The sequence below is a fragment of the Gobio gobio genome, assembly GCF_949357685.1.
Source record: "Gobio gobio genome assembly, chromosome: 13".
NCBI classification, from domain to species: domain Eukaryota; kingdom Metazoa; phylum Chordata; class Actinopteri; order Cypriniformes; family Gobionidae; genus Gobio; species Gobio gobio.
The window spans coordinates 18,405,217-18,468,561 of record NC_137106.1 but is presented as its reverse complement, the minus strand read 5'-3'; the positions used below and the strand labels follow the sequence as shown (position 1 = coordinate 18,468,561).

Genomic DNA, 63,345 nt, shown 5'->3' with positions numbered 1-63,345 from the left:
ATCTACTTTTCATAAGTGTACATCCATAGTTGGCATTTCACATTCATGCCACTGCAAATCCTGGATCAGAGCTTTTGAATTGCCAACCTAAACTTCAGAGAAAAAGATCTTTTGAGGTAAGGAAGTTCAATTTAGGGCCATTTTAGGTGACAACATTTCTTTCCTGTCTTTGTGTATTTTTCTATTGAGCAGGATATTTTAATGTTGTTTTTGAAAGAAGTATCTTATGTTCACGAAAGCTGCATTTATTTTATAAAAACAATAATATTGTGAATTATTACAATTTAAAATAATGTTTTCAATTTTCAAAATGTGATTTATTCCTTTGATGACAAAGCTGGATTTTCAGCATCATTACTCCAGTCTTCTAGCCTAGAAATCTAGACGCACCCTAGTGGCAGCAAATATCATTTGCAGCCAGGGTAGTCTAGCAACTCTCCGTTGGCTTGCGAGCTGGAAAAACCAAAGTCGGTGGGCGGACTTAACATAATGACGGCAGAGTTGCCGCGGTTCCGCGTGCTACTTGTAATAAAAGAAGCTGGCAAACAACGGTCTTTCGAATCGACTCTGGAAGACTTGGAGTTAAGCTTTTCTTTAAGAAAAGAACAAATAACGGCACTGAAGTCATACTTAATAAAGGAAGATGTGTTCGGAGTTTTGCCGACCGGATATCAACTAGCTCTGCTTCACCTACTTCGTTGCTCTGGTTGGTTGTAGCGCCATCCTATTGCGTGCAGAGGGAATTTGAAAGACAACCGTTTATCCCGCCCCTCGAATTGAGCCCTGCCAATGGTGTGTTCCCAGACCCAACATCTTGATGTGGGTCTGGCTTGTCAGGCTACCAGTCTTCAGAAATCAATCTAATATGCGGATTTGCTGCTCAAGAAACAATTCTTATCAATGTTGAAAACAGTTCTGCTGCTTAATAATTGCGATATTTCTTTATTATTTGATTATCTTTTGAAAGTTCAAAAGAACAGCAATCTTTTGCTTTTTTCATTATAAATGTCTTCACTGTCCGTTTTGATAAACTGTATGCATCCTTGCAGAATAAGTGTCAGTTCCTTTAAAAAATTATCTTACTGACCCCAAACTTTTGAATGGTAGTGTATATAAATACCAAATAGCTTGCTATTGCTAGTTCAATATATATGTTTAATTAACATATAAAGAGCACCAGTCAATGTCCAAATCCTTTACTTGAGAATGGCGAGTGGCAAGAATTCCTTAGAATTTCAAATACCTGCAGTACTCCAACTCTCTGCCACAAGGAAAAGTGTGTGTGTCTGCTTAGACCCTGACATGACGCTCAGCACTTTTCCATGTCAAAGAGTTTTTATAATTATGAACGTTGGCAAGGATATTAGCGTACACACACTCTAAGTTAATATCTGTGCATACTCATGTTTTAAATATGAGTTCCCAGAAATATAACTAACTGAAAAAGTTGATAGAGAAGACAACCAACAGAACCCTGTGTGTTTGTATAAAACAAATGAGCTCTATACACCAGCCACATGACAGATGAGATCTCATGTGATGTCTCATTTAGCAGAACCTCAAACAGCATGACGACACACTTCAATCTATCTAGAACTCCTGATCATATTGATTCTGCTATATTAGATGTGATTCAGCACTTCAAAGCTTTGGAGAAAAAAAACAACATCGCATACCAATACCAATTCCACTTCCTGTTTCACAGGCACTTGGAACACATCCATCCCGACAGCAGAACATGATCATGTTATCCAGCATGACTTGACAATGTTACAAAGAGCATCTTATGTTGCTACTGAATGGTTTCGTTGTACCTTTTATTTCCAGGGCTTTATTTCAGTTCCTACATTTATTCCTCCTTTAGCAGTGCTTTCCTGCTAGCTTTTTAATCCTATTCTTAAGTTTGCAATGCCACACTTTGGGCAGCAGTAATGGAATAATTTCACGAAATATCTCCCCATAGAAGAATTAATTAAAACAAACCTCAACACAGTGACAGACTAGTCGAGAGATGAAATGGTTTGTGCCAAATGCTGAAGACCTCAATCGCCACACATAAACGATTTAAGGGACTAGACATTCTTGTCATTTGAGTCTACTTCAACTGGTCTGATAGAAAGGCATTCTGAATATGCAAGTTGTCTCTGAGGATCCATTCAATAAAATGCCATTGTTTGGTTTAGCGGTAATAATGTAATGAGTCATCCTCATAAACCGAAACATGCACAGGGGAAAACAAGCCACAACAAAACAATAAACCTATTTATTGAGTCTCTTCAGTCTCTAATGAGAAATAAAAAACTAAAAAAGAACCAGGCGTATATATTTTCTGGATGCATGAGGCTTGCCCGAGCAAAACTCTGCAAGCGTGTTCAAATTTTAAAATGTAAAATAATAAAAGCACCACTAATTACATCACTGAACCATGAAAAAGAGCAAAATTATTCAAACAATGATGGCTGGATATACATAGCTTCTCAGTTTCAAACATCTGCGAGAGTATTTTCTTGGAAGGCTGAGTTACTTCACGTCACGACAGGAATTTTTCAAAAAAAAAAAGAAAAAAAGAATCAGATTCATGGAAGCTAAATCACCGTTCACGGTGACTCCGAATGGTACGTCTTTGACTAAGCCAGTAATTTCAGATCCAAGACGAGGATTATTTAAAGTCCAGGAAACAGCTCTTTTGGGATATATATTCCAGAGACATGAGACCTTAATATATATGGCTTGCATAAACAGGTACAACGAGTATCATATATAATTTCATAAAAATAACTATTGTGGAATAGTAAAACCAATATTTCATTATTTGGACCGAAGTAAATGACAGTTCCAACCAAGGTAAGGAAAATTAAAACCATGTGGGCCAAAATAAAACATTTTATTCACTATACATACACATATCAAAATGACTTTTTTAAAAACATATAAAACCTTCTGCCAACACAAGATATCTGCTATTGGAGAGCGTTTAACAGATCCTCACAATTATATTTGTCTGTTATTGTCCTAATACTGTCGTTTGCCTTTATTTTCTTGAGGACAAACAGCACATCAGATAAAAGTGCTCTAAAAAAAGACAAGAAAAGCAAAATAGTATTAGATCCATTATACAATATAAATGATTAGGGGTGTGACGAGACACTTAGCTTACGAGATGAGATTGGACAAGATTTTTGCACAGTTTTTTTAAGAAACCCTAACTTCATCACTGGAAAAATAATCTGCAGGTGCATTTTGAAATGCTTTAACTAATCATTTTAAGATGAATGTCGTTTCAGTTCTACTTTCTGAGTATGAATTATCAAATGCATTGAAAGACAACAATATACAAGCACTGTGAAAGGTTTTGCCACAAACTGACTAGCTTCTCTCTTCAGACCTTACTGTACATGAATTATGAGCTTCCAGAACTTCAGATTGAGGCTGGGTGTGACCTCCTAATACAACTCATTTCCACAAATTGAACACAGAAATAAAACCGGATGAATAACAAAAATAAAAGTTTTTTTCTTAGGGTGCTTTCACACTTGGTTCAATTGCCTGGACCAAACCGGAGTTTGATTGCTCCCCCCTCCCTCTGCCCCCACTGGACTGTGTTCATATCATATTATATTATTTGTGTCCAAACCAGGGTGCGTTTGCGTCATCAAAGCAGCAGCTGTTTACCCGGTTGCTTAGTAACGACAGCGAGCGTGAAGGCGGCAAAATGCATGGCGTTGCTCACCTTACTTTTATATTTTTGTTTTTGAACCGTTGGTTTTGTTTCCAAAGCTTCAGTATGTAATTGTATATATAAATGACTGTCTATTTGCCGCGAATGTCCTGCAAATGCTGTACGCTGAAGACAAGCAGAAATGAGATCTACAGCTCTCTGCTTGCAGTACGTCAGTCACGCTCGTCAGGAAAATGAATGAAACGCACAAACACATTTTTATCAAGTCATACGTCATTTATAGCAGTTAACTTCCTCGATTTAGTACGATTGTGTTCACATCATCAGCAAACCGTAATGGAGTTCACATGAACCGTACCCCAGGCCGCTCTTTTTAAGTGGACTCTGCTGCGGTTCACAGGTGCGCACCCGAGTTCGTAAGACATTGTTCACATCGTCCAAACGAACCGAACTCTGACGTCAATCGAACCCAGGTGCGCACCAAAACTGCTAGTGTGAAAGCACCCTTAGTCTTATTAAGTGCAAACAATAAGTGCAACCAAGTACTATCTCAATATTCAAAGTGCAAACAAAGACTAAAGCAGAGACCAGAGCTGGTTACAAAGATGTGGTTAAAACTACACAGCTCAGCCTAAGATAATTTTGATATTGGGAGACAGGCCATTGTAAAAACTGAAATGTCTGTATAACTTGCACATAAGTTAGTTTTCATAAATACCCATCTCCATACAAAAAATATTCAAATATACATCTATAATTATAAGTAAATAAGCTATTCTCTAGTGTTTTATATTGGATAACTTTCCTGAGGTAAATGCAATGTTGGAGTTCTCAAGTTGTTTTATTGACGGCTTTCCACGGGTGAAACACTGATTGATTGAACGATTCATTTGCGCGAATCAGGGAACTTGCGTTTACTTTCGCTTCCAATTCGCAATCGCACATCCTCTGTGTATAGGGAGCGCCGGTGCTGAGCGTGCATTCTACAAGATAAGGCATTTATCAGACGCTTTTAGGCTCTGTTGCGTATGAATCCTCCGCAGTCCTGTCAATCATCTCACCTTACTCTCGCCACGTGATCAGTTTACAATTTCGATGAGATACCTTGTCACATTTTAATCTCATGAGATTAACACGAGATCTCATCACACCCCTATAAAGAAGTTATTTTCATCACAATTTCCATATTCCAAATCATTAATCAGTATTTATAGCATAAATATAGTGAAAATAAGTGTTTATGACTGCACAAACTACTATACTTTACATACCGCGTGCTGCTGGAGTCATTGTCGTCCTTAAATATTGCATGAGCGGTCTGAAGAAGATGTTTGCTGAAGTTCTGCAGCTGAGGTAGTGACGATCCAGCGTTCACATCAATAAACCATGAGTTTGGAAAAACATCTGCAATCTTTTTCAAAATATAAAAGTTAGTTTTTGAACTACCTTTGTAGTAACCATGAGATTAGATTTACATTGTAAGCATATGCACCTTTTTGCATTTCTGGATGGTGTGTTTCGCATCAGGCATGTTAAGAACTGTTATCATCAAGTAACGGCCAAGAAGTTTCTCCAACATCAGCTCTTTAAGAACATGTTCAGGAATCAAACCATCCCATAATGCCATGTTACCAAGCAGCTGAAAACAAAAAGATTTCATATACAAACAATCAGCATGTCACATAGAAACATTTTACTCTAAATATTGGCAAGAACACATACACTACCGGGTCAGAAAGATTTTAATATTAAAATAGAAAATAGATTGTAATTTTATTTGACAATATTACTGTTATGTATTTTTGATTAAAAAAATTGCAGGCTTGGTGAGTATAAGAAACTTATTCAAAAAACATTAAAACATCTTACCGGCCCCAAACATTTGAACAGTAGTGTACATTAAATATACAAAAGTTGACAGAAAGATGATATTAACAGTCAAATGACCAGAAGTCACACCTTCACCGCTGACCAAAACTGTTTGTTCTGAAACTGGAACTGTGGTGACCTCTTATCCTCCAAAAACCTTAAACAAAAAGCACAATGTCTTTCACAAACAAACATTCAATGCAATCTTGCAAAACACATCAACCTTTACAATTGTGATCAAATAAAAATAAATTAAGATAAAACTTACTTTTTTGGGTACAGTGGGACAAAGACATCATTGTCTACTGCACTCCTTAACCTCTGAGTAACTGCTTCTACAAAGGCCTGCAGGATGAAATAACAGGTTTATTATACTTGCTGACATTATATCCATAAAGTTACATTTGTTTTGATCTATACAGTTTTAATGCATCATAAGACAATACCTTGACAGGTTTGCTTTTTTCACCATCAAAAACAGAATAATCATCCTGTATTCTCTTGCACAGTGTCGTGAGGGTTTGAGACTGCTGCGTAGACAGAGGGTCCCAGACCAGCTCCACGAAACCTGCCCCAAACAACAAGCAACATGAAATAATTAGTTCTGCACTTTCGAAAGAATGCTGCACTAAAAGCAAAACATTGTAATCGGCTTAAGTGCAACTTCATGTTTATTTGTCAGCAAAAATCCGCCGGATGACGCAGGGCTTTAATGAAAACTACAGATTATACTTCCGCATTTTTGTATCCCTCCCTACTGACAGTCGGATCAGGAGAGGCAGAAAAGTTATTCTAATGGCAGGTTTATCACTGAAAATTTTATCGTTCTGTCTACTCTTTAAACAGCAATATGGTAAAAATGGAATAGTATGGTGACCGCATTCTTTTGGCATTTTGCCTCAAGGGAGTTGGGAGGAACTGACAGAATTTAAGTTTCTTTCAGTTTTTCCCCTCCGTTTGGCATAATAGAATTTCTTTTTCAGATTTTCTGTTGGCACATTCTCTTTGCAGCCTTTAGCCACTATGTGGTACAACACGCTGGATCCTTCACTGGAAGTAACTCACTCCCCTTAAACATGTACTCTTTCAATTATTGCACCTGGGAACAATACAAGTCGACACCATTATGCATTTAAGTTTGCTAAGAAGTATGTCCTACTAAAGCAAGGTGGTATTTTACTCTGGTAAGTGTGTCCATAGCAGACTGGTGGGAGTGGCCTTGGACGGCAACATTCCAAGTGCATTATGGGTATTGAAGATTTCCTACCTATTTGGCTAAAATGAAGATAACAGCCTTTTTTCTCTGTTTTCTCTAGTCGTGTAACAATTACATTTTTCTCCACATTTCTACTGTAAAGGCAGCCAAGTTTTATTGAAAGCCCATTTTACCAGCGGTGAAGTACCCCTTTAATAGTAAATTACAATCAAAAGCGTGATATTAAATTATTCTGAAATATTCAGTTCCCAAACTCAATATAAAATGCAGCAGACTAGTGGGCATTATTAACCTGTTAGCGTAATTGTGCCAATTAGTCACCTTGAACTTTAGAGAGGATCGTCTTCTCAATTATGGTGGGCAGTGTCGTCTTATCCATGTTCTCAGATTCCTCAAAACCCTGACCATGACAGAATCTCTCAACAGCAGAATACCACGGCAACGCCTCAAAGTAGTCACCTTCGGCCTACATGACAACAACAACAAAAAATGCGGTGAAATACATGTTAGTATATCTATTAGGTATCATATGAGTGGCAAGACGTCAATGACAGACAGATATAAAAATAGTGAACATTTAAAGGCCATTAAAAGGAAATGGACTGATGCTTCTCTGATCTAAATCAAATCGGAAGTTCTGGAAATAAATGCTATTTAATTAAACCATTTTTGCATGTGTACACATATTTGTTCATTTAAACAGTCAGTTGGCATTAGGGCTGTCACAATATCAGATTGTTACTACATGATTATAATAGCCACAAGAATTCACGGTAACAATATTGTAATATCTATAGAAATGTTTAAATAAATAATGCTATTAGTCAACCTACTTGTATAAACTTTGTTTATTTTGTGCTTTTTTCTTCTTTTTTTGTCCAGTAAATCACAAATGTTAAATACAAGTGTAAGGAGGCAGAGAGAGAGTTTGTAACCATTTCTGTACAAAAGCACTTCCAGCTGACTAGAGTATTAACACCCCATATTTTTGACAAAATCCCAAAAACTCCCCCACTTGCGAGCTACATTTTTTCAGGTGTAGGTAGAGTGTCTTGCTTTTGCCGCCATCTCCTCCAACATGATTCTGTGTGGCTGTTGTTGCTATGTTTTGTGACGGGTGGCCATCTGCTATATTGGATTGTCAGCCAGATAGTTACTGGAGGAGGTTTATTTACAACATTATTATATATGTACAGTAGTATTAATAATATAATTTTTTATATAATGTTATTGTCAATACCAGTATATTGTGACACAGCTTTTAGTGTCGACATTGCACAGTGCTGCAGTTCTAATTATCTGTGAAGCATTATGTAATGTAATTATGTTTGTTAATGTTAATAAGCTAATATAATAAACTAGAAATTTAGTGAAGAAATATATGTTGGTTCTTTTGAAACAAGAACAAAATCAGTTTCAATTTTATTCAGTAATTGAATTTGTCTTGACGCGTACAGGTTGCAGATGGGTGATATGTAGTGTACTTAAGCTGTAAAAATATAATATTTGTAATATTTAACAATAAGCAAATCCTTATGGATGGAAGCCGAACCTCTAAAACGGGGCGTTTCAAATCCAAACACAGCACATTTTGGTCATATCCAGCTCATTTGTAGCACAAAATGGTCAATTGGAATGTCAAAATAACCATGAATAACCAAAGATCACCTGAAGAGGATTCCAGCCAATGAGCTGGTGTCGGATCAGGGGTGCCAGGAGCTTAGGGAGGCACAGGTCAATGTAGGCATTACTGTAAGAGTCTTGAAAGGAGACGCGCCACTCATCAAATCTGGAGAGGATTTTCTTCACGTCCCAGAACTCTGTCTGAACATCTGCAAACACTTCCTTTGCCTTTTTCAGTAGATCATCTGAAATATAAATCAAAGTTATATGTGTAGTACATATTCCGCATGGACAAGTATTGGATGTGATCTTTGTATTTTCAAAGTATTTCTACCCTATTTCAAATGATTTTAATTAACTACAAGAGCATGTGAATTTTAAATAATTTATAATAAATACTGCAATATTCCATAAAAATAATAATCACTTTATTTCATAGTGACTTTAAATTACTTTATTTGTGCTTTAAAACTTTTCTCCCACCTCTTTTACTTTGTAGTTCCGCCTCCTGCTCAACAGTTGGTTCCCAGTCAGACGGTACGCACCCAATGTCTTCAAAGGACAAGCTTAGACATGAAAACACATAGAGAATAGAAAAAAGTAGTGATAAATGACTTTGACAACTGTAATTTAAAGATTATAAGCATCTCGGAAAGCCTCCAAAGGCTGTAATCTATGAAGACTCATAATGTCAGGCTAAGTGTATCCAGTATTTACAGCAATAACATTCAGTAATGGTGAAAGTGCATACATAATAATCCACCTCACCTATGCTGAGTTGGGCTAGAGCCTCCGGTTGCGTCACCATTGCTGTGTGAATCAATGTTATCTAAGAGACACAAAATATTATATATGAATGGATGGATGTGCGTTGTCACGTGGTTGATGGGCATTATGATCATAATAATCATATGAGAGGGCATAAGATGTGAGGCCTCCTCTGCAAAATAATTTTGCTATGAAACTAAAAAGCAGTATTCAGTTGTAGTCTTACAGGTTAATTTCTGAATCCGTGAGGACTCCTCCTGTAGTGCTTCTTTTCTCTGACTCAACAGCACCTCCGCCTGGTCAATATAGAGACTGTGGACATCCAGCTCAACAGAGTTTATTAAAGCCATCTGAAAAATAAAACAATGTACTTTAAGGCTTTGACACACAAAGTCGACATCAAAGAACTAGAGGAGTGAAAGCTGATTGTATTGTCGCCTCGCGTCGACTGCGTCTAAGCCAAAAAGCTGCGCTTTTACACACCTTGAAGACTACAGCTGACTGCTAACTAGCATGCGAGTTCTGTGCCTGTGTGTAAGAAAATAACTGTCTATAGCAGCAGGTATTAGTCATTCAAAAAAGGAAACCGAAACTAGGACTGCAGATATACAAACCATAAACAAAGCAAGCAGCATTTGTTTTCCACAATAATCAAGCTGATCACTTTATTCTAGTGTTGTAGTCAAGACCACCTAATCCGAGACCAAGTTGAGACCAAGACCAATGTGTGTTAAGACCAAGACTTTGAGGGGTTGAGGCCAAGACAAGACCAGGACCAAGGCAGGGCGAGACTGAGTCAAGACCAGACCAGCACTTCTTAAAATCATAAAGATACCACCTGAGAAATTACTTATTTTGAAATCAATAAATATAATTAGAATAAAACTATATAAAGCTGTTACCAATCAAATTAAATCATTAACAACAAAATTCATCTTTGCATTGCATAGGTGGTACAGAAGATGCACCTGAATTGGTAAATTACAATTGCATAAATGTTTTTTTTATTCAATGTTTGTATAGAAGCAATATCATGTCTGCATTTATGCTCAAATTTGTGAAAACAGCTCTCTTGCTCGTGATATTGTTTAATTATATCACATGTTACTATATCAGATCTCATACACGAGTTTCTTGTTTACAAACATTACAGGGTGCGTGCGCATCCTGGAGGCAGAAAGACAGATCGCTGAGCTGGTCCGCTACTGCAACAACCTTAAGTATTGAAGCTTTCCTTATTGTTTGTATATAACTGCTGACTCAATAAAACGCGATTTTAGTTGGATCTGTTTGTCTGTCTTTAATTTTGCAGTGTTGCTGTGATACATGTATGAATGATCATGTTAGGCTAGTAATGTACTACCGCATCTACTGGACAGCACGAATTTGTTTTTATTTACGTGCCACATTTCATGACTGCACATATATACACAAAATACTAAACTGTAAATAAAATATTTGACAATGGATTACGTGGGAAGCCTTAGTACCTCCGACCGTGCCGATTATATATATAAAAAAACTTACTCTCAGCAATGGTGAGATATTGCCAGATCCTTACGGTATACATGACGATCTGTGGATTGTGGATGACAAAAAATGGCCAGCAATTGAATCGCCTGATATATACAATTATCTAATTCAGACACCAAGTGTGTATACTAGAGAAAGTATTAGAGCGTACAAATCCCTCGATGCATACAACTACGTGCGGTCATGTGCGGCAATTTAGTAATATTCCAGCAGTTGTGGTCTTGACTGGTCTTAAAACAAAATCCAGAGACCAAGACAAGACCGAGTACAAATATGGTTGAATATCTTTCCATCAGGACCGCGAGACAGATCGGTAGCACCATTTTTCTGTTTCTAGATGAAGTGAGTAGTGTGTCAAAGCAATAGGGATGGGAGAAAAGGTTGATGCATCGCGATTCTTTATCCAACAATTCAGAATCGATTCTCAAAAATTCAGAATCGATTCTGTGTTCAATTCAATCAGCCACTTCACCACTGCGCGCGTGCGTGCACGGTCACTGGCCAAACAACCCGTTGATAGGCGAACGTTCGTATGCTGGTGAATTGCCTTCGTTTAAGATCAAATGGACAAACTACAACCCGGTGAGAGGGTTCAACACCCACATGTTTTGCTCAAACGCCTTACAGCAGTCGCTCCTCCGTTTCTCTGGCCGCTCTGTGTCTGCGCTCGCTGCGGCTGCCTCCCCATTTAAAAAATGTATTTTGCTTATTAAATGCAAAGTTTTTAATTTTAAAAGCACTTCTAAATTAAGTTAACATTTCCAACAAACAAAATTCTGAGCCAAAATAACGAAGTGGTGCTCAAGTAGGCTATACGGCGCTTTCCTTGCCATTAATGATTAATAACACTCCTATCCCGGTGGCCGGGACATAAACCTACCAACATCCGTGGCATAATTTTTGGAATGACTTATTGAATATTGCTGAACTACTGCACAATGTTTCAAATGAATGGAAAATTCTGAACGAATACTTCGTTTTGGTGAGTGATTCGTTAAATGTCTCTAACATGACTGTTGCAGCTCGGCAAGTTCTCATGTGAGATGTTATGCGCACACACTGAATTTGGCTTCTCAGCGAGCGCAAAAGTTGTTTTTCTTCTGCATTAGCCTGTTTGAAAGATTTGTTTGTGGCTCTAACCAAAGTAAACTTTTTTTTTGCTTTTAAAAGACATGTTTTGTTAAAATGTTCTAAAGAAACTAAACAGTTCTCAATTTACAACTAAGTGTGACATTTTTTCATTCTTAATGATTGTTCTTTGCAATTGTATATATGGCTTACCATGTTTCATTCAGAGCTTTTTAATCTTGAATATAACTTTGTTAATTAAATAAAAGTATTGAAAGAAATCTTCATAATCATTTTTAATATAGCAATACTGTCAAACAGATATTCTAACTAAAAACAAAACACATATTAGCTCTAATTTTGGTTAAAATGTAAACTTCATGTATTTGCACAGCAGGATAATTAGTTACCAAAAATGTATGTTAAGAATCGTTTTGGGAATCGGCTCGTTACTCCCAGAATCGGAATCGGATCGAATCGTTAAGTGCCTTAAGATTCCCACCCCTACAAAGCAACGGTGCGGAGCACAGCACAAACACTCAGGATCGTTTGTGGTAATGATATTTCAGCGCTATATCCTCTAGTAGTTTAATCTAAAGCCAAACGCGCTTCATTCAAGCCCTTTCAGCTCTGTGCATGTTTTCACTTTCTCCAGACGTGCGCCACATTAATGGAGCTTAAAGGGTTAGTTCACCCAAAAATGAAAATTCTGTCATTAATTACTTACCCTCATGTCGTTCGACACCCGTAAGACCTCCGTTCATCTTCGGAACACAAATGAAGATATTTTAGTTGAAATCTGATGGCTCTGAAAGGCTTCCATTGCCACAATGCACTTTACACTCTCAAGACCCTTAAAATGTACTGAAGACGTCGTTACAAAGTCCATCTCACTACAGTGGTTCTACAATAACTTTATGGAGTGACGAGAATAGTTTTTGTGCGCAAAAAAACCCTAAATAACGACTTACATAGTGATGACGTTTTCAAAACACGGCATCATGAAGCTTCGAAGCGTTATGAATCAGTGAGTCGAATCATGATTCGGATCGCTTGTCAAACTGCTGAAATTTGGCGATCCAAACTGCTGAATCGACTCACTGATTCAAAACGCTTCGAAGCTTCATGATGCCGTGTTTTGAAATCGTCATCACTATGTATCTCGTTATTTAGGGTTTTTTTGCGCACAAAAACTATTCTCGCCGATTCATAAAGTTATTGTAGAACCACTGTAGTGAGATGGCCTTTGTAACAACGTCTTTAGTACCTTTTAAGGGTCTTGAGAGTGAACCGTGCATTGTGCCAATTAGGGGTGTGCCAAAAAAATCGATTCACAGAAGAATCTAGATTCTCATTTGCAACGATTCAGAATCGATCTGAAATGTCCAAGAATCGATTTAACAAATTAATAAAATCAGCTGGCTGTTCGCCTCCATTTTGTAACTGTATACGCGACGTCCGGACGTCACCACGCAGCCAGTTTTTGAACGCGAGCGGCAAATCACTAAAACAGAGAGGAAGCAAATATGGATGAGAGGGAGATCCAACCAGCCCCGTCTTCACTTAAAGCTAAAGTTTGGCATCATTTCGGTTTTTACCGAATGCCTGGAAGCACTGCGCTTGACATGACACACAGTGTGCAAGCTTTGCAAAATGAAGACCAAGTACTTCGGCAGCACAACAAATGCGCGGGCTCATATTACTAGGCATCACCCGGAGCTCAGCGACACGGAGCAGAGTCAGCCGCCAGCTGCAGACCAACTCACACTGCAGTGTTTCACGAAACTCCCAGCACTTTATTTTCATAACTTGTTATTCTTTAAGTTACTTTGTCTGACTGAGAAATATTGTTTTTTTTTGTCTTCACCGGTTGTGTTCTACATGATATTTGTGGTAAACTGCAACTTTCCTGGGAAATGCATCTATTTTCAACCATTTTGAATTTTGAAGAAGCACTTTATTTTTGTTCCAACTTATTTTATAGCTAGCTACTAATGAGTAGCAATTGAGAACCAGACAATGTTTTTGATAAAAGGCACTTTCCTGAGAATTGAACTTAATAAATGTGAAAAAGACACTTTAATGTCTTAGTTTGTCATTCTGTATAGCAGAGCAGATGAGAGTAGATCATGATCAGAAACCCGATTAGAAATCATTATGGATAAAATCGAATCGTTTTGAATCGAAAATCCTTTTGAATCGAAAATCGATTATGAATCGAATCGTAGCCTCAAGAATCGGAATCGAATTGAATCGTGAGATGGTAAAAGATTCCCACCCCTAGTGCCAATGGAGGCCTTTCAGAGCCATCAGATTTCAACTAAAATATCTTCATTTGTGTTCCGAAGATGAACGGAGGTCTTACGGGTGTCGAACGACATGAGGGTAAGTAATTAATGACAGCATTTTCATTTTTGGGTGAACTAACCCTTTAAAGTCGTCAAACGTAACCCCCCGATGTCACCGTCTATCACAATGTTTCACTGTAGACATTGTCTGATGCCAATTTGGTAGACATCGCCCAACTCTAATCTAAACTGTATTATTCTATTTAATGTTCATATTCTATTTAGCAAATATTAACTTTTACCTACCTTCTCAGACAGGCATTCCAGTAGGTTCTGCGAGAACATGTTCATGGTACGGTAGAACCGGAGCTGCTCATCTGCGGGGTGGTTTTCAAGACTTTCTAAAGAGCTCTTGGCCATTTCCACATCCAGCTGCATCCTCCTCAGCTCTGCCTCCCGCGCCCTGTGCACCTCCCTCAGCGAATCCAATCTGGAGTGAGATTTTTTTATGTCAATTATACGTACTGCCAAAAAGTCAAAAGTCAGTAAGATTAGAAAAAGTTTCTTATTCTCTGCAAGGCTGCATTTATTTGATTAAAAATACAGAAAAACCTGAAACATTCTTACAATTTAAAATGACGGTTTTCTATTTTAATATATTTGTTCAAATATAATTTATTCCTTTGATGGTAAAGCTGAATTTTCAGCATCATTACTCCAGTGTCACATGATCCTTCAGAAATCATTCTAATATGCTGATTTGCTGCTCAAGAAACATTTCTTAGTATGATCAATGTTGAAAACAGTTGTACTACCAAAAAAAATTCTGGAAACCGTGATTCTAGATTTTTGATGAATAGAAAGTTCAAAAGAACAGCATTTTTTTAATATATAAATCTTTTGTAACATTATAAATGTCTTTACTCTCACTTTTGATCAGTGACCTTGCTGAATAAAAGTATTAATTTCTTCTTCAAAAATAAATGAATCTTACTGACCTGAACAGTAGTGTATATAGTTAATATTTGTATTTTAATTGCTATTTATTTATCATCCATTTAAAAGTTTAAAAACATATTTAAATGCATTACAGCTGCTTACTTTCCAATGATTCTCTTCTTAATGACACCAATACTGACTGATGGCAGCCTCTCAGGGATGTCCATTTTCTTCTGTCGGGCTGGTCTAGGAGCCTGCCATTCCTTCTGAGAATACAAGGAAAGGTCCTTGAAACACTATGGAAGCAGTGTGTAATAAAAAGCAAGTTAATGTTCAAATGGAGCCAAATGGCTCTAAGGGCGTTTTCACACCTATAGATAGTTTGTTTTGTTCCAAAACAGGGCCTTAATTTGTTACAATGTTGCATTTTCTTCTTGGTTCGATCATTGGCGTAGGAACCGGGGGGGATGGGGGGGGGGGGACGTGTCCCCCTCAATATTTGAAAATGCTGCATGTGTCCCACCCAAAAATTTGCCTATACCGCAGGGACAAAAACTGTACATTTGGAACTTTTATTTTGAAAGCGCGAGTGCGACAAAGATGATACTCGGTTTTGCCAGCAAGTCACAGCCAGAGTGATAGGTCCATAGATATGGATAGGTCCCATTTTAATAATCACCATTCGCCCACCAGCTTCATATTCTTCACTTTTCACCTATAGTCAGACTCGGAGCATCGGATTGGCAGAGAGAAGTTAACATATACTAGGAACATACAAATACGTTACCGGTGCGCACCAGCTTTGAAATGGAATACGACTCGACTTTGTATGAGGTAAATTAGTCAAGCGGTTGAAATTACAGGGTTCCTGCGGGGTCTTAAAATTACTTTTTTTTTAATTTAAGGCTTTAAAATGTCTTAAAAACGGCCAGATTTTCATCCGAGGTCTTAAATTTCATTCAGTTAGGTCTACAAAAAAAAGGGTTTATCCTTGTTCATTTCCAAAAACGCTGGCCGCAGAAAGTTATTAACGTTACACAGTAGCAAAAAAGTATCAAATCCTGACTACAAAGTGGAGCTCTAGAGTGTTTGCTGCACCGCCCTCAGAGCGTTCGTTCAGTGTGTAGTAGTTCTTTCTGGGGGATATTGGTGTTGGTACACATGCAGTGATAAAACCACAAATCCCATGATAAAGGCAATTACCTGCCCGCAAAATACGTCTACGTTTAATAACGTTGTATTTTTTTGGACAGAATGAGGCAGACAAGCATTGTTTTACACTCTCTATATTCTATATTCTATACAGTGATAAAGTCTGCACTCAATCACCACTGCATACCTTATTATTATGAAAATAGTGAAGGCTTGAATAACTCAAATACACCATATCTTGATTCAGTCGTGTTTATTCTTGTTTATTTCATCAGTCAAAGCGTTTCTATCTTCTGTTTATCCTACATCGCTAGCTTCACACATTAGGGCTAACAATTACTTCTCTGAGGCAAATGTGGAGTTTCTGCTCAAGGGCGCCCTCTGGCTTCCAGTATGAATTAAACGTTTGGGTAACAAATAAGAAAAATAATACTTATCTCTAAATAAATCTATATGACAATCCATGTTTTTCTCCAATGTACAGTTTTTTCCCCACAGTGGATGCATAAGAGGTTCATATTGCATATTAAATACATAGACTTTAAATTGATATCACAGATAAAAAGCACAGAATTTCATTTATTTTTTACATTAAATCCTTAGACCTTTCTAAAGATTTTTAGTCATATGCTGTCTGTATATTAACAGGTAACCCATCAGTTTTCTGTAAAATATAAATATTATTATTATTAATATTATTATATTGTTTATTTATTCTTAAATACTCTATTTAATTTTTTTAAATAATGAAAATGTTTTTGTAATAGTAATATTTAAAATTTTGTTAAATATTTGTATTTATCGAATATAATAATAATTATTATTAGTCTAATTAATATATAAACATTAATATATAAAATGTTATATGCATACATTTTTCATTTGTAAAAAAAAAAAAAAAAAAAAAAAAAAATTTTCACCAGAATATTCGCAGTTTGGAGTAGCCTGTTCAATCTCTATTAGGCTATTAATATGCTGTTTTGTCTATATCTATTCTATTTGAGGGCAAGTTTGTTTAAGCATATTTTCTGCCAACAGAATAAAAGCCTATTAACAAAGATTGCATCATTTTATAGTTAAATGGCAATGGGATTAAAAATTGCAGTTTTAATGGGTTCCAGTGGCGACATCTTTGTCCAAAAGACAGTGAGAGGAAGTATTTTGTGTACCTAGTGCAAAATAGATTTTTTTTAAAGGAAATGGGGGTGAAATAAATGAGCACTTACTGCACATTTCAATATGCAGAAGGTCGTTTTCCTGTTACATTATCACATGAGCAAAACATACATGTTGTACCATGTCACCATACTGTATGTTACTATTATGGTGGGATGGACGTGGATTCATAGCGGCCAAAATGTCCCCCCCAAAGTCAAAGTCGTTCCTACGCCCCTGGGTTCGATTCTTTCACAAGGCAACATTTCAAAGCGTAGCAAAATGTGTTTATGTAAGTCACATGCGAGTACAACTGTCCTTATTGGTCAGAGTTTCCTCTGCGTCATCCATCAAGGTGATTGACAAATTTGCTCCATGAGCTTATTGTAGCTTTGTTTGTAACTGTAGAGGCACACGCAAACATTATACGAATGTAGCTTTCCTTCCCGCTGTTAAATGATACACTACATTCATATTAATACTGCAGCACATTCAAACACGCTCTCTCTGGATCTCCCAGCACTGTCTAGAGGCTAACTGTGTCAAGACACACGCAAACACTGTCAAGGCTTCATCGGGAAAGCATTCTCGCAAAGAGAAGCGCAATTACACAACATTTTAAGATAAAGAGGGACTTTTTTGGGTTTTCAACTGTGATAACTAATGTGCTCACTCACAGAATCAGACACTATTGCTAGTATAGCACATTTCCCGTTATGAATTATAATACCACTTGGTTCGTTGGGTCGGATTGCTTTCACACCTCAAGCGAACCGCCCCAGCGTTAGTTTACAATCGGGCCGATGCCACCTCGTTCAGGCGGTCTCGGAGCGATTGTTTTGATGTGGATCCGAGCGCGATTGCCATGCACATATGCTTAAACGAACCGACCCCAGGGAGAAAACGCACCAGGTTCCGAAACAAATGCTCAGGTGTGTGAATGCACCCTAAGGGCGTGTTCACACTTGACGTCTTTTTTGACAAGAAAAAGTTGACAAGAGCGCTCTTTTAGTAAAAAAAAAAGCTGCCAGCGTTAGGTTCCAAATAGCAGCCGAGGGCGTCTTTTGTTAACAACAGCCGCAACAAGAGTGCTGTGTGGTGCAGAAATACAGAATGTCTTGATGAGAAACCCCACATAATTTAAAAATACTACTGTTAATGTGTGTCCAAATGTAGTTTTAAGACTTTTTCAGGTGATAATGTACTTGTGTAAAGCTCAAATCTGTGGTTTATTTATAAAGAGAGCGCTTTTTTGAATATTTTATCTGGCGTTTTCGGAGTTGTGAGGTCCAGTCGATCAGCGGGTGCTCAGCGCTCGTTAACCCCGCAGAGAGGAGCATTTCCTCGGCTAGTCCTTCAGACATTTGCCGCTGGCTCTGATGTCCTGTGGTGGTTAAACACGAGATATAATTTGTCTTGTGTATATGTAACGGGCGATCTTTGGTCTCATGGATCTATAATTTGTTCCCTGGAAAATCGTTTAGGCTGATGGCAAAGTGAAGTTTCATTGCTTTATATTTTTAGGCTATTTAACTTTACGTTACCGTTGTGACTTTGTATGTTTGACTGAATTGTTTGTTTTATTTCTTGTATAGCTTCTTATACCTTTTACTTATACTTTTATAATGGCTATTATTGATCATACATAAACTTACATTTAACAAAAAGAGACTGGGTTGTGTTTTATGTCATTGTTATGCGTTATTGTTTTATTGTAGACATTGGTCAGCTGTCAAAAAGGCGCTTGACGTGGGGTGTTTTTATCAGAAAAGTTTAACTTTTTTCACCTTTTAAAGTGTGGAACACGCCCTAAGAGATTAAAATATATTTGTGTACAGTGGCAGGTCTCACTTTGTGTCTTTTGACTCCTTTTCCAATCTGTTGCTCTTCCCACATCTGCTGGTCTTCCTCCTCCTGGCTATCAGAAAAACTCTCGTCACTATCACTTCCTACAAAACACAAACACAGAACATCATATCTATCGCCCAAGTACTTTAGTGTGTTAATTTACACAAATAGCACAAGTTTCTCACCTATCTTCTCAGCCATTCGCTCTCTCAGAGTCTTGGGTTTAGGTGCAAACTCGATTCTGCGTTCATGATCGTCCAGATCAGTGTCGCTGTCTTGTTCTTCATTGCTCGGATCTTCTTCCTGTTGGCTTCCAGGTGTGTGGGGTGAATCCAGTGAGATGTAATCTTTCTGAGCTCTGGCATTTCTCCTTTTCTCTTTGGCAGCACAAATCTTTTTAGCATCAGGAATGATGACTGCAGCATTTGACAAATAATGACAGTAACAATCACACTTACGTGTTAAAGCTTTAGTTCATAAACAACATGATAGTGAGTAAACAATCACATAATTTTTTAATACTTGGGTGAACCATTGCTTTAAACCTCTGGTGGTCTTTGGTCATTTTAGACTGAAAAATGTAATGTTTTAAAGTCAGCATTAAAACTGAAGTTGCAATATGCACGGCCACAGATTGTTCATTTTGATTTTATGGTGACTACGTTTTTTTCTTCGCTGGAAATGGTTCGAAACTTTGTGAATTTTCTGGCACTTGCTACATTTTTAGGCTAAATGGTTCCAATGGTGACCCCTAAGTGAAGAATGCCAGAGGGTTATAATGGTTACTGAGGCAAATTATTTGGTTGAAGACAGAACCTCTTTGTGGTTTTGAAGAACCAGATGAACTTGACATGGAAGAAGCGCTTTCATCATCATCATCATCATCATCATCATCACTGTCAGGAGGTATGTCTTCAACAGAGGAATCAGCATCACTGTCAGACTGCAAAGTGTCATCCTTACTCTTCTTAACTGAAAACATATGAAGTGTTATAGAGCATAACATTCACTGACAGACTCAGCAGTTATTTCCGTTACTGTAAAACAACAGATGCACCTTGTGCGCTGTGTAACGGTACAGGAGAATCCTCTTTTTTCCGCGTCTGGAACACAACTTCTCTGTTGACTGACCGTTTCACTTTAAAACTTCCCTCAGAGGCTGTAAAAGTCAAGTTTCTTCGTTAAAACGAATCTATTTACCATATAAGTGCTTATGACTGGTTTTAGTAAAATACCTAAGTTACCGTCTTTATCGTCACAGAAGCTGAGCGTTTTGCCCTTTGACTGGTGTTTTGTGTCTCTGGACTGTAGTGCAGTGACTGAGGGATCCTCTCCATCACTGGAGTCACGCTCGCGAGCCTTTGAACTACTTGAAATCCCTCCTCGCGGCAAATGCAAATCCGCTTTTGAATCTGCTTTCTCCGTTTCCTTTCCATCAACACCGCCGAGTTTTTCATTCTCATCTTCATCACTGGATTCATTTTTCCTTTGCCTGAAATTTCTGCGCGGCTTTTTATTAAACATTTTAAATACAATCCAATGTGAACGTGAACTCAACGTTTTGTAATGACGAATTTTGTACTTCCTGGTCGTCAAAAAAATTCATAATAAAAGTTCTGCATCTTCATAAAACAATACAAATTTCATTAAAAGTCAAAATCTTCATATATACATGGTAAAAGTCTCCGAACTGAGTCTTCCCGAATTAAATTTTTTTAAGGCTTTTTTCCTCAGCCTAAACAGCAAACACTGCTCCGGGGGCCATGAAGCCGGTTTAGCTGGCTAGCCAGATGTTCGTTTGTGCTAATCCTGGGTTTTAGGTACCATTAAAGTGGTTTGGCTTTTAGCTGTGTTCATCTCCATAGTAGTAACTTATGCTCCATGCTATCCTGCTCCAGGGCAGGTTATGTTCTGGATAAGAGATCAAATTGAAATTGGACCAATCATCTAAGTCACTCACCCTGTTTCTACTCCAAATTAAAAGTCACTACATAGCAAATGGCTATTAAAGACTAAAGCATCTGGCTATGCTTATTTATAATAATAATAATTTTGAATGATTTAGATAGCATTTATGTAATTATTGTACCCTTAATCAATTACATGTATAATTGTAGTTCATCAATCATTAATAGGCACATAGTTTAAATTAATATAAATAAAGGTCATACGAATAAGATTTAAAATCAATAAATAAAGCTATGAAAATGTACTACATGAGCTTACATTTTCAATTCTCTATATATCAACTAAGCTAACTTCGTAACTTTTACTAGTCAAAATTTTCTTTAAGTTGTACTCTTTTATAGACAGCTCTTCTTGCTGTGTACATTTTTTTAAATTCGTAATATTTTTCAATCATGTAATATTATGCAGAAGAGAGAAATGAATTGTGCTGCTTCTGTCGCGAGAAGTGAATCTCAGTTTTACTGATCCACAGCGTGTGGTTGCTACTGATGTCACAGCTAAACTCCTAAACTCAGGATCAGAGCCCGGGTTGACAGAGAAAGATGATGATCAGCATCATGGGACCAACAAAGCCTGAATAGATTGGTTTGTTTTGTCAATTCAAAACTAATCCTGTAACCCTGAGTTTGTTAAACTACCATCATGGTACAGGCCCCGGGTGTGTGTGTGTGTGTGTGTGTGTGTGTGTGTGTGTGTGTGTGTGTGTGTGTGTGTGTGTGTGTGTGTGTGTGTGTGTGTGTGTGTGTGTGTGTGTGTGTGTGTGTGTGTGTGTGTGTGTGTGTGTGTGTGTGTGTGTGTGTGTGTGTGTGTGTGTGTGTGTGTGTGTGTGTGTGTGTGTGTGTGTGTGTGTGTGTGTGTGTGTGTGTGTGTGTGTGTGTGTGTGTGTGTACGTAAACTTCACTACTCCTAATGTGTGTCCACTAACTTGGATGGGTTAAATGCAAAGGACAAATATAGGTTAACATACTGGGCCTGTCACTTCCTTTCTTTCTGTTTGCCCAAAAATATTGTAATTAAATTAATAAATAAAATATCTAGAAAAATCTAAAATGTCTGACAGCTTGATGTGTATGATTTTGACTTGTTACTTAACAGCCAGTACAAAAATATGATTATTAACCATTTATAGTTTGGTAGGTATAGGTATAAGTAGTTATACTTTATTGATCCCACATGGGAAATTGAAGTGCATTAGCAGCAATACAAGAACACAGTAAAGTTCGCACAATATAATAATAAAAACAGGACAACATACATAGACTAGCCAAACAGGGATGCACATAAGTGTTAAAAAAAAAAAGTTGCTATATAAATACTGTAACTATATTAAGACCCTATACAATTATAGTAAGACCATATAAAAGTGCCAAGAAACGATTAATTCACATATTTGTTGAAGTATTGAGAAAGAATGAAATATAAGCAAAAATAAAATAAAAACAGTAATGATAACATTTATGTTTGACCTTTTGAGAAGAAAAAAAAGTAAAAGGTAATAAATTGCACTACTAATACATTTGAATCATACACTATATTGCCAAACGTTTTGTTATAGTACCACTAACAGTTGTTATGAATATTTAGTTGCCTACTGAGGAAATTTCACGAATGGTCTTATTGCACAGGTGGCAACCTATCACGGTACCACGCTTGAATTCACAGAGGCAAGCAGATTAGAAGCCAACAGGGCCAGCCCAGCATCAACTCACGGGCTGATCTAGTTTGTGGGGGTGAGGCGCTAAGCAGCACCTCAAAGGACTGGTCCTTGCTGTCACCCGGAGGCAACTGGGAACTGAGAGCTGATCTTGATCACCAACTGAAGTTCCCACAGTAGATCACCGCATCCTCCCTCCGGCCAGACATTGTGCTCTGGTCTACCATCACAAGAACGGTTAAAGGTCAAGGTATGTATGGGGGAGAGAAGGATCCTAAGGCTGGCTGCAGGGGGCGGTAGGGAGACGTCCCTGCCGTTGCTCCACCACGCGGAGACATCGACATGGAAACATCAACGGAGGGTGGCTCCCGGCTGACGACTCGGCAGCAAGCCCAAATGGCACCGTCGTAGATGTGTCAGGCAGAAATGCCTTGCAGGTATTCCTACCTGTGCTTACAGCTAGAAGCAGTCTGCATTTTATATTTCGATTTTATACACCTTTGGCCATGGAATTGGAACACCTGAATTCAATGATTTGGAGGGGTGTCCCAATACTTTAGCATTAGCAATAATAGTGTACATAACACTTATGACTCAAACCCTATAGTTATGGAGAGAACAGCCCAAGTAGTCCAATTCTCCCTTATAACTATCCAAAGTCAAGTTTGGTCTATTATTTGACATGAAGCGAAAAGTATAAAAATAAACAACACAGGACAGCATATTGGTTTATAAAATGTAATTTTTAAGCATGTTACATAACATACATAGGGCATAAAACATTTTCACAAGGCTTTTGTGAGACTAAAATCCATGGGAAATTAAAAGAGCGCGAGAGATAGAGATCAATCACATACACAATAGAAAGAAAAAAAAAGACAAAAAGGAAAAACAAAACGTAATAGTGGTCCAAACTATAATGACACTCTCTGGACAACCACTCACCTGTGCACAATGCATTGAAAATTACTAAACAGATCTTTAATATTGGCAATGTGGCATTGAATCCCATTCCAGCGTTCTGGACATACACAGGCAATGTTATTTGTCAACAACACAAATTCACCGCTAGCAGTCAGAAGAAAGATACTCGTCTCTGGTCTTCTATCGTTCATAACATGCGTTATGTGAAGTACATTTCTCGAATGGGCTGTTAATAATACGTGAATCAAACCGTCAAAACCATATTGCCACATTGTGCCACAGATTGTGTCAGAACTGGTCTGCATGCTAGTGGGGTACTGCTAACTGAACAGTTTCACTTTTAACATAGCATTACTAAACAAATCAAATAAAATATGCCCTAAGTCATCTTACAAATGGTTTTAATTTCTATGGATGATTTCAATTTCCATAAAAAGCAAAGGGAACACTAAACAGGCCAAAATCAAGTGAAAAACAGTGAATATATTATTAAACAGTTTATCAACTGAGGACCGTCAGATACTACATACCACTGCAGATGCTAATATTTCCAAGTAAAATCTGAAATGCACGCCATTTTAACAAATGTCTTCTTTTTTTTTCTTCTCCATATTGAACTATCTAAAGCGTGACTGACCACCGCTTTCAGTGGAAGTGCACAACCCGTGGTAGTGCTGAGGTGAAACAGGTAAGAGTGTTAAAGTACAAGATACAGTAGGTGTATATGACAACAGTTATCTAAATGCTTTTAATATCCCTGCAATTACTTTTAGTCTCAGACTTAGCTGTGATGAAATGCATGTCCTTATTTTTAATTTATTCATTAATTTATTTTCCATTAACTATTATTTTAAGATTATGTTTGTATAAAATGACACTAGTCATACTTTTCTACAGCAGAAACTGCACATTATGGAAGGCCAAGACAAACGAACTAAGGAACAGGGTTTCTCCCCAAATATCTTTCTTTTCTTGTCCAAAAGCTGCACTTGTGAAAAGACTAAATGATTTTATTTTTTTATTTTTTCATAAACAGCTCTTCATTAATCATGGGTTTGATCTTTACTGAAGGAATTCTGACATGGAGTGATAAGGAAAGGAGATGTGTAAAAAGGTTGTTTTCTTTGCTGAAGGAGTGTGTGGTTTAGTTCTCTCCTCCCTCGCCTCCTTCTCCCTCATCTGGTGCGTTGTCGGATGTCCATAACTGGTGGAAGAAAAAATTATAATATAACAGGGTCAGAACACAATCCATGCTGTTTTGGTATTACTTATATACTACTATAGTTGTATTCATATTTTCAATTAGCTTTTACTTTTATATTTTTCAGCTTATTTTAATTTTAGTTTAATTTATTTTTAATCAAGTTTTTTTTTTTGTTAGTGGCCAAGGGAACATTTCTCATTTTTGTTTAGTTTGATTTACTTCTATTTCTATTTTATTTTATTTCAGCTTTATTTCAATCAACAAAAATGTTTACATTTATAATTGGATCCTGAAAGAGACAAAATTCAACATCTAGGCACTCACATAGATATTAGCATTTAAAAAGCCTTTATTTGCAGGGCTACATATTAAAACACCAACCAGGGCTCTACACTTATATTTCTTTTTAATTAAAATTAAAAATTCTAATAAACAAAATTAGGAGCCCAGTCGAAAATTTAGGAGCACCTTCTGATCAACTTTTCCATTACGGGGCAATATTTGCCTCCTTAAATTTTTTCCTTAGAGGCTTTTTTTACCTTTGTGGCGGAATATTTCTAACCTTATTAAAACGGTCATCTTTAATGGCAAATTTTTAAATGTATGGTTATTTAAATAAATACATTTTATTTTATAACAGAGAAATATTTAATTATTAAAATTATACTTAAAAAAATTAAACCACCAGTAGGTGGCGACAAGTCACTGTCTTTGTCACTGAATCATTCAATCAATTCGTTCAAAATGCTGACATGGGCTGAATCCGAAATCGCCCCGTAAACCCTCATTCACTATTCCCCACGTTAGTCCACTAAAGTCCCAGGTATACTTCGGCTGTCCGTGTTCGTGCACCGTCCGCATGACGTAATTTTCGTCATGCGGAGGGCTCGCAGCCGGCCGCACACCCCGTGTGTATGACATTAAAGTGAGAACGATTAGAGACTCCATATGCTTTCAATTCGTTCTTGCTGTAGACTTTGATGTCATGCACCGATTGGTCTGTGCAGCGGCACTTCAAGTCGAACACACCTAATGTCTTTATGAATGTGTGATTCATTCATTCAAATGCAGATTCATTCATCAACAAAACACAGCTGTTTGTTTGGAGATGTGCAGCGGCTCAGCTGTGACTCTATTTGGAACTTTTTTTGTTGATGAAATAGAACGAAATCAAACAAAATAGAGCCTAAAATGTAAGTCAATATCACATTTACAATAGTGTTGCAATCACGCATGTTAAAGGATTAGTTCAATTTCAAATAAACTTTTGCTTATAATTTACTCACCCCCTTGTCATCCAAGATATCCATGTCTTTCTGTCTTCAGTCGAAAATAAATGAAGATTTTTGATGAAAAGATTTCAGGATATTTCTCCATAAAATGGAAGTCATACGGTTCAAGGTCCAAATGAGAGGTTCAGTACAGCTTCAAAAGGGCTTTAAACCACATCAAACGGTACCAGACGATCAATAAGGGTCTTATCTAGCGAAACGATCGGTCATTTTTTTAAAAAATAAATAAAGTTTCATTTTTATAAGCACAAATGCTCGCCTTGATCTGTTCATTGATGCACGCTCGTGACGTCACATAAAACGCAATTACGTTGAAAAGGTCACGCTAGACACAGGCGCAAAGACGTTTGAATATGTGGATAAGGTCCTCTTTCCGCTCATTTGTAAACACTCGGTACTTCCGCCTGTGTCTAGCGTGACCTTTTCAACGTAATTGTGTATTGCGTGACGTCACATGCGTGCATCACTGAACAGAGCACGGCGAGCATTTGTGCTTATAAAACTTAAACTTTATTTATAAAAAAAAAAAACCCTTATTGACCCTTATTGATCGTCTGGTACCATTTGATGTGGTTTAAAGCCCTTTTGAAGCTGTACTGAACCTCTCATTTGGACCTTGAACCATATGGAGCAGTGATGCGCGGGTTGATCCAAAATGAGCGGGTGCCTGCGGTCACCCGCGGTTACCCGCGGTAACGAGTCATCCAAAATAATTTTTAATGATATTCGGGTCGCGGTCGGTCGGGTCATCCTTATTTTCCTTTTGAATGTTGAGCGTTATTAACTTTTTAATAAATGACGCGGGACAAAATGCTCGCTTTCCCAACACGTTGAACTGAGCAATGCCATTGTGCCATTTTAATAGGCTACTTTTAAACGCATATAGCTCAGAAAAGTCAGTTTTAGTATTTTCTGAGAGGGGGCGGGATTTTTGTTGTCAGGGGAGAGACGCACACATCGATTAGACTGGATAAACACATGCAGCATCTTAATTGTTAAGAAAATGAAACAAAATAAATGAATAAATCAATCCATTAGGAGCGCAAACTGTTCTTTTTCTGAATGCTGTATGATACAGGCCTAGTCTAGTGTTATGTAATAAACATGTAATTTAGTTGAAGCTTCTATTCAAAAGCAACTATCACTCAACTGGCATAAGAAAGTGAAACTAGCTCTTAAGGGCTTTCTCGCAGTTGACCTGCTGATGACCTTCAAGCCGGGTCGAAACATAAACATCGCGTTCATCAATAGTATGCATCTAGACAGCTGAAATGGAAAATGATGGGCCGCCTCAAGAACTGCCTGCTCTCGCCGCTGCACCTCTGAGCGCACCACGTCAGGGCCTGAAACATTTTCTCAATGGCCCAATGAGCTACGCTGAGCATTTATTACTTTAAAAAAATGCGGGTCAGGAAGCGGGTCGGGTACAATATTTTCTTCTTCTTTTTTTGCGGTCCGAGTTGCGGGCGGGTTAGTTGAAAACGTCGGTCGGGTGCGGGTTGTTTATACATTGACCCGCGCATCACTGATATGGAGTCTATTGACTTCCATTTTATGGAGAAATATCCTGAAATCTTTTCATCAAAAATCTTAATTTCTTTTCGACTGAAGACAGAAAGACATGGATATCTTGGATGACAAGGGATTGGATGACTTTATTTGAAAGTGAACTAATCCTTTAACTGGTTTCACCTCTGTGTTTTGCGCTTGCTTTGTTGCCTGAAGGCATGAAAAGCAGCCATCTATAGAGTGAAACTGAACTGTTGTGCAGTGTGGATGGCAGTTGTAGTTTTAACTCTTATTAGATTATACACTTGTTCATTAGCTTTGATCGGGTCACATTTTTTCTTCACAATCGCATGCAGTAATTGTCAGTCACAAATACAACTGAAATGGTTGCAATGTAGAGCCCTGCCCAAACAGGCCTTTATCAGGGTAAGAGAAATGTTTTAGTTCTAGTAAACGTTGGCCATTTTGTCTTGAATCACATCTCTCCGTTTTTACATTTTTACGGTATATCACCACTCTATCAAAGCAAAAAGCAATTTCAAAGCCTTTTACATTTTGAAAATCGTTTGTGATGCCTCTACGCTCATTATCGAATCATTATGGTTCCGCTGTGAGGAAATGGTTCTGTTACTTACTGTGAGGTTGTCTCTCAGTAGCTGCATGATAAGAGTGCTGTCTTTGTAAGACTCTTCGTTCAGCGTATCAAGCTCTGCTATGGCCTCATCAAATGCCTAAATGTGTACAAAAACCCATTCTTAAAGATGAAATATGTCCACATCCGTAATGAATATACAGCAAACATGGTGGTTTTAAACAAACCTGTTTAGCAAGGGCGCAGGCCTTATCTGGAGAGTTAAGGATCTCATAGAAAAAGACAGAAAAGTTTAGGGCCAGACCCAGACGAATGGGGTGTGTGGGCTGCATCTCTGTCTTGCTTATATCGAAGGCTTTCTGGTAAGCATCCTGAGAGTTTTCTATGGTTGCTGTAAAAAGAAAGAAAGAAAAGGAAATGGTTAAGCATGCAATGCATATAACGTACAATAATCTCAATGAAGGCTCAACAATTTGAAGTTTCAGGCCAGTGCTGCTTTCACTAATACCGTATAAATTCAGTAATATTTTGCATAAATAGCATAATTGTGATTTATTATGATTATATATAAGTTCTACCTTTTTATCAAACTAAAACAATGTTTAGTTTACTAAAGAAATACAAATAAATATGTGTTACTTGCACATAAAAAAAACATTGCTAATTTATTAAATACTACTACAAATTGTATTGTAAATGCTTTTAAAATATTTTACTTGCTCATACAAATACACGGCTAAACACTTTTGTGGTGGGGTCAGTAAAAATGTTGGCAACAGAAAAACTGTTCCTTACTGTTCAGGCCTACAAAGCTGCAAAAACTAGGCCATCCAAAAAATATAAATATATGAAATTGAAAGAAAGTTGAAAATGAGCATCCGTATTGAGCAGATAAGAACTCAAGACACGAGACAAACTTCCCCTTATTTCGATGTTTCCAGTTGCATCATACAAAGGAAAGTCCAGTCATACATTTTATGCAAACATGTTTGTAAAACCCCCAAAAAACCCAGCAGCCTTACCTTTCTTGTCATCTCCTGCGGCAACTTCAGCAAGGTATCTGTAGTAGTCGCCCTTCATCTTCAGGTAGAAGACTTTGCTCTCGGGATTTGTGGAATTCTCAATTAAATATTTGTTCAGCAGCTCCTGTAGAAGAAGAGTAAATGAAAGAAATTAACTGGTGGAAATGCATGAAGGTTTAGCTAGAGACCATATTTAGACACTTTCTTCATGTCATTTATTCCTGACATTTTACCAAGACCCCCAAAACATGCAAACCACCAAATGCAGGCCAAGTATCCGCATATCCTCCTGTTAGTGCCATTACCACACAGACTTGAAGCCGTTTTAAGGGATTTCACTCCAAACTCAATTTTAGTCCAGAATTTAGCTTAAAGGGGTGGTAAAACACATTGTTTTGAAGGCTTGATTGTGTTTGTGGGGTGCACTGTAACATGTGTTCATGCTTCGTTTTAAAAAAATTGCCTTATTTTTCATATATTTGACCTTTATTCTACACTGCTCTGTCCCTCCTTGTAAAACGGTCTGATGCTTTCCGGGTTGTATGAAGCCAGTCCCTCAAAAATACGCAGTGGGCTCAGATTGGTTAGCTGGCCCAGTGTGTTGTGATTCGCTAACCGCCTAGTGCACGTTTATCGGAAACGTCACGCCCCTTCCCTTTACCGGTAGACTGTGCTTTGGCAGTAACATTATTAGAAACAATGTTTTCAATAAAACCATACCAATCTGAGCCCGAATCAGACCCAGAACATTTTAGTGAAGATGATCGAGCAGAACCTGTTCAGTCCTCAAGAGTAAAGACTGCGGATCTATAGTGATCGCTACTGAATGGCACTGTTACTTTTGTATTTTTAGAACGATTATAGCCAAATATCTGTCGCAAGAACTATTAACCCAAAACAACACTAAACACTGGCTTTACTAGTAGCCAAATCACACACAGAACCATGTTTAGCAAGCCTGTAGATAAACAATACATAAAAGCTCTAATCAAAGAATCATTTACACTAATGCCAAGTTCGCTGTTGAGATTTTAACGTTAGTGTTTGTAACATTAGGTGTTCGTCGGATAACGTTAAGTATGAATGAGCATTTAACAGACTGGTTTGCAGAACAGCGCTGTCATCTGTTTACTTCCTTGCTACAACCTATTACAGGAAAACTCATCGATGAAAAATAAATCAGACTTACAGGTTGTGGCCCGTAAACAGCTTCTGTTTGTAAATCCAGCTTTCAGGACAAGCCGTTGTGTGATTCCTGAATTGAACTCGCGAACACAGTTTTCCTCCGTGAAATGTGCAGCGCGCGCGTCGTGCATCCACGCACTGGCAGTATTTTTTTCACGCAGCCGACGTTGTGCATATCTAGGGGTGCACCGATCCGATATTAGGATCGGATATCGGCCGCGATACTGACAAAATAGCTGGATCGGGGATCGGAAAAATGAACAGATCCACAAGCCGATCCAGGTGTTTTTTTCCGTCGCAGCAGAACCTACGTCATTCGTCAGCTTCACGTGTGTCGCATGCTAGAAGGGAGCGAGCCAGAGAGTCGGCTGTGTGGAGGAGATATTTCACGCTTGCCACGCCAACTAGTTCGTCGCTGTTTCGAGGGTATTACTGCAAAGTCAGGGTCTTTCCTGCATTGACATTTTTTTGACGGCCAAAGCCTAATTTGATGAGTTATTGTGATTTACGAGTGATGTAGAACAGATGCTGCGCTTGTGACTGAGTGACAGAGAGACCGATCTGAGAGCTCCTCCCCCGCGCGTGCTCTCTGGGTCTTCAAAATAATCAGTGTTCGCTCTCATATTTCACATATTAATCCAAATCAAAAGCTCGGAAGACCGAAACCATGTTGCACGTGACACATTCGGACAATTTTGTCCTTGAATTATCACTGGGTGTGAATTGCGCTCAAAAAACTCTTCTCTGACCAGCTGACATAAAGCATACTTTCAATAAGCGGGAGACAAATTATATCCAGTTATGAAGCGTTTTCTGTGTGTTGACATCTTTCGCGATGTTCTTACAGACGGGATTCACACACAACGCGTCTGCTAATGTCCGATTCGTGACCTAATGACTCCTTTGAACCGAATCATTTTAACGACTGGCCAGAACAACTGATCTGTCCAACACTGAACTCATGAACTCAGTTTATTAATTTACTCAGAACGCAACTGAAATGAGAACACAAGTGTGCTTACCCAATTTAGCAAGAGTGGGTAGTAAGAATTATTTTTAATTATCAACAGTATTTCATCTTATTTCTGTTGACAATGTGTAGTAAAATAAAAAGGCCTAGCCTACAATCATTTAATCTGGAGTGAGGTGAAACCAGAACAAAGTTGTTATTAGCTAGCTGAAAATTTTTATTAAATTGCATATGGCAGAAAATTAGACTATTTGTTAATTTGTAATGCTACTTTTTAATATTGATATGATTATATACCAAAACAATTATCTGTAGTGTAAAAAATGTTTGGTAACTGTCAGATTACTATTGTATGTTTGACCAATACACTGTTTTTTGTTTCCACTGCTACATTTTATTTATTTAAAGAAGTTAGATTACATTCTATTTTAGATTTGAATGCACAATTGTTTTTTAAATAAATAAGAATTCAACACCTTACATACATCTGTTATTTTGTCTTAGTTATGTTTAGTTAGTAAAGTCTGGTGCCTTTAGTCTCTTCAAGGAAGGTATAAGGTGGAAGATATACAGTTTATTATTAATTCAACAATATATCGGATCGGTATCGGGTATCGACAGATACACAAAGCCCAGGCATCGGTATCGGTATCGGGACTGAAAAAGTCGGATCGGTGCACCCCTATGCATATCCTGCCTTGAACTCGCGAAGACGGTGGATGTTTCCCTCCGTGAGATGTGCTGCAGGGAGCCCCGCGCGCGCCTGTTCCCCGCTGTCTCATACGCACGTGCATATAACATGTTGTATGTTAAACGCTCTGCAACGCACCCCTGTCCCTATGAAGGCTGAACAGAGCAAGTACCCCAGACCTGCAATCCGGATGAAAATAACAGCGTTTCCTTGGCATCGCGGCAACAACACTCCAGCCTACTAACCACAACAGCGCCGCGATACAAAATGGCCTCACCCCCCCCTTATTTAATATTCTCGGAGGGGTTTATGTAAATATTGAGCCTGGTGAAGTCACCAACCCTGGAGGAATGTCTGTAGTCGCCTACTGGCCGTTTGCTGTAGTTCTTAGAAACTGATTTCTTTAAAAGCAAATATCTCCCTTTGCTTTAAACTTTGAACGTTGTAACTTTGCAGATGTTGTTTATGCTCAAGCAGCAACATTACACGCTAGCTAAAGTTAGAATAGTGAAATCGTGGTTTACCACCCCTTTAATCTGCGTCTCAGAGACTAGCCTACTGCTGGATCTCCCCATCCATCTGAGACTGCTTCAGCAGTAATCTGTGTCAGTGAAAGCAACAGCTTTAAGGCACGGGTAAATACCAGATTAACCACCACACCAAGGAGGAGACAGATTACCACAGAAAGGTCAACACAACATCATGAGGTATGATCCTCTCCTCACCACGCATCAGGTCAGAAAACGCAACATCAAAAGCTTCTTCTCTCGATCCTCCTACACTTCTGTGCCTCACAAACACTGTTACAATCAGGGCTTAAAAACGGAAAAAAATATCAATCGGTTCACTCCGAGCAGAATCGATATTATAGCGTTTCCGTTTTTGCGTTCCTCAATAAAAATTATTGTTCCGAAAACGGTTTGATTTGAAAAAATACCGGTTAACCCTCAGAGACCTAAGGGTATTTTTACAATTAATTTTCCGCCTGGTGTTATTTACTAAAAAAGCTTGTAAAACATCAACCCTGTTGTGCACAGACAATTGACACACCTCTTTTTTTTCAAGACAAGCTGCACTGTCAGTATATTTGTGTTGCATTGATGTCACCTGAATGTAAAATAAGTTATGGGACCATAAAGACAAATGAAAACATAAAACGGAAATTGAATCACTCAAATATTTATTGAAAACACACACAAATAAATAAAAGCTAAGCATATTTCCTCTGGAAAACAGTTTGTTCAAGTCTTTGGAGTCCTGGAACTCAGGAATAAACATGATAACTTATACAGAACCAAAACTATTTACATTTTTCCAAAAAAAGTCCAGGCGCTTTTGGCCTCTTTGGATTTTGGATATTTACTGGTGCCAAGCCTCAAAACAGTTCCTATCAGGAACTTCTCCTCAAACTTTCTTCTCAAACTTTTTCCTCAAACTTTCTCCACAAAACTGCAGCGCGTCTCTCTCTCTCTCTCTCTCTCCTCAACACTAGCCATGCGTCTATCTCTCCACAATAACAGAGCTGTGGTTCGCGTAATGACGCACACCAACGTGGATGACGGATCAGCCTGTCATTGGTCAAACCCTCATCCAAAATGGCAGCTAGCATCGCGCTAGCGGCAAAAATGACGGAAAATTTATAAATTATGGACATCAAGTGGATATATCTTGGATGTAAGCGTTTTGATTTATTGCTGAACAACTCCAAAAAGATGCACATGTTCCAGGCTGGATAGAAAACCTTCTGTAAAGGCTACAAAGACACCAAAGACACCCCCGTGATGGCTAGCTCGTTAGCTTTCTGCTGGAAAAAACGGTAAGAAAATCGATAAAAGTTTCATGAAATAATATAGATATTTATCGGAGGTGCCGTATGACGTCGTGGGCGATGCCGTCGGGCTCTGAGGGTTAATAACGTTATTTTAATTTAGCCTATTATATTTAAACAAATATGTATAAATAGTCTTATTTTCACTCAATAATAATATAACGCATGGTAATTAAACTTGAATATTTATTTCATAAAATTTTTAAAACCACAACAGAAATACATGCATTAATTACAAAGCATAAACAGCGGACCTGTTTTGGAGCGTTAGACAATCGAAAGTGGCCCTCTTATGCCTAATTATTTTCAGAAGAGTGATAACATTCTTTGTAACGTTACATAACTTTTTTTCAACACGACTTGTTTTAAAAAATGTATAAATAAAGAATAAATAAACTGGATAACCATTAATGCACCGTCAACTGGTAATTTCAAAGCAAACACTGCGCAACACGTCCTTGCATCACATAATCAAATTCAGTCAGCTTATAAAGCTTGATCATTTAATGCAATATAACATACCATTTAATACGAAGCATCAACCGTCTATATAGAAAACATTGACCTGTATTGGCAATCTGAAAGACTATAGGAAAAATGTTTGATAGATGCTATAGCCTACTTGGATAGGCTTAAACGGAATCCATAAACTAGCCTAAATCAGTCTGTTTGAGCTTAAAGTCCGAACTGCTTATTTAAACGTTCGAAAAGAATGTCCTCCAATACCTGCACATGCATTGTAGACCTCAGCGGGGAAAGAAATGTCTACTTGAGGCATGAAAATGCGCGCTCTGCTCTGACGGTAGATTCATAGATGACTGGTGCGCGGGCATTTCACTCACGCTTGATCCGTCAACGTCACTGTACTACTCAATTCATGATTGGTCACTGCCAAATAAAAATATTAAAGAGAACGATAAAATAACGTTATTAACCGGTTAATGGTCATTTCAAATTAACGTTTCTGTTCAGAACGATTCAAATTGATTTTGATTTCGTTTTCGGTTTTCGTTTTCGTTCCTTGAACCGGTTCGGAGCCCTGGTTACAATACATTAGGAAACAGATAAGCCCAGCTTCAGATCAGCAAGTCCAACATTTCATTGCTCTCTTAGTGATTAAAAGGATAGTACACCTAAAAATAAAAAGGCATCATTGCCAAACCTGAATGACTTTCTCCTGTGGTAACAAGTAAACGTTTTAGGCCATACAATGAAAGTCCAGAGTTTTGGACCCCATTGACTATTGTACAGTTTGTGTCATACAGATGTAGAACGACATGAGCTACTAAGTAAATGTTTTTTTTTTTTTTTGGATGAACCATCCCTTTAACCAAAGGCGTGTAAATCATTTTTTTGGCTTCAATGAGTACAAACTACACCCTAAAATGTCAAAACAGACAAAACCAAAAGCATTAGAAACATTCTCCGGCATGAGGACCTGTTTCTTCATGCTTGCCTGAGCTGAAAGGCCTGCCAGAGCATTTTTTTCATTCTTCACACTTGTCGAGGATTCTCAGCACAGAGATGGCAGTTGTTGATGGCCAACCCAGAGAAACAAGGTCAGTGCTATCCTACAATCCTGTTTCTGGCCTAAAATATAACAGCATTTATAAAGACTACAAGCAGATGCATACAAAATAGCACAAAGTTGAGCATCCAAACTTAAAATCTCATTTTGAGACTGCTAGGCCTAATCTATGTGTATGGATTTACATTAGGTTCAAACATTGGGTTGGTAAGAATAAAACAAATTTAAAGACTTATGCAGCAATGACTAAATTAAATTGATTAAACGACTTTTACACTGTTACAAAAGATTTCCATGCTGTTTTTTAAACTTTGCATATCAAAGATACAAAATTTAATCACAGTTTCAATATGAGAAACTATGTTTCTGAAGCAACAAATCAACATATTAGAATGATTTCTGAAGGATCATGTGACACTGAAAACTGGAGTAATGGCTGCTAAAAATTCAGCTTTGCCATCACAGAAATAAATTACTATTTTAAAGTATATAGTAAATATTTTAAATTGTAATATTTCACAATATTACTGTTTTAACAGTAAATGCAGCCTTTTGTGAGTATAAGAGAGTGTGTGTTTGAACTAAGGATGGTCGACTAGTCTACCAACAGCTGGGTTAAAAGTGAGGTTAACTTATCTTTTTGCTTAAACTTTAATATTTTTAGTGGTGATGCTGTAAAGGGGAGTTTAGAGACATCTTCTCTGTTAAGGTTTAACATGCTGTGCTTTAGTGTGGAAACAGTAACTGCTGTAACAGTCAGAAAGCTAAAACTGTTTCTGAGAAGTTTTCTAAATTCATCCCTGCTACAGTCAGATGATTAGATGTTGATCATGTATAGACACAGGCGAACATCTTTATATACATTCCCCTCAGGTTCAACAAATATAAATCAATGATAAATGCTGGAAACACTTGGCACTTGTTCACTGAGCCTAGTTCTCCCTACTGAGAGTATAAGAGCTGGCAGCATGTGGCAGGCTGTCTGGACAGGTGGGGGTGTGGAACGGCCTTGATCCCAGAGAAGATTCAACAGTGAGATGAGTCACAGACACACCCTTAGCCACCACAGACAAGCTGGGAAATCAAGCTCGAGTTCTCACTAAAGCCATGCACAGAAACTGGCCATGACTCACTGCACAAACACAGTTCGCCCCTCACATGGATTTAGACTGGACTACAGAAAAATCACTTATAATAGCCCCACTGTCTTGCTAGAAGGAATCTACAGTGACTGACTGTGACTAGTTTCGCTTTCCACAGGAAGCACTATCTGATTTTGTGTATGACGTCAGATATTAAAAGTTCAGGCCAAAACTGATAAGCCAATAAATATTTTCATGTTATAGCAGATAATTGGCTTATATTAAAGTCGGCATAAAATGGAAATTCACCCTATTTTCTAAAAGCATGTTCTTGTGAAGGATTGATTGATTCGTTTGTTTCTTTTTTGTTTTCGTAGTTGATTTTAAATTTTTTTCGTCATTTTAGTCCGCATTCCAGTGAAATGACTTCTCTCTGGTGATGTATGCTGGGCTTCTCCAATCATTTAGTCTGCCTGCTTAAACCCCGCCCCTTTCTTACAATCAACTGCAAGCATTCAGATTTGCCTACATCCATTCAACAACCAATGGACAGAACCAAATCCACCTCTGCTTTCGCCCCCGATAATCTGCTTCACTTAGATGTACGTCACAATACATATGGAATCACAATGGAAAGGATCTGTCGCTACTTCAGTTTCACTGCAACTTTAATATTCTGTACAATTTTGTCTAAATTAATTAAAAACAGTAAAAACTAAAATCAATTGTTTTAACTTCTTAACCCGCATCGGATCGTGGACGGGGGGGTTGACGGAAGTGGGGGGGTGTGTACTTTTATTTACTTTTGTTTTATACAAAATATTCAATCAACTATCACAAACTATGCATCATTTGAAAGCTAAAACACTCAAGATTCATGTTCTGAACTTGTTTTTGCAATAAATACACCAGAGAGGAAAGGGTTAAATGAAACGCTAAAGGACCGTCCATGTAAACATTAGCATAATATCAGCGTTACTCATCTTTCATCTCCTGTCGTTCAGATCAGATCGGACGAATCCAATAAACACCCGCATACATCTCTGTGTAAGAGTCCATTCTTCAAAATGCATCCCACTTTTTAATCCAAAACAACGAAAAAATAGGGAAAAAACTAAAAATCCTCCGTTGTTTGCAAGAGAGTTTTGAGTTAGCGTGATCAATCATGTCCATTTTCAATGAAATATCGATTCTATTCCGTGTCTGGCAAACTCCCCCTGCTAGAATAGCTTCTCCCACGTATTTTAAACCCTCCCTCGTCTCTCTCCTTCAATCAGAGACTCTTCTGGGATGCATCATATAGAGGAAGTGCCTTACAGGCTTGGTGAGCTGTCAATCATTGCGCCCATGGTTTTCGTTGGATAAAGGCACTCGGTGCCCAGCCAATGCCTTTCCAACAAAGGTTTGATTGATGGACTTAGTAACCAATCAAAAGGCATTATCTTGCGCAGTTTGCGTAAGTAGGCTTTGGTGAATACTGTTTGCGCGCTGGCTGCACGTTCTCCATGGCGCAACTGCAGTGGAGCGCGCTGTCTCTCACAGACGCTTCCCATCAGCTAAATGAGCTTTTTACACTTTGTAATCTCTGTAAATAGTTGCTTTAGTTTTTCAGTAACTGTTTATCCATTATAATTAGTAGTATATTGCAGTTTATTGCAGATTTATTTGAATGAAAAACTACTCTTTACAATAGCAAATGTTCTGAAATAAATGGCCTTTTTGAAATGACGCCTAGACTTTTCTTGACATAAAAGCTCACAGAAGCCACATTACTGAGAGAATCATCCTCATATTTGAATCATGACATGATTAGACATTCAGTTTTATATTTAAGTTATTTTCAGGCTCTTAACATTAAATTATAATATTTTTTTCCCTAAGTGAAAACAAAAAACAAAAAACGTGAGTCACTTACATGTATATTTACATGTATATTACTCTGTTCCCATATTACTTTGAGTTATTATGACTCTTGGGTAGCAATATTTCAAGTGTCTAGTTTAAAATAAGACCAGGTTTATGAATATAGACCATAGGGTTTAAGAGCTGCAGACATTTTCATTTGGGTATATCGTTTTCAAAGAATTCCTAAAAAATGGGGCGCTTGTTAAGAGGTTAAATACTACAAGTGAATTTAGCCATCACAACATTAAGTAAAGTAAAGAAACATTATTATTTTTTTGTTAAAGATTTAAATGTGTTATTAAATTATTGTCGTTTAAACATTTAGGTGAGCGTTAGATGAGTAAAAATAGAGGAAAATGAGCATGCACATATTAATAACCATAGCCATTATCAACAATATATATCTAATACCGATATTTTGTCACTAAATTGTATCATATATGTGACCCTGGACCACAAAACCAGTCATGAGTCGCATGGGTATATTTGGGGCAATAGCCAACAATACATTGGTACGGGTCAAAATTATAAAAAAAAAATTATGCCAAAAATCATTAGGATATTAATTAAAGATCATGTTATATATATATATATTAGTATTAATATGCATTGCTAAGGACTTCATTTGGACAACTTTAAAGGTGATTTTCTCAAGATTTTTTTGCACCCTCAGATTCCAGATTTTCAAATAGTTGTTTTTTGCACCCTCAGATTCCAGATTTTCAAATAGTTGTATCTCGGCCAAAAATTGTCCTATCCTAACAAACCATACATCAATGGATTTTTTTTTGTGGTCCAGGGTCACACATATATATATATATATATAACCCCTATATATCACCTCTAGTATTGTCATCTGCCATTGAAAAAAAAAAAAAAAAAAATTTTTACAAATCATACATAAACCTTTTCTAATGCACAATAGCAGCCTCATACTACCATTTCAGCTCAGGCTATGAGAAAATAAACCACAGCTTCCATTTTTAGAACAAACCTCCTTCAGGCAACGTTAAACATTAATGTATTTATTTAAAGAAACAAAGTGTCTGAGTAGATGAGGCTGAATGTTTCCACCAGTAGCACAAGTACTGAGAATAAGGAACTGCATACATCACTATTACCCAGGAGCCATTTGGACAGCGTTACTAAACTACACCTTCACACACACACCCACCCACCTCTGAACTTTGATCATCTCATCTATCTGTGGACAAGGCAAAGACAAAGCCAGGGACATGATTTGACTATACAAATAAACACTTCCTTCTGTGGGAAGTGTCTAACAGGAAACACTTATTATATAATCAAGAGAGGTTTGCTTTACAAAAAGGTATTAAATACAAACCGCACAGCTTCTAATTGGACTTATCACTACATAAGCTAGATATAAAAATAATGAGTCTGTGACTGTCCTTGTGCAAGACTGTGCATGCTCCCCTTAATATAGACAACCTCGTCTCCAGCGAGAGCCAAAACTGGGCTGCTCTTCCATCAGAAAAGAGGACATTTTCTCTGCCATGTTATGTGCAATGCACATATGTGGTCTATTTTTCTATAAATACACATATGTGGTCTATAGGAACACACACTCTTGATTTTTTATACATATGTCTATGGCTGAATCACAGCAGTGCTAATATTCAGAACAACGGGGCACTCTTGCTTGTGTGATTAATTCAGCAAATACCACTTAATATACAGATTATATTCAAAAGTGTACATTATTTTGGTCTTTGTTGTGCAATATACAATGTACATTGAAGATTAAAGAGAAACAATCAAAATCAAACCGACAACAATGGCATCTTTGTATTATTTGCACACTGATTTGGATTGCACGATTGTGGGGGGGTGGGGGTTGTGATTTTTCCAATAACAATTCTGATTTAAAATGTAAAATTAAAAAAATAAACTTTAAAATTTTTTCAGCTTTTATTTTGGCAAAATTGTGCCAGGAGCCCTTGAAGAGTCTTGGTTGTTGACAACAGGCGTTTTATAAGCTCTTCTCATTACAAGTTTTGGATTGTTGGATTGTTTTGTAAGATTGTTGGCACATGTTGCATTCCCAAATGCATGTTATAAGTGACCCAAACTCAGAAGACATGTAGAGAATAGAGATGAGTTTGCATTTGGAGCAGCTTTTACAGTAACCCGAGCCTGTCACTGTAAAAAAAGAAGAAGCTAAAAACACTGAATTATGAGCTGCTTGTGTTTAAATGTATATAACTTTCAAAAATACAGTGCATATATTTAATCAATTCAATTTAAGTCTTTGCGTTTTGATAATCACACTGGACCAAATTGAAATTTATTTAAATTAATCATTTTGTGCTTTGATGTTTTATGTCAGTTTTTTTTTAATCTATCTGTATTAGAGCTGTCACTAACAATTATTTTGGAAGTCGTCGATTATTTTGACGATTAATTGAGTAATCAGATATGTTTTGTGTGTGGTAGTAAAAAATAGACCTAAGCAAAGAACTAAGCCTTTAAAACAACTTAATACATATGAGGCAATATGTACACAGTTAAAATACATAATATAAACTTTTGTACATTATGTATTATTACAAATGCCTGCAGACAGCGCCAACAGCCTGGTGATTGTTGTTGTTACCCATACAACTTGATCAAATCCTTGTTTAATATTGGCCAAACAATATTTTATTCAAATGTTCACTTAATCTTTCATATTTGGTCACTTCTTTACGATAGAAATGCTAGGAATAGGAATATGTGGACATCAAAACATGCAAACCCATAGCATATGCAAAGATAGAGTTTGAGACGTGCTCCACACCTATTTAATTGGCAGCATTACTGTGAATGGAGCCGCTCTTAGCAACCTACACGCATGATAATAAAACGCATATTAAACAATAGCACTATGCTATAGTGTGGTTTTAAAATGATCTTAATACATCTTGCAGCCTTAGAAAATGGTCTAATTATGTGATTCAAGGATTTTCGTCCGTGGACGCGCCACTTGCGGTATTTTGCCGATTACTCAACACAGGTAAATTGCAATCAAGGATTTTTTTTAGGGCTGTACGATTTGTGGAAAATATCTGATTGCGATTATTCTGGTTAACATTTTTTTAAATGAAAAGTGTGTGTGTGTGTGTGTGTATAGATTATATATTAGATTAGATTAATTAGTTACGGTAAAAAAAAGAATGCGTTAAAATTATTAACGCACTTGCCCCGCCCCAGACCTAATTAGGTCATCTAACATTTCATAGTTGATTGATGAAGAATATGATGCAGGGCAACAACTCACTGTGATGGAGCCTATATAATGCAGTTAGAATGTCCTTAAAATTCAAGATAAGGGGCGAAACTGCTTGTTTGAGTTTTAGTCTAAGGTGTTTTTACACTGGGCACGTTTGTTGTGGTCCGTGTCAGAGCAATACACAGTGGCTTTTCATTTCTAAATCTGCGTTTTGAACGAATTGGGTGAACCAATGATTCAAATTGATTAAATGATTCAAAAATGTAAATGGCATTCTTTATGGTCTATTGGATCTAATTTAGAGTATAATTGCATAAAAATTATTTCATATTTCCATATTAATAAAAACAGACATTAAAGGTATAGTTCACCCAAAAATATTTCTTTCTGAAGCTACTTTTTGTAATGTCTATTTAATTTTTTACACAATAATGACTTAAAATTATCTTTTGGGAGTAATTTCTCAGCCAAATTTGATGTGTGATTAATTTGAGATTAATTAAATTAATTAATCACCACATCGTGTAATTAATTAGATTAACTTTTTTAATCGCTTGACAGCCATAATATATATATATATATATATAAAACATTTTGTGCATTTTATATGACTAATAATAATTATAATATGTAATATAATACAATTTTATAAAATAACAAATATTACAATTTCATTATTAAAAATAGAGTATTTAAGAATAAATATAACAATATAATAATAATATTTATATTTTACAGAAAACGTATTTTACAAAAAAACTGCAGGGTTACTTGTTAACATGCTGGCAGCCTATGATGAAAAATCAGTAGAAATGTCTGAGGATTTATTATAAAATATTATATTATTATTATTATAAAAATTTTGTCAGGAGGTATGCAAAATCAAGAACGAGTCTACATCTTTATTTTGAAATATGAGCCTCTTATGCATCCACTGTGGGGAAAAAACTCCTGTACTCTGGAGTATGTACATATGAATTGTCATAAACATTTATTTAGAGAAGTATTATTTTTCCAATTTTTTTACCCAAAAAAGGGTGGAGTGAGCACTGCTGGGCACTAAACACACTCATGTTTCATTCATACTGGAGGCCAGAGGGCGCCCTCGAGCAGAAACGCCACATTTGCCTTCGTTTTCAGGAAATCCCTAATTCGAAGCTAGCGCTGTGTAGCTGAATAAAAAGAAGATAGAAACGCTTTGATTAAACATGAAGATTGTTACAATATATGGTGTATTTGAGGTCTTCAAGCCTTCTCGGGTATTTTCATAATAATAAAGTATATTACAATGCAGTGCTAATCGACATAGATTTCATCACTGTATAGAATACTATAAAATAATTCATTGTCTGCCTCATTCTGTGATAAGAAGCCACGTCAGCTCACAAAAAGGAAATATCAAACACTCGACTGACAATATGAAGTGAGTTCAAACATATTAAACGTTGTCTTTTTTTGTTTTGTCAAATGCACGTTATAAGCGACTCAAACTCGCAGTGCTTTCAGACAGCATTTCCAACTGATCACAGAGCCACTCTTCACTAACACGCTGGGCATATATTGATTTCATTAAAATCGCAGCCTTTACGCTTTCATACTGTGCGTTCACACAAGCTCCGAGAGCGGCGCAACACGTCTTGGACGATTTGGGCATCGAGGGGAGTTGAAATCAGCTCAACTTTATGGTAATGATTTATGATGCGGTTCGTCGGCAACCAGGCGGCTACCAATCAGAATGTAGAAGTGCTCCGCTTGATAGGATTCCAGAGAGCGCAGTGCTGTAAACTTTGGTTCCCACCACATTAGTTCCCAAGCAAAATGGAGGTGAGGTTGATCATTGGTGTTGCGGGTTTGATAAGAAGGCTTGCAACACTATTTATAGGCAACATTTTCACTCTATAACGCTTGTTTTTCAGCGGGAATGCAATTAATTTGCTCAAAACAACACTGGTTTGATGAATTGCATTAATGCTGCACTTCAACCAAGACAGTTATTGTAATGTAGGCTGCACACAAATTAATGTTAATAAAAGACCAATGCTAGCAAACGTCTCCTATAAACTGCATGTTGAAATTAGACTAGCACTGAACCATGAACACAAAAGCCACACCACACAAATGGCTTTATTTGTTTTATTTCGTTAGCAAACATGTTACTATAAATGTTAAGGTCCATTTATCAGGGGTTTTTCTTGTCACATTTAAATTATTTCATGAGGTTAACTTATACGTTTATACCCTACTTGTGGTCAGTCCGCACAAATGCCGATCCACAAATTTTTCTACAGCGTCGATGGCAGGGCAGCCAGAGCGAATTTTGACGCTCTCGCCGGCGGCGGTGTGAACGCACAGTTAGTCGCACATAAGCCAAATCGCAATTGCTGTTTTGGATTAATTGTGCAGCCCTTTTTTTTTTTTTTTTTGAGTACTCTAATTTAATCGAAGAATCGTGACAGCCCTAATCTGTATTTTTACTGCCTGTATAGTCCTTTGGTATCCAGCGTTGTTGTAATGGGCTCTATAAATAAACTAGACTCGACTATTACAGTACTATTACAGACATTTCCATTCTTAATTGTGTTTGGTTTTTCCTTTCTTACTGTACATCCGTTGATATCACAGATTATTTTATCTAAAAAAAAAAAAATGTACACTATTTTTTTTAGCATACTCACCAACACATCGTTGCAGATATCTCGCAGTTCGGACTCCACTTTCTCCCGGTATTCCTTCACCATCTGCAGTTTCTTGTCGTTTCCTTCAGTCTTCTGCTCGATGCTGGAGATGACCCTCCAGGCAGACCTCCGGGCACCCACCACGTTCTTGTAGGCGACGGATAGCAGGTTTCTCTCCTCGTTAGACAGCTCGGACCCAGCCTCAGTCACCAACTTCATACAGGCCGCCATATCGTCATAGCGCTCGGCCTGCTCGGCCAGCTTCGCCTTCTGGATGAGCTCTGTTCTGTCCATCCTGCTGCTTTTCTTTAAGTCTGTGAGTGTTTCTAGGTCTATGGGACACTCGGCTGATCAAAGGAGGGGAATGAACCGCTGCTTAATCCCTGGAGAGGCTGAGGAGGAAAAATAATGAGTCACACTCCATATATTGATTAGAGAATCCTTTATGTGAACGAATCATTGTTCACTTCTATAGACTGACGTCTCTCTCCTTTGAAGTGTTTGAGTGCTTTGGCTGTAGCACAAGCAAATCACATTTGAGTACCAGCTTTGTAGCATATCACAAACACACCCTTTATTGAGTCTGTGTTAGGAGCTCTGAGGATCTTTAACAGTGGCAACTTGTCGTAAATTAATTGAATAGCAGAATCGGTTGAGAGAATTATTCAATTCCTAGTTCATACCACATCAAAACACACATGTTTTTTTCGCCACCTACAGGCGAAATAATGCAATTGTTAGAAAGAATCAGTAAATGAATCGTTTTGGTGAATGATTCAAAAGAGTCGAATCACTGAAATGAACCAAAATCCCCACTAAAGCGCTTCCGTGTGAATCTTACACTATCATTCTCGACACACGGACTAAAAACACGGATATCAACTGAGCTTAATATATACGTCTTAAAACCTAGTGAGCTGCCCACTAAAACAGCATTTTGAGCGCGTTCCGACAGATGCTGTCTAGGTAGGCAGCTCGCTAGGTTTGGAGACAAGGACAGGGTGTGTGTGTGTGCGGCTTAACACATCTGTGTCAGTGTGATCCGCACAGCCCTGCCCTGTTCACTAAAATATCATACATATCTTAGTGGACCGATTGCTAAACGTAATTTTAAGTACACAAAATAGGACATCGCAATTGCATATGCCGATCACAAATCATACCGAGTCAATATGAATCAATGAAATCTAGCCTGATTTCCGTAGCAATGAGGTTAACGTACAAGGCGTTACTTGGCCATTTCATCCGTCCGTCAGATATGCATATTATATTAACATAAATATTAGTGTACACTACCAATACAGCTCTATGCAAATCGTCTTTAGGTTGATATAAATCAGCTGAATTAAATAAATATTTTTATTTTTGTTTGTTTAAATCAATTGTAACGATCTGACGACCCGCCTTTAACAGCGATGGGTCTCGTCTTCCCAATAACGTACACGTTATAATTTTACACAACAAATATTTAACAAATACACAATCTGCGAATACAAGTATCGCACATCAAAGGGAAATACATGTTTACTACATTGTAATAAGCAAATCAACCCTTTTTGTCCCCTCTGGTCGATATGGACGCAGTTTGGCAGCCCCTCCTGCCTCTCGACCGAGCAGCGCGGTTAGAGCCGACCGATTACGCCGTCCATTAAAACAACATCAATTATATATAAGAATCTACGCTTTTATAATAAAGAAACATAACACCTTAAATCTAAAATATTTTAGATTGCATCTCACCTCTCGATCAACGGTTAACTCCAACGGATTGATAGCCTTTGAGCTTGGATGGTTAGGGAAAAAAATGTAGCCTAGTAGAGAAAGACAATCGAAAGTGTTACCGTGGGACGTCGCTAATCCCGCCTGTCAACCAATCAGACACCGCGCTTCCCGACTGTAACGCGTTGTTCTTCAAACGATCATCCAATAGCAGCTTAGCGCGGGGAATGGAGGCGGGCCGATGCGAAACGGTTCGGTTGCGGCGTAGACTCTGACTTGTAGCCACGGGGTTTCCTCCAATTAGAGCAAGGGGGATGACGTCACTATTGCTATGGTGATCCCCCCTCCTCCTACTCATCCCCAGCATCACCATCAGCATCATGATTGGGAACTGGATGCATCAACAGCAGATCTAGCCTACCTACTGAGACCCAAATACCATCTCTCTAATTAATCCGATTTGAAAGATAATTGATTTGGTTCTTGTAAGGGCTTATACAAGAAGAGTTCATTCAATATGTGAATGGGGTTTGCGGAAATGTACAGTATTAAGCTCTATCATAAGAGAAAAATGCTGAAATTCCAGCACAGATTTAAAGAGAAGGACAGACTTATGCACACAATAATAATAGACAAACACATAGCCTATAGACATGAACAATAACAACAAGGTGAGACCAGTACACATTGAGAGTACAGACATGCCTAAAGGACATCATTACAAGGTCGTCCTTGCAACACATTTAACTTGCCTTTTTTTCACAATAAAGCAAGGCATGGGTTTATTTTTTGCTTTTATAAAACCGTTAGGCTACTTCATATTGAAATATATAGGGATGCAATGTTTTATTAAAATGGTAGCAAATTCTGAATAAAGACCTTGACGTAACACAACGTTGCTATGCAACCAATAATAACATTCTGCTATGGGTAATATAGTAAACTGATATTTCATCTGTTGCCAGAATATCATGGATACACATACCGTTCAAAAGTTTGGGGTCAGTACATTTTTAAAAACGTTTTTGACCCTCATCTACACCAAGGCTGCATTTAGCCTATTTGATCAAAACTACAATAAAAACGGTAATATTGTAAAATATAATTTCAATTTAAAATAAATGTTTTCTAATTGTTTGTATATTTTAAAATGTGAGTTAGCAGAAGCAGGAAATGTATTAGCCAGCCTGACCATCCCTTAGTTCCCACTAGATAACAGTCACTCTAACTTTGTTGAAGCATGTTTTATTCTCCACAGTCAATTTCCTGTGAGGTAACTATAGTGAGTGTGATAGGGTGGGGCTGAATGCATGACACATTCTGACATCTTAGCTTTGTCTGAACAGGTTGAAGTAGTCATCCATTTAAGCACATTATTCACATAAGTGACTGTAGTTAATACAACATAGTTGGTATTATTTTTTGCCAAAATTATGAAAGCCAATTCAGTGCAATCAAAAATAAGTGAAACTACTGGAAATTATCTGGAAAGAAGCAGAATTTCACCCTCTCACGACCAGCATGGTCGAAGACCAGGCTCAGCTCAAAGAGGAGAAGGCTTTGAATGGTGATGTGTTAAACTCCAGCAGGTCATGCCATGCACTAGAGTCTTATAGAGATACAACCTAGGTAGCACATATGAAAATGGGCTATTAATATTTGTTTGACTTTGGACTATATTTAGGGGAGAGCGGGGCACAACCTGACACTTTTTGACTTTCTCGGTTTTGTAAATCCACTTGTGGTTCAGAGTATTTATTTTTCCCACATTAATTTCACACTAGTCTAGTACAATTATGTGGTTTTGTTTCATTAATACAGTGTATACTTTTTTCTTGATTTACCCCAAAAGAATGGAAGTGAAATGTGACAACATGCCCCATAGGAGGGGTACATTGTAACACGTGATGGGGCACATTATAACATTACCATATGACAGCTTAAAATGTTACCTGATATAATAATAAATAAAAAAAATCCAAGACAAACTAAAATATTTTGTCAATAAAATACAATTATTAACTTTTTAAAATGAAATAATGGCAATTTTTGCTAAATTTAAAAATATACAAATTTTTGAGTTTGACAATACACATCGCTAAACATAGCTATACAGCATAGTTTAAAGCATAATGATAATTAAGCATTTCTGAACATTGACTCTCAGTCATTATTCACCTTTTTCTCATGGTTTCTCAAAAGAATTCATAAAAGTATAGAACACAATAGCATATTTCTAATAGGGGCTCATTGTAACGCAGTGTTACAAAATGAACCACCTGCACAATCTGGATTTAAATCGCGGCTCGTGTCTTCTGCTGGTTAGATCAGCATTAAAGAACGAGCTCAACATTTAAATAACAGATATAAGATTAAAACAGACTAAAACAGATTTGTCTTATTTTAATTAACACAAAAAACAGAGATGAAAAATAAACTTAAGTAAGAAATTTACTTTTGCTATGGTTAAATAAATGTTCAGTGATGTCTTCTAAAGATTTTTGGTGCAATTTTTTCTCTAAATAATGTTGACATGGCAACTAGTAAATACACTAAGTTTTGTCATGCTGGCATGTGTGGAAAGTGTTAAACCATGTGTGTTACAAATAACCGCTCATTAGGTTGTGCCCCACTCTCCCCTATATAACATTAAATAAAAATAGCCTATATAGATGTCAGAAGTATACTTTGTTTCATTGCGTTTATTCCTGACTTATCTAATCTGTGTCAGTTTCATTCAGTTAACCTGCTGTTCAATTTTGTTCAATAAACTAGTTCTGGTATAAGTCCCTGTTCTGTTCAGTTCTTTTTCCTGTCTCATCTATGTTAAGTGGTTGTTTCCCTGCCTGTTTCTTGAGTGTTTGGCTCAAAAGACTATTTCCTGGAATTCTCCTTCGTCATGTGCTTTTTTGATACAGCCACCAGAAGACAGGACCAATACCGGAAAGAATGAACTCGCCATTGGTGCGTCTCCTTCTCCTACTCCGCCTGCTGGAGTATTTGGGTTGGGTGCTCCAGCCCAGCTCTGCACTTAGGGAATCAACCCACTATCCCGAGGTACGGATATGACGGCAGAGCCCACTGCAGACGAAGGATTTGAGCCTGCAGCAATGAACGAGCTGGGGCCTAATACAAGGACGGAGTCATACATCGGAGTCATACATAGCTTGAGCACTGCAAGATGATCTGGTGTGTGAGCCGACAACATCGTCCTTAACTGTGGGAGTCCCTGTGGAGTATTAGGGATTAAAGGAAGACCCCGTCCACACTCCCGCCACAGAGGATAAGTTGAAGCTGAAGCTGAAATTTTGAGGATGTTTTTGAAGAGGATGTTCCCCTGTCTTCACTGGTCCCGTCCAGTCCTAGTTCTCCTCCGTTTCTGCTGGTCCCGCTCAGCTTCAATCCTCCTGCATCTCCCATGATCCCTCCCAGCCTCTCTCTTCCACCTCTTCTTCAAATTCCAGCCAGTTCCTCTGCCCAGTCACCGCTGTCACCCATCAGCCCCTCGGTTCCTCCTCTACTGCCCCTCTGTGGCATTGATCCCACCTTACAGCATCCAGGTCCTCCTGGGCGAAGGGATCCCCTAGCTCCATCTCCAGCTGCTGATCCCGTCACTCTACCTCATCCCGTCATCCAGACTCCTCCACCTTGGCTCCTCCCTCCCTCGGCTCCACCTGGGACCATCGGCCTTAGGGTTCCACCGGGTTCCCTCGATCCTCCGGCTTCACCTCGGTCAGACATCGTCTCAGTTGCACCACGGACTTGCAAGCTCTGCTGTGCTGTGTCTCTCCAACCCTATGGCTCCGTATGGCTCCACCCTCCCTCCGGTTCCACCTCAGCTCTCCGGTACACTGGTCGGGGGTTTGCTACGGCTCCATGGGCCTACTTCTTGACTGATCTCTGGGTCGCCATCTGGCTCCCTCTGCTCCTGGCCCCTCCCTGGCTCCTCCACCCTTCCACTCCCCATAGACTGCTTTGCCTGCCCCTGACTGTGTCCATCCCTCTCCTGTTCATCATCCTCCTCCAGAGCCCCAACACTCCCTCCTCAGTTGGACCATGTATGGCGTGAGGACACGCCTTTTCAGAGGGGTGCGTATAGTGTCAGGGGTATGCTTTATTTCATTATGTTTTTTCCTGTCTTTATGGTCTGTGTCAGTTTCATTCAGTTCAACTGTTGTTCATTAATTAACTCATTAGTTCCCTTGTTTAGTTCCGGTCTCGTCTATTTTACTTGGTTGTTTTCGGAGTTTCCCCAGCCTGCTTCCTGAGTGTTTGGAATAAAAGACTTTTCCTGGAATTTTTCATTGTGCGCTTCTTTGATACAGCCACCCGTGACGATAGATAGGTCCTTTACATGAAATCTGCAAGCAGTTATATAATTATTACATGGCACAAGCTGACTGGCCTCTGCTGATCCTACATGCCAATGAAGATGCTTGGTCATCATTCATCAATAGTCAGGTTCATTGTAGCTCTAAGCGAGTCCTGCAGTGCTATCAGAATTCCACTGAAACCCTCCACCTCCCCCAGCTCATCTGCTATGGGATTTATGTATGTCTATTTATGCAGCAGCAGCATATCTTCCATGCATTTCTATTAGCAGTAGCAAATCTGTACCTGCTCTGCAGCAGCAGCAATAATCAACAGCAGCAGAAGTGTAGCATATAGTCCACCAAGACCAAATACATTAACATTACCATTACTAAATAACATGCTAAAACTATTTTGAGAGTTGTCATGATTGCTCTAGGCCTAAGCATTAAATCTTGTTGAAAAGTGTTGCCAAAAACTGAAATTTGTAAGAGTAAGTAAAAATCTGCTGTGAGAGTGGATCAAGCAGCAGCATTGAGCAATCTGTCGGGATGGTGCTGTCACTGTGGCTCACAGGTCACACCGCCTGAAGGGAATCAATATGTGACGTCAGAGTTCTGTCAGAGAGGAACAAATACATTCGCCAACAAATAACAAAGTCCTGAAAATGGCTGTAGGATACAGAAAAAGAAGGCTAATAAGAGAGCAGCAAGACAACAAGCCTGTCTGTACTGACTATTCCCTCAAAGACCAGCACATGCTGGTGGATGACTGTCCTGCCTGCAGAAAGTCTGTTCAGTTAAATCTAGACTGCTTTTCAAGGTAGTACAGTAGCAACACGGAGGTGTTAAAAGAGCTGTTTCACATAAAGCGTACACTCCGCCCACCCATAAGCAAAAACACCAGGCTGCATGTATACAAGCTCAAACAAATGGTCAGTGTTGCGCTTTACCCATGTCCGAATTTCCCCTATTAAACAAAACTGTTTACATTTCACACAGTAGCAACATGATCAGTTTAACAAGCAGGCAATGGTTCAACACATTCATCCATCTTTACTTAAATTAGATTCTGTTCTAATTACCATATGAAAAATACAATAACCTTGTCTCAGTGGATACATCAAAACCCTTGCTGAAAGTGCTCAAACCTGGAGAACTGATTATCTTATTGCTTTCTCACTGTAAATGAGGAGACTGGGGGGATGTAGCAGTTACGTAGGTGGGTGGGCTCGGGGAGTTGTGTAGGCAATCTGATTGAATGAGACGAGGGTGTATTTCGTACTCTGCATGGCTGTGTGTGAGTGCGTAGGAGTGAGGGGGGTGTAATTGGCCCTTGGCACTCTAATTTTCTGTCCTTTTACCATTGTGATCATTGTCGGTGAGCAATAGCGTTGGATCTACTACTACAAAGCACAGCAACAAAGAGTTCCTTTCTTTTCTTTTTCTAGCATCATTTGTTAATGCTAAAGCCAATTCAAAATGATTTTCTATTTACTATTTTATTTACATTTTACTTTTCGTCCTTTTAATTGTGCACAATTCAAATGTATACTCTTTTATTAATTTGTTTATTTATGCATAAAAAGCTTGCTCTCATAATCTTGAATCAAAATGTAACAATTTTCCTGTTTTTAAATGAATTTCGTTTTTGTATGACATTACAAATCCCTCTTACTTTTCAACTCCTCCCCCTCAACTAAATGGCTCGAGTCTAGTAAGAAACGCCCACTTTTCACAATCTATTTCCCAGTAGAAAAAAAAACAAGTCCTGCCCTACATTTTTTCTATTGCACTTTGGAAAACGTCAAAATTACAACAATACAACATCGATACAGTAAGGATTTACAATAAGAAGCTGTAACAATAGTTAATGCACAGGGTTTCTTGAAGTAACACTGATAAATACTTTTACAGCATGTAATAATATTGGTTAAAGACAATCCCTCACATACATTTTTAGTTACATTTAAACAAAAAAATTATAATGTTAAATGTTAGTGTGATACCTAATGCTAATTTTTCAATCTACCACTCATGGCGAATAAAACCAATGAAAATCAGCAAACTTATCCTTTTATTGCTAATTACAGTGAAAGTTTGTGTGTGTTGCTATGCAAAAAATGCCACACATGCTTACATTCTTGAAATTCCTGCTCTATAAATAATGCACACACTAAGTGCAGAATGCTCAGAGGACCATAACCACACAATCACATGTGGATATGCATGCATGCATGTGTGTGTCAGTCAGTGTGTGTGTTTGCATGCTCTGCCTTAAGTCTTAATGGTTCCTTTGCATTTAAGTCATTCTGTCCCTGTCTTTCGTATCCTGGGATTCTGCATTGCACACTCCTATAAGGCTGCCAACTCTCATGCATTCAACATCAAAGAGGACACGCACTGACAGACAAGACACAGCAGGTTACTTTTGATATAAAGTCTCCGCTTTCAGATTTCGTATGTTTTACTATGAAATTCAAACAATTGAAACCGCTTTGACGTTCTTAATGTGCTGTAACAGATCGCCTCAGTTCAAGCAGCACATGAACGGATCATCTCTTACTCTTTACTTATTACAAGACCAAATAAACATGAATGAACATGATAGGGCATGTTGAAAGAACCTGTACATCTTAATGAAATGTATCGTGTAATCACTTAAATGGTTACTTCAGCGATTAACATTAAGCTTTGTATCTGTAGAAACCCGGTAGTATATTCAAATTATCAAACTTTCCCCCCTCATGTCCCCCTGAGACAAGAGACAATTATGCATTTTATTTCTGGAAAATATATTGTCATTTTGCGTCATCTGAGGATTTTTTGGCCAGAGGCTAGAGACTACAGCCAGTAGAAGGAACTAGTTATGCATGTTTTCAACCTGCCCACAGGGGAGGGATCTCACTCACTCAGTCACAGAATGTAAATGCGCACGGATCGACCTCGGACATTCATAACGGAGCGGTGCAGAGCAAAGTGAGTGTTTCAACTTTTCAATGAATTCCTATGAAAGTTAAGCTTCCATAGGCATGATCTGAAAACACGCCAGACTGGACACGCGTTGTGAATGACTGCCGCGCTTACCTCAGCTTGCTCTAGCCTGGATGCCAGCCGAACTTAGCCCCGCCCACAACATTTAAGCTCGGGCAGTTCGGTCTGGACTTGATCCGTAGAGGAGTAATAATGCCGAACAGAAACTGTTCGGATCAATGAAATTGTCAGGGCGGGCTTTAGACGATGGTGGACAGATGGTCAACAGTAACGTAACCATCCACGTCATCAAAGGCGCTTTGGTTGAAATAGTTCTAATCCTAAACGGAGAACTTGTTCGTATATGCATTCACCTTTACTATTTCTCTCAGAAATGATGATCGTGTTGGTAAGTACTCTGTGCATCCTTAAATTCTTTTTTTACAACACCGGCAAAGATCTTTTACAATCTTTTTGTTCTAAAATTACTTATTCCAGCGTGCGTGCTGACAGGGTTGCCAAGTTTTTACAACAAAACCCGCCCAATTGCTACTCAAAACTAGTCAAAAACAAGCCCAATAGCTTTCCGGGGGGGTTCTCCGGAAAAAAATGGCATTTGGGGGGTTATAATATGGGTTATTTTGGCAGGGCTGCCTGCTAAAATACGCATTCCTGGGTCTGTATATCACATAATTGGGGTCGCTTCAACCCGCGGACTTGGCAACACAGTGCAGTTAAGTTCTGTTGACATTTGACAACTAACGTTATGCGTCGCTCCGTTGCTCTGATTGGTTGTAGGTCTATCCAATTGAGGTCTTTCCTGGTTCAGTTGAAACACACGCCCCATAATCACAGCCCAACGGAGCAGTATCAGACTCATATTCTGACTAGAATTGAGTATGACGATGTCAGGCTAAGCTTGCTCTGCTCAGCTCTTCGCTCTCATGATGAATGAAATCTGACTCCTGCTGCGTTTGTGCCGTGACTTTCGTCCGGCTCACTCGCACTTTATTGAAAAGACACGTTCAGTTTTTAATTGTAGTGTCTGTTCTCTAACTGAACTAAATTATTTTATTACTATGAAAATCAAAACAACGGTGGGGCGGTGTCATGGTGGGCAAGTGATAACCAGTAGCCGTGGCTTTGGGAGTGGCCTCTTTGAGCAGCGAAGCAAGTGCATTCTGGGAGTTGTTGTCTTTCATCCACATGAGACAAAAATACATTTTCTGTCTTTTCTCAGTCTAGAAGGCATAAAAAAAAAAAATTTAAGTTTTTTTTTACATTTCTACTACATAAATGACCCAGTTTAAATACACATTCATCTTCCCAGTGCTGAAGTACCCCTTTAATCAGTTTCAACCGTGAATAAAACTGCTTTTAAACAATGCCATGTAACAGGCTACCTCAGAAAAGCCATTTAATGCCCATAAACTTTATAGTTAAAAAAAGCACTATATTAGGCCTAAAACGTTTTCATTATAAAAACAGTCTTATTGTGCAATTTTATACAAATCAGTTGTTAATTAACCTTAATAATATAGCAGCCGACAAGATATCCCCTATAGGATATTTTCCCTCCTGAGAAAAATTAACATGTAGCCAACCAAATAAATCGCAAGCTTATGAATCGAATCTTTAAATTTGTGTGAATCCCACCCCTCCCCCAACCCCTAATTCTCACTCCCAACCCAAAAAGTTGGCAGACCTAAACTATCCATTGTTAGCAAATCTCTTTCTCAGCCTTGCACAAGGTTTAAGTGAAAGTTGTTCCTCCTGGTGTTAAAGGTGTGATATTAGCTTCAGTGGTATTTTGTGCCTTGTTCAAACCTGCCTAGCTAGACTGAGTCACAACCTAGAGCTTCAGTATAGTCTTTTATTTATCATGGATATATATTCATACTGTTTCCATGGATGTGTATCACCTCTCCATCTGAAGTGATTGGTGGATGGAGAGATGAGAAGGACGTGAGAAATAGACCAAAGAGAAACATGCAAGCACAAACAAAGCAAATGTTTGTTAAAAAGCTATGTTGAGAAGAATCCATTAATACATAGGCAAAATATTGTTGTTTTGCAAATTGCCCTGTCTCAGCAATTATAATATTTAGTAGCACAGGCAGATACTCGTCTATGGGGTTCAGAAAGGTTAGAGTTTCCAACTGTGATTCAGGATCACAATTCAATTAATACAGCTGTTGTAAGCAAAACAAGATCTGGTTTTCAAGCTGTAGACAGACATAGAGCGGTTAGGAGGACGTATAGATAACTTGTGTGAGGCAATAATCTCTGCTCTCTGTACAGTGTGGAGGTGGAGAGCTGTTATGTAAGAAGTGGGTGTCCTCCTACTAGCTGCTGTAGATTTCACTGCACAACTCTGGTGTGTGGGACGGAGTGCTTTTGTCTCTTTTCACTTTCTCTCTTCCTCCTTAGCCTTCCCACCTCCTTTTTTATACTCACTTTTTTTCCAAACTCTCGTGCCAAAGGTCACGACTGAATTACGCAAGTACACACATGTGTACATACTGTACGAATGTCTTCCTGGGAGGAAACACAGTTGTAGGGCTGTGTCAGCAACAATGCTAAGAAAATGCAGGACAAGGTATTTCATGGTGTCATAGCAACCCCTTTTCTAAATATAGAACAATTAACTTTTTTTTGCAAAACAAAAAAAATGTAATTGTTTGCTACACACAGCAACTAATTGGAAACTCTTAAATCTGAAAAAAATTGTAAACATCACATTTTATGAAGTAAATGCGAGTGGTCCTTGCTAGGCTGTTGATATGATGGTTGATCGAGTGTTCTGAGTGGTTTTAGTGTGTTGTTGTGTGGTTTCTCTGTTGAAAGTTGTGTAAAATAAATTTGAAACCTATTAAACTTGTGTCCAATCATTGCTGGAGAACAGTGCTTTTACAACCTTAGGTGTCATACTTCATGCGAGTGAATGCAGGGCACTTACTGTAGTAGAGGAGTGGCACATTTAGGGTGTGTCTTCTGGCGGGATGCCACTGGCTGAGGTGCCGTTGACTCAAGAGAACTGAGCACTAGAGAGGGCACACCCGCCTATTAAATACACATTCAAAGGTTTCAGTGATGTCCGCTGACTCCAGTGAGGGTGAACAGCATCGAGCTAACAGGTGTGGCTGTGAAATCATAGCTTTACACTGCAGGGCCATAGATGGGGTATCTGGAGCCCGTTGCTACTGTGGGCCCCCCCTGTGGGTTGCAAGAGTTGCTGGATGGTGTTCCCTCTCGGCTGAAATCACATTCCAGTGAGGGGCTGGGTGTGTTTGTGAAAATTGTGTGTGTGTGTGTGTGTGGGGGGGGGGGGGGGGGTTATGCTCACTCTGCTGCCTTTCAGTTTATTAGATATGCTTTGGTATCGCAGAGAAACACTGTAATTTGTGCTATTGTAACTGTGGAGGGTTTTGCTGGCTAGCATGACCCTGTTAGCCCCTGCTGGTAGATGGCGGGACTGAAAAGGCATTCTCCATAGCCATTAAAGAAAATTAGCAGTGCATTGCGAAATTGTTACTTTTTCCCCAACTAATATATTAATCACATATATTTAACCAGTGCAGGATTTTCTTTTTGGCTCTCAACAAATGATTAATATGACTGATAAGTTCTCAACGAGGGGGCCGGGGCCTTTTTGACTTAAAAGTATCAACATTAATTAATTAATTATTATTAATATAATAAAATGATCAAACTGTACAATGATTAACATCTCTGGAATACCAAAATAAATACTGGTATTTAATGAATTTAATATATCCAAGATAAACTAAATTAATCAGTGATTTTGTGTTGGACTTTAAAACCCCCAAAATATACATTATTTACACGTTTATATATATATCTATCACTGATTAATTTAGTTTATCTTGGATATATTAAATTCATTAAATACCAGTATACTGATACTGATCAGGCAAAACAGCCCTGACCCATCGAGGCATGGACTCCACTAGACCTGAAGGTGTGCTGTGGTATCTGGCACCAAGATGTTAGCAGCAGATCCTTTAAGTCCTGTAAGTTGCAAGATGGGGCCTCTATGGATCGAACTTGTTTGTTCAGCACATCCCACAGATGCTCGATTGGATTGAGATCTGGGGAATTTGGAGGACAAGTCAACACCTCACACTCGTTGTGCTCCTCAAACCATTCCTGGCAGAGCGCATTATCCTGCTGAAAGAGGCCACAGCCACCAGGAAATACCGTTTCCATGAAAGGGTGTACATGGTCTGCAACAATGCTTAGGTAGGTGATGTCAAAATATCAGTTTTGGGGAGTATTCACATGAACAAAGTTGATTATTTCTTAAGTGAAAGTAAACAGTTGGGAGAATATCGGATGTATATCAGTGTATTGGATCCGTGCATTCGGCCTTAAAGTGACAGCAGCTTTATATAAAGAGCTTTGTAACTTTTATACAAGTATTGAAATGAGTTTAAGGTAGTCATATGCTAGCATGTCGGATAGAGCATCACTGACTGGCTTAAACCACTATGATGACAGTGTGCATTCAGCAATGCAACAATAATAAAATAATGCATTGACATAAAAAAGGAAATTTACTTTTGATACTTAAGTACTTTTAAAAACAAGTCCTTCTGTACTTTTACTTAAGTAAAAATCTGTATTTACAACTTTCACTTGTAACAGAGTAATATTTGACCAGTTGTACTTTTACTTTTCCTCAAATAATGGAGTTTTGTACTTTGTCCACCTCTGCAGGCGCCTTCGAGCAAAGCACCAAACCCCCAGTCACTCCCCAGGTGCCACAGCAAAAATGGCTGCCCACTGCTCTGGGTGTGTGTGTTCATTACTCATAATGTGTGTGCGCTTGGATGGGTTAAATACAGAGGACAAATTCTGAGTATGGATTGCCATACCTTTAGATGTCATTTTATCAAGTAGGGTTTTTACCACACCTTATTTCAAAAATCCAAAATCTCTGAAAATCCAAAATCTCTGCAAATTATATTAGAATGATAATTGCACTTCTGTCCATTGGGTGATGTCATGCTGGGAGTAGTACATCCCACACTGAGCTCTCAATCTACATTGATGAATTGGCAGCTCCCTCTCTCTCTCTCTCTCTCTCTCTCTCTCTCTCTCTCTCTCTCTCTCTCTCTCTCTCTCTCTCTCTCGGTGAGTGCACATCCAGGGGACAAAGAGCGAAGGCTGCAACACCAATGTAATTACAGCTCTGCTGAGTCACTTTTTGCCTCCAGATGAGTAGGCCTATCAGAAAGATCACAGAGGTCATGCAGGGAAAGTTGAATTAGGCCAAGCTTAGAATTTATATGTGTATTTAATATTTTTTGGTGAACAAAAGCTTTACAGTGTTTTCATGGTATTTAAGGACAGAGGCAAATTAAGGTTTTTTTTATTTGAGTTTTATTCTTGGGCCTCAGAGAGGTTTCAGCTCTTGCCTTTGACCATATGCTGATCGTTATCACTAATCTCCATGACAAACCTCATCAAAAAGAAGGTATTGCTGCCTATCAATAAAACAAGGACAACAAGCACTCTAAAGGTCCGCAGCCTCTAGTGTCAGCCCAACGTGAGCTCATGAAAATACAGGCTTTCAGTCGCTACTAGAGGACCTCTTGAGATCAGGGAGGTTTACATGCACTGGCCTACATCTGTTACACTCACCCCCCTAAACCTCACTCCCATCCGGGTCACGGCTATGGACCCAAATGTAACTGCTACTACTTGACCCACCCTGAGCGGGATTCCGAATGGGGTTTCTGGTGTGGGAGGCAGGCACACAAACAAGATGTTGATCCAGGAACATGTTGCTCTTGGTGAAATCAGATTCTACTGATGGCAGATTCTACTTATTTATTGCCCAATTAGTTCTGTTGTTTTATTGAAGCTTTTATTGAACCTTTATTGAAGTTCCTATTTAGCCACAGCTGAGGTCGTGTTTTAAAATGAGAGAATAAGAAGTGACTAGCACAGAGTCCTTTTTCTCACTATAAACTCGCTCTTTGAAGGCCTACGCACCTCTCTGCATTTCTCCCTCCACTTTTCTTGTAATGCGCAAAACACCGCCCTCGTGGTTACTATAGCAATCCTCCAGGACAACCTACACTTCCTTTTGTTGTGACATGTAGAGATTTAATGCACAGGACAAAACCAACAGGGCCATGTGTGTTTATTGCCTTGTTATGGGATATAATCACAAGCAAAAATGCCCCTGGATATGCTCCACATTGACACCCTAAAAAGAGTGTTTTTTTTTTTTTTTGTCTCAGGACAAGTTTCTCTCTGCTAAACTTAAGTGAAGCCCTGGTAGATGGTTTCTTTAAAAGGTACCGTAATGTGTCATATCAGAGTTGATACAATATAAGAGGTTTGAGGGGGCTTGAAAAGAAAAAGAAGAAAAAAACAGCATATTTGCATATTCATACTCTCAAATGCTCTGGAGATATAAAGCACACTTTATAAAGGTCCATCTCATTTGAACGTTGCTGTTGTCATGGGGATTTGGTTTAATAAACAGCGTGGTTCAAGAATACGTTACTTATGTCTTTCCATGAATCACTGTTGAGTTCACTTGTTCCACACACACATATAAATACACAGAATGAATAATTTGTGACCATACCTCTCTCTGACAGCAGAGGTTACAGTACGTCTGTTACAAATCCACACAAAAAAGAGCCAAGCCAAGGTTTGAAATGTTGAATGAGCAGATTCCTCATTTTCATTTTCACAAATCTATTTGTAATGCAGCGAATGAGACGATTTCCACAACAATGAAATGCACTAATGGCTGCTATATCTCATCAGTTTAATAACTGAGTATTCAAATTCAAATTGTTTGAGCTGAAATGAGTTAGACATTATGTGGTATGTTGGAATACATTTGACAGCAAATAAGATATTAAATATAGGATATGATAGTGACGGGTATAATCGATTTCAAATTACATTTCTCCACAGTCAAATGTATTATAACATATCACATAATGTTAAACTGCTGCTGTGACATCATACTCAGTGTAATTAAGTTACACACTGCAATTACAATAATGCAATACAGCATTTGGGCCACATGCATTTCAAACAGCAAATCCTCTGTGATTAACACTGTTCTCTTGTCTCCATGGTTACCAATATGCTGGGGCCGAAACTAATAACAAATCCACTGAGAATATCAGTGAGGGGAAATGTGAAAATTGTTTCTGTACATGTAGTGTGTGTGTGTGTGTGTGTATATGTGTTTGAATGAGAAAGGTGAATGGAGTAAATGTCCTTATCTGATGGGTCACAACCAAAAAACATTTGCACATTTGTTCTCTGAGACATGGAAAAGAGGAAAGAATAAAAAATAATGCAAATAATTATGTAATATAATTGATATATTCCTATATATATAAAACTATAAATAATATATAAATAACTATAAAAAATATATATAACTATACTTTTTTTTGTAATTTTTATGCCAAGCACCCCTAAATATGATTAATCCGCTTGCGAGAACCTCTTTCTAAAACATTGAAGGTCGCATTTTTTTAATACTAGAGAAGACCAATTAGGTGAGAAAATTATTTTCATATTATAGACATGCTATTTCCAAAATTAAATGATTGGTTACATTTTATATCAGGGTTATAATCGTTAACGTCTTTGGTAACTGATGTAACCCTCATTCCCTGATGGAGGGAACGGAGACGTTATGTCGAAGACTGTTTGGGAGCCCCAATTAGCTCTGAGGTTTAGAAAAATGGCCAACGGAATTGGTGTGTGGAATTTGCATGCCGAGCCACTCTCCTGTACACATACGGGTATATAAGATGACAACACCCATCCACTCATTCAGGTTTATGATGAGGAGCCAAGACTGGGGTCCCGGCCATTCAGTAGTGGTTCAGGGTTGTAGCAGGAGGGACATAACGTCTCCATTCCCTTCACGAAGAAATGAGGGGTTACATCTGTCAGTTACGTTCAACGTTATGTCAAAGACTGACAAATGGGGTCCCTATGGAAAGCGCCACAGCCACTGAACTGTGTTACGAGTGTGGAGACGCAGATTCTGGCAAGCTGTAGCGTGCTCTGTTGGCAACTGCTTCCATTAAGTTGTAACCAAGCGTCCCATGTAAGCCCAAATGATAGTCCTCCATGCCAATGGGATGGAAGGGACGGGGCCTAACATGGAGACGGTCGTAGCTGCTGTTCCTGATATATTAGTTCACGGCTTCAGGTCTTTTCCCATTTTTCCTTACAACCATGACCAGAGTTGTTAGTACCAGGAAAGCGAACCTAGTCCAGGTGGAAAGGGACACTATGGAGGCTACATACTACCTGTGGGGAGGAAATTGGGGAAATAATACACATATGGACTGAAATTAGGGGCAGTGCTACGTATGGAAGATCTCTAAGTTCTGTCTAGACAGGGATGGAACTACTACATATGCAGAGACAGAGAAATCTTGAGTTTACCGAAAGGGAAACCGTACCATGGAAGAATACACGTATGGGATTACCAAGGGGGAAACATAACATACTGTATGGGGCATCTAGCCAAGTACAAGGCTGACGACCAGGATTGTACAATCTCGCGAAGGTATTAAAGGGTTAGTTCACCCAAAAGTGAAAATTCTGTCATTAATTACTTACCCTCATGTCGTTGGACACCCGTAAGACCTCCGTTCATCTTCAGAACAGAAATTAAGATATTTTAGTTGAAATCCGATGGCTCAGAAAGGCCTCCATTGGCACAATGCACTTTACACTCTCAAGACCTATGAAAGGTACTAAAGACGTCGTTACAAAGTCCATCTCACTACAGTGGTTCAACAATAACTTTATGAAGCGACGAGAATAGTTTTTGTGCTCAAAAAAAACCTAAATAATGAATTTTATAGTGATGTCTGATTTCAAAACACTGCATCATGAAGCTTCGAAGCGTTATAAATCAGTGAGTCGATTCATGATTCGGATCGCGTGTCAAACCGCCAAACTGCTGAAATCACGTGACCTTGGCGTTCCAAACCGCTGAATCGACTCACTGATTCATAACGCTTCAAAGCTTCATGATGCAGTGTTTTGAAATCGGTCATCACTATATAAATCGTTATTTAGGGGTTTTTTTGCGCACAAAAACTATTCTCGTCACTTCATAAAGTTATTATAGAACCACTGTAGTGAGATGGACTTTGTAACAACGTCTTTAGTACCTTTTAAGGGTCTTGAGAGTGTAAAGTGCATTGTGCCAATGGAAGCCTTTCTGAGCCATTGGATTTCAACTAAAATATCTTCATTTGTGTTCCGAAGGTGAACGGAGGTCTTACGGGTGTCGAATGACATGAGGGTAAGTAATTAATGACAGAATTTTCATTTTTGGGTGAACTAGCCCTTTAAGTGTCGCCAAGCCCACAGTGCTGCAGATGTCTGCCAAAGAGATGTGCCACCCAGGAGGAGGCAACACTCCAAGTGGAATGAGCCCTCACTCCGAGGCTGCACAGCACGACTTGGGATTGGTACGCCAAGGTGATGGCATCCACTATCTAGTGGGCCAACCTCCGGTTGAAGACAGTCTTTCCCTTCTGCTGACCAAAGCAGATAAAGAGCTGCTCAGAGCTCATTGCTTGCAAGTTCACCTGGTCCCAGAAGGGAGTGGTGAGAGCTTTGGGTACGTATCCGGGCCAGGGTCTCAAGATCACATGAGAAGATGCCAACCCAAACTCAAGGCATGATTCGCTGACCACAAATGCCTGCAGGTACCCCAACCTTTTGATGGAAGTGAGCGCAGTCAGGAGTGCTGTCTTAAAAGATCTGAGTCTCAACTGACTCCAGCAGGTCCAAGGGAGCTGTTTGCAGACCAGAGAGGACCACAGAGAGATCCCAGGAGGGGATGAGATGTGGCCTGTAGGGATTTTACCTCCTGGCACCTCTCAGGAACCTCACGACCAGGTTGG

At 38.4% G+C, this 63,345-nt stretch overlaps 2 protein-coding genes across 5 annotated transcripts; both read right to left on the bottom strand.

Moving 5' to 3' along the window:
• Positions 1-2,865: 2,865 nt before the first annotated feature.
• On the bottom strand, positions 2,866-20,715 carry gcfc2 (GC-rich sequence DNA-binding factor 2). 4 transcript variants are annotated; one of them, XM_079833145.1, is made up of 18 exons: positions 20,374-20,715; positions 20,196-20,297; positions 19,955-20,110; positions 19,324-19,554; positions 19,142-19,239; positions 15,146-15,279; positions 14,351-14,534; positions 9,382-9,505; positions 9,156-9,216; positions 8,871-8,953; positions 8,433-8,632; positions 7,086-7,230; positions 5,995-6,116; positions 5,817-5,893; positions 5,639-5,705; positions 5,172-5,318; positions 4,951-5,090; positions 2,866-3,072 (listed from the first exon to the last, which is right to left on the bottom strand). In XM_079833145.1, exons 1-18 carry the CDS (start codon positions 20,660-20,662, stop codon positions 2,961-2,963), a joined length of 2,472 nt encoding a protein of 823 aa, XP_079689271.1. In that variant the 5' UTR covers positions 20,663-20,715; the 3' UTR covers positions 2,866-2,960. The 4 variants fall into 4 exon arrangements, with proteins under 4 accessions (XP_079689271.1, XP_079689272.1, XP_079689273.1 ...); XM_079833146.1 differs by having other exon boundaries at positions 20,383-20,714; XM_079833147.1 differs by having other exon boundaries at positions 2,867-3,072; positions 15,146-15,249; positions 20,374-20,714.
• A 1,532-nt stretch (positions 20,716-22,247) lies between these two features.
• ywhaqb (tyrosine 3-monooxygenase/tryptophan 5-monooxygenase activation protein, theta polypeptide b) lies at positions 22,248-46,267 on the bottom strand. The gene is made up of 6 exons (XM_079833143.1): positions 46,140-46,267; positions 44,400-44,791; positions 29,304-29,427; positions 28,509-28,672; positions 28,325-28,420; positions 22,248-24,888 (listed from the first exon to the last, which is right to left on the bottom strand). Exons 2-6 carry the CDS (start codon positions 44,691-44,693, stop codon positions 24,829-24,831), a joined length of 738 nt encoding a protein of 245 aa, XP_079689269.1. The 5' UTR covers positions 44,694-44,791; positions 46,140-46,267; the 3' UTR covers positions 22,248-24,828.
• Between the last annotated feature and the right edge of the window lie 17,078 nt (positions 46,268-63,345).

What these genes read in the sequence shown, in the direction of transcription:
- gcfc2 (XM_079833145.1), bottom strand. Translation starts at nt 20,662, where the DNA reads ATGTTTAATAAAAAGCCGCGCAGAAATTTCAGGCAAAGGAAAAATGAA. An exon ending in AAGGAGTCAAAAGACACAAA is followed by an intron (nt 15,280 to 19,141) that starts GTGAGACCTGCC and finishes CTGCTTCCATAG; the next exon opens with TGTTTCAAGGACCTTTCCTT. An exon ending in TGGAATGCCTGTCTGAGAAG is followed by an intron (nt 9,506 to 14,350) that starts GTAGGTAAAAGT and finishes TTTATTTTTCAG; the next exon opens with ATGGCTTTAATAAACTCTGT.
- ywhaqb (XM_079833143.1), bottom strand. Translation starts at nt 44,693, where the DNA reads ATGGACAGAACAGAGCTCATCCAGAAGGCGAAGCTGGCCGAGCAGGCC. An exon ending in CGCAGGAGATGACAAGAAAG is followed by an intron (nt 28,673 to 29,303) that starts GTAAGGCTGCTG and finishes TTCTTTTTACAG; the next exon opens with CAACCATAGAAAACTCTCAG. An exon ending in TACTGAGAGACAACCTCACA is followed by an intron (nt 24,889 to 28,324) that starts GTAAGTAACAGA and finishes TTCTTCCACCAG; the next exon opens with TTATGGACATCCGACAACGC.